The sequence below is a fragment of the Enhydra lutris genome, unplaced genomic scaffold (genome assembly GCF_002288905.1).
Source record: "Enhydra lutris kenyoni isolate GAN:26980312 unplaced genomic scaffold, ASM228890v2 scaffoldscaffold68, whole genome shotgun sequence".
Classification (NCBI taxonomy): Eukaryota; Metazoa; Chordata; class Mammalia; order Carnivora; family Mustelidae; genus Enhydra; species Enhydra lutris.
Genome location: NW_019154152.1, coordinates 10,024,524 through 10,089,603, shown reverse-complemented (window position 1 = coordinate 10,089,603; position 65,080 = coordinate 10,024,524). Strand labels below are relative to the sequence as shown.

Below are 65,080 nucleotides of genomic sequence, written 5' to 3'. Positions count from 1 at the left end.
AAACGATCAAAAGCCATAGCCAAGAGCACTGAAGATTCCATGAAAGTGAAGAGGTGAATGAAGAACATTTGTGATAAGCAGGCATTAAAGCTGATCTCCCGGGCATTGAGCCAGAATATTCCTAGTATTGTAACCAGTGTAGAGATGCATAAGCCAATGTCAGTGGTGGACAGCATGGAAAGAAAATAGTACATGGGCTCATGGAGGCTTGGCTCAGTGAAGACCACGAACAGGATCAGGGTATTCCCAGAAAGAGCAGTTAAATAGAGGCAACAGAAGGGGATTGAGATCCAGGCATGGGCCCATTCAAGTCCAGGGACCCCAGTCAAGAGGAAAGTAGGGAAAGTAGAATTATGGAAAATTTGCATTATGATCTGCAGGAGCTGAATTCTCTTGTCAAATCTTGATTTTTTAAGTTTAGAATTTTAAAATTACGTTTAAAGTTCAATACACATTTAGTAAATTGCTCAAAACTTTAGAATACAGCTTAATGAGTACAGCTTAATGCATCTGTATGCACTCATATAACTACTTTCAGGATAACTGATAGAACATTACCAGTAACCCAGAAGGCTTCCTAATGCCTCATCCTCAACAATATCCTCTCCTATTGTAACCATTATTCTGACTTCTGTTACCATAATGACTTTTTCTGTTCTTGATCTTGATATAAATAGAATCATGCAGTTTGTTCTCCTTGCATCTGGCTCCTTTCACTCAATATTATGTCTGTGGGATTCATCACTGAAATAAGATATTTAATTAAGTTCAATTTAATTTCATACTCAGGTAAATTTTCTTATTTATCATTTACTAATTTGGACTCATTAATATTTTTGTTACTTTCTTTATCCTTCAGCTAGACTATAAGTTTATACTTATTAATATGGTCTCATGAGAATAAGAGTTTATTTTCAGCTAAACTTTGCTTAGTATAATTCTTTCCTCATAGAAGATATTCAATATGTTTCTGCTAATTTCTATTTTATTTGCCCTCCCTGAAATACTCTAATGATGAGTAGGAATAAACCCCAGGAAATAATTTTGCCTTGCAATTTTAGAATTATTAAACTCATATTCTAAGTGAAAATTTACTTTAACTTAGCAGAGAAGTATCTTTTTTCAGGGTATCCTAAGAATACACCATAGATAATGCCAGTTCATCCTGCCTCATGACATATGTTTACTAATGGGAACTGAGGGAAGATGCTTCAGTTCCAGGGATCTGAAGCTTGATACTCTTCTTAATTTGTAAACTAAAATACTGCCTTGTTTACCATTATGGAACCTGCCCATGTCAATGAGAAAAATGATAATCTTCTTTTATAGCATGTATGCCCTGGTCTTTAATCTGACTTTTGATTTCTTATAGAGTTATTTGGATATATATTATGTGAATAATAAGAAGATGTTCCATACAATTATCTAAGTGTTTTACATAGCCTACTTCATTTGAGCCTTGGACAAATCTAAGGGAGAAGTATTTTTATTTGTTACAGATGCAGAAGGTGAAGTTCAGAAGTTTGGATTAATAGCTGAAGGTCATAAAATATGAAAGAATTGATGTTGGCAATCAGAGAAAATAAGACTTTAGAACCTGTGTTATTAACAACTACACTGCACTTTTCAGTGATAATAATAATGATATAATTCTAGTTCAATAATAATATAATACCCTATCAATAAATAAGGCAAATGTGTTAGAGATATCTATGTTTGCAAATCTCCCAATTATTTAATGTTTCTATGGTTCAGAGTCAAACAATTTTATGCCAGATTACATATGTATTGTATGATATGTAAATAAACTAATGAGACTTAATTTTAGCAAATTGTAAGTTCTTAAACATATTATCAGAGGCTATAATTTAAGTTAATCCGTTGGATGTTATAATTTAAATTAACCCATGGTGGAGTGCCTGGGTGGTTCAGTTGGTTAAATGTCCAACTCTTGGTTTCAGCTCAGGTCATGATCTCAGGGTCGTGCAATCAAGCCCGCATCCAGCTCTCGGCTCAGCATGGAGTTTCTCTCTCCCTCTAACCCCCCCACATTCATGCTCTCTCTTTCTCTCTAAAATAAATAAATAAATCTTAAAAAAAAAAAAGAACTAGGATATCCGTTGTTCCTTTAGAAGCCATCCCTGATAATTTCTATTAAATTCTATAAATTCTATTATGCCTATTTAAATACAATTTTATGATCTAATTGATTTCATAACTTACTTATGGATATAGATAAAACTAGTTTGATTATTTCAATGAACAAAATGTCTATTTCTGCATTCTTTTAATTCCATAGGCATTCTATAAACAATGTTTCTATTCATTTATTTTCTTAATTTAGCATATTTTCCTTTATCCTAGGCTAAATCCCCTATATATTAGATCCATGTATCTAATTCTGATTTTTTTCTGCTTAAATATCTCAGCGTCAACTCGAGCACAACATGATTGCTTCTGAATTAGTCCTCAGAGCCCCCACAACTTATATGTTCTGTTTTCCTCATTTTGATAGTAACTTTGTAGATCTGAAGATCTGTGGTGACTTGATGTATCAGGTTGCCTGATCCAGAAATCTGAATGTACTTCCACATTCCATTTGTTGATTATTAATTTCTGTTTGTACTACAACTGTTCATAATTCATACAGCGTATTTCTCTCGGAATTTTCTAAGATTTAAATAGGCTTCCATTTTTAAAGTAACTCTAGCTAGTATTACCCGAGACAGTTTCTTCTAACTTTCTATTACATTTTCCAAAAAGCTAAAGGATAGAAGGAACAGACCAAAGAAGTACTAATGCTAAAACTGATAGCCTACATCAAAGATATCTGGAGGGTGATTAACTCCTAACTAAGGAACATGGAGATCAATTGAGTCAAAATATATGATAGCACTTGAATAATCAAGAAGGTAAAACACCTCTATTCTTTCAGGAAGGAGAATTGAAAGTCTTATTTTCTAGATTACTAGTCATTTCATATAAAGAAAGGTCTGGAATTATATCCTGCTGCTGAGGAAAATCAGTTACCATCACATGATGGTCTGTCAAAATGATGAATAACAACACAATCTTTCTAGAAAGGCAAAATGCTATTCCCATGATTGAAAATGTCATGGGTTCAATTAATTAATTTACTTATCCATTCACAGAGAACAATTTGAGGGAGTCCTTTATTGTATCTTTCTGAACTTAGGAACATCTGTGGCATGTTACAAAGTTAACCACCTACATGGAGGGGAAACAGTTGCTGCACCCTCTGAACATGCTGACCTGGGAGGCACTTCCATTTCCATGTCCCGGGCCTGGGCTGAAATATGCACTAGGTGAAAGATCAGAAGACCACTGAGAGGATAGCCCTAGTATTCTTGGTGAGAAGAAGAATTAATATTGAGCCAGGGTCTTTGCCACATATCTCTACCTGTTATTGCTTTAATTGAATAGCACCATTAATAGGCTGTGACTAACATTCTCACTTTTTGATGAGAAGGCTTTGGTACAGAGTGAAGGTTCCCTTAGACAGACATAATAGGACCAGTGTGTGAAGCCAGGTCTGTCTGACTCTCTGGGTATGCTCATTTCACTGTACCACATTGCTCCTGGTGTTCAGAAAAAATTAAAAAGAAACAAGTCAGATTGCTGCAGTCTTAAGAAACTGAATGGAATAAGAGTGCTGCAGTAAGGGTAAACCCAATTAGAAATATAAGTAAAACAATAGAGAGGATATACCAGTGATTTTGGGTTTTGGTCATTATATGTGTCAGGAAATATAGACATAGAAGAAGCACAATTTTTCTATGATTAGCTAAACAAATGAGAACACAATGTCTTTATGGAATTTGGAATTTCTGATTATGGATCAGGTTCTTGGAAATGAACCATACAGTGGAGAGTAAGCATAATCAGTGGCTCTGAGGGTTTGGAGATCAGAGACTGGAGATGGGGAGAGTAGGTAGGGAGAGTCTTACCTTTCAAGATGTGGAGAATAGAGAGGATACAAATAAGATATTGAAGGAGTAATGCCAGAGACTAAGTGAATTATTGTCTTTAACTTCACTTCCAAGAAATTCTTCCTTGTGTTTATCTAAGCTAAATTACTCACGATGGATTAGAATTTTATCATCAGATGCATTTTGTTATAGACAGAATCAAGGACTGGTTCTGATCTGAGCAGCTGCTTGATTGGCCTTTATAGACAGGGAGGAGAACTTCTCTTACCCTTATTTAGAGTGGAGTATATGAAGGTCACTTACTTACTTCTATTTATAGAAAATTTTTATAAAGAACTGTGATGGTGTAGTTATTTACCCATTTGGGATAAATACACCCTTGGGGGATTTCAGTGCCATTCTATTATGCTTCACCTCTCTGGTGCCAGGAAATGTCAAGGTGGAGAATTAAAAAAAAAAAAATGTTGACATGGTAACTCTGTGTTTATGTGTTTTAATTAAAAATGAAATTGAGGGCGCCTGGGTGGCTCAGTGGGTTAAGCCACTGCCTTCGGCTCGGGTCATGATCCCAGGGTCCTGGGATCGAGTCCTGCATCGGGCTCTCTGCTCAGCAGGGAGCCTGCTTCCCTCTCTCTCTCTCTCTCTGCCTGCCTCTGTCTACTGTGATCTCTCTCTGTCAAATAAATAAATAAAATCTTTAAAAAAAATGAAATTGAATCATTACTTTGAACATGGATACAACATTTAAGATGAGGATCCAATATTCTTGATTTTTATTCTATGTGTTTCTTGTAAATAATCTATTATACAGATTTTTGTGCACAACTAAATGAAATAACAAATACTTTGAAAGTATCTCAGGTAGGAACATAGTGCCAAGTACTCAGAACATATGAATGAAATATTTGTTAAAACGAGCAAATATTTGTTAAACTGATTCCTACAATTCAGAAGCAAACAGTAAAATAAAAGGACAAAGCCAAGGGGTTCCATGAAGATTACCCTTTTAGTAGAAGGAAGATTTGTCAGCATAGCCCATCAAATGGAAGCAATTCCATTTGAGGAAAAGAAGGAGATTGGCTCTTCTTCAGGGATTATGTTAATTAATGTCTGTTTTCCAAGTAATTTCAGGTACACTATCTTATTTGGTCTTAGGTGTTCAGGCTAAAACAAATATTTTCAATTTACCTGACACATACTGATAAACAAAGTACTTGACACAAAATCAGTGGTCAACAGTGTTTGTCAAATTAATTTATCCCTCACTCTTTCAGATCTATTTCACAGTCTAGAAAAAGGAATCATAAATAAGCAAAATAGAAGCCATTTTATTAAACTCTAGTTTAGTTGATGATTAGGCTAATTAGCTAATAAAGTTGGTTAAATATAGGAGTCATAAAAGTAATTTTAACCTACATCGAACATTTTATTTTAACCTGACACTTGTATGTATAATTTATTCATCATTGTTTTATGTGGAGTTAGGACCTTTCAGTGTAGTTCTGCAAATTGCAATAATATATTATCTTTGTAAACAGTATCTTTAATATACTGTATAAAATTTCCATTATAATAACTATGATGGTGAAGGAAAAACAAGTAGCCCACAGGGCACTTGTTGAGGGGAAATGAAGACTTGCTAATTGGAGAAAGAGCTGAGTGTTCAACTGGCTGCTAGCATCAGTCAATATGTTTCACAGAGGGAATATATATTACTGTGAAATTTAGCAAGTTTATTCAGTAGAACTTTCGTGGAAATTTTTTTTGAACCATTTTATTGAGGTTTGATTGACATATAAAAAGCTATATATATTTCATGTTTATAATTTGATGGATTTGGGAGTAAGCATACAACCATGAAACCATTATCATCATAAAGGCCGTATAAATATGTGTCACCTCCAAAGTTTTCTCCCACCCTCTTTAGTATTATTATGTGTTTGTATGTGGTAAAGCACTTATCATAATACCTCCCCTCTTAGCAAATTTTAAGTATACAATACAGTATTATTATATATAGGTTAACAGGTATGTGAAAAGATGCTCAACATTAATAATCATCAAGGAAATGGAAATCAAAATCACAATGAGATATCACTTCACACTTATTAGGATGCCTACTTTAGGGAAAAAAAAACAGCGGCAAAAAAACAGAAGATAACAAATGTTGGTCAGTTTGTGTAGAAAAGGGAACACTGGTACACCATTGGGGAGAATTTAAATTGGCACATTGTAGAAAACAGTATGGCGATTTCTCAAAAAAATTTTAAAAAGAACTAGCATATGATCCAACAATTTCATTTCTGGGTATTTATCCAAACGAATTGAAATCAGGATCTCAAAGTGAGATTTGCTCTTAAAACTCTACTACTTGCTTCTCTCAAATGCTTCAGCCATTTACCTGCCATCTTTGATTAGTTTTTTTCCCTGCTTTTCCACTTTTCAAAAAATGTACAAAAAATTATGAGAATAAAGATTTCTGTGAATAATTATGATAGAGCAAATCTCACTTTGAGATCTACTGCCCTGCTACCCAGGATTAGAACATAATGTTTTCTTGGCTGGTGGAATTTAGGTACAACTTGAACAACAAGAGAAACTATTGCAGATTATTTTAAGCAATGTTGTGATTCTATTCTAAGATCAATCTGATTTTTGCATAGGAGGTAAATTAGAATGCAAGAGAAACTGAAGGTAGGGACACCTGGTAGAGTGTGCCTGTAGTACAGGCAGATTCTGAAGGTACAGAATAGTAGAGTTGGGAATGAGAAAGGTATAGTAAGTGCAGCATCAGAGAAGTTGCATTGTGTTATATGTTACCAGTTTCAGTGTGGAAAGACATGTTGTCAGGGGTTGGAGGAGGCTGGTGGTGTTTTTTCAAAGTAAAACTCTTAATCACTTTACGTCCTTCACTATCAAGGATAATTCCATTCATCCATAGAAGGATCAGATTGTTAAAGAAACACAATAAATTTGGCTTTGGAGTTGCTGAATTTGAGGTACTGGTGGGATTTATGGATTATTTTGATAGGAAGATATGGTTATAAATGTTTCATGATAGTATATGCTCATGTCTTATCTATTTTTAGACCTAGTAGGTCTTGATAAATATTCGCTGAATGAATAATGAACAAATTATAATTTTGGGGAAATTAGTTTTTTTTTTAAACATTTTATTTATTTATTTGAGAGAGAGAGAGAGAGACAGTGAGAGAGAGCATGAGCGAGGAGAAGGTCAGAGGGAGAAGCAGACTCCCCGTGGAGCTGGGAGCCTGATGTGGGACTCGATCCCGGGACTCCAGGATCATGACCTGAGCTGAAGGCAGTCGCTTAACCAACTGAGCCACCCAGGCGCCCGGGGAAATTAGTTTTGTATAATGTACTTTTTTTCTGTTTGCTTAATATAACATAGAGCAATGAGTACAAAAATATAGAGTTAAGTTGCTATGAACATTTTGTAGTTGTTTTTGCATATTTTCTTCAATTCTCATAAACTGTCCCAGACTAAGAATTATGTTTTCTTAAGGCTTAATGGTGTATAGCATTATTTGTTATTAGTAGCAAAGCAATTAGCATTATATTGAATTCATGAAATAGTAATTGTCAGAATAAGTAATTCTTTAATATGTAAACATGAAAATTTCATGGAGAATCTTAATGTGGACATGAGGAACATTTTACTGTTTCTGTGTCTAACAAAGTAGATTTTTAATCTTGATTATTTTTTAATCACTTCTTCAAAATACCTGAATCTGTCTCTGCTCGCCTGCAGGAAAGATATGACATGCTAATATATGTGTTTACATTTTATAAATTTACATAACTGTCTTGTTATTTATCTAATCAGTGATTTTGTATTCCTTGTACTTTTGCCTTGAGGAGTTTTGCTAAAGGGAAATTTTCAAATTGAAAATATTCTTCTATTTAGTCAATCATTTATTTATTAGGATATTGGCCATTGTCTTAAAGATATTTGTCATTAATCAAATGTTCTTAATACACTCTTTTGGATAAGGAGCAGATACATGAGTGGTGTTGGGTGGTTCTCTGGTAAAATATTTCCCCTTTCCTGATAGACCCAAACATAGAAGTGAGCTCAATATACTGGTCTTATACACATGAACCTGATTGAGCAACACCAGAGATTTAGATACTTGACCTAAGAAGGGTCAATCAGATGTTTTTCTCATGAGAATTTTTTATCTTTATATTTTTACTTTTTATTTTTAAAGATTTTATTTATTTGACATAGAGAGAGAGAGAGAGAGAGAGAGACAGTGAGAGATGAACACAAGCAGGGGGAGTGGGAGAGGGAGAAGTGGGCTTCCTGCTGAGCAGAGAGCCCAATGCGGGACTTGATCCCAGGACCCTGGGATCATGACCTGAGCTGAAGGCAGACATTTAATGACTGAGCCACCCAGGCACCCCTATATTTTTATTTTTTAGAGAGAGAGTACACACAAATAGGGTGAGCAAGAGGCAGAGGGATAGAGAGAGAATTTTAAGCACCTCTGTGCCCAGCACAGGGCCTGATGTGGGGCTTGATCTTAGGACCGTGAGATCATGACCTGAGTTGAAATCAAGAGTAAGATGCTTAACTGACTGAGCTCCCCAGTCCCCTCTCATGAGAATTCTTAACACTGTTTTTCAAAATAATTTATATTATAGAAAAGCTACAAAAACAATACCAAAATTTTCATATCCTTCACCTTGATACTCCATTTCTTGAGTATTTGAAACCTTAAGGGAAGCCCATGAACCTGAGAACATGGCAGGCTATTGAGCTTCTCCTGAGCATCCCAGAGATGCTCTGGCTTCTCTGTCACAAGGTTAGGTTGTTTGGCTCCTCCTTGTATTGCCTACATACTTTCCTCTTAATTTGATAGATATGCTTTTTATTAAATGTGCCCTTCACATCTCTCATTATCTCTTGGTTCCAGTTTGGAGCTCTTAATCCATCATCACATTCCACAGAGGTCACATTTCCATGAGCTGTTTTCAGCCAGTAACTGAATATGGCAGGGAAACTAAGGCAGGCCCATTCCTAGAAGATACAGAATTCCTCTAACAGATGACGTTGACTTGGGGATACCCAATGACCTTGACTAATTCTGTTTAGAACTGCTTGATAGTCTCAGATGATTCTTCTACCAAAAGTTATTTTTTTTATCTTTCTCCTCAACTCAAGGTGAATCTTACCTCAAAATATGACAGTTCTTCCTGTTTCCTTTTTATCCATTCTTGTCTCCTTTTTGTAATGTTACCTAGCCCCTCATTGGCTGTTTGTCTATTTTGCCCCAGAGATGTCATGCTCTATTAAACATCTCCACAACTGCTTGCACTTTTTTTTTTAAGATTTTATTTATTTATTTATTTATTTGACACAGAGAGATCACAAGTAGGCAGAGAGGCAGGCAGAGGGAGAGGGGGAAGCAGGCTCCCTGCTGAGCAGAGAGCCTGATGATGTGTAGCTTGATCCCAGAACCCTGAGATCATGACCTGAGCTAAAGGCAGAGGGTTAACCCACTGAGCCACCCACGCACCCCAGCTGCTTACACTTTAAGCTCTCTTGCCTGCTTTTGGACCTTGTCAGTTCTTATAATAACTGCTACCCTCTGGTTTTTGGTGATTACCTAGACTCTGTTTCTGTTTTGTTCAGACCTCATTATATACAGGGTTATTAATAAGCCTGGCGCAGTGACTGCATCTCATATTGTTCCTGGTCAGCAGACAAGAACCTCTTCTCAGTGATGCTGATAATCATTTTTGCAGCTGATTCCTAATGTATTTAGTGGATGCTGTGTCCTCTAGGCTTCTCCTGGAACACAATCTAGGGTAGGTCTTCTGAACTTGTATAATCTATTCATCCCAGTGTGCTCACTTCCCTCAGCCACTTTATTTTATTGGTTAAAGAATTGTTCATAAAAGAAGCAGAATCATGAATACAATGTGTACTAAAAGAAAATGTGGAAGGCATGTGGTATTTGAAGGTGGGAAGAAGCATGATTCAATTTGAAATTAATCTGTTGCATTCAACAAATGGTAAGAACACAGGTCTACTTGGAACACATGGATAATGAAGTAGATAAGCAAGCATTAAGGTTGACAGAACTTGATCCATCCTTCTGAAGAAAACATTTTGAATCCATTTTTTCCATAATTGATCAGATGACAGCTCACTGGATGGATCAATTGAAGAGAGAAAAAAATGGCAAGGAACACAACAGCTGTACATGAAAGAAAGAATCAGGACATATGCAGTGTATGGAAAAACATAATGGAAATAATCAAATGCCTTCACATGCACAGAACTGTATTTTTTCCTGTCTTTACAGTTTCTTTTATTTCTACATATAACCAATAGGCAGATCTTCAAGACTCTCTTATGAGTACCTTTTTAAAAAAAGATTTTTTTATTTATTTGAGTGGGGGAGGGGAGATACAGAGAGAGAGAGAGAAAAAAAAAGCCCAAGCAGACTAGGTGCTGAGCCTGAGTTGGGGCTCGATCTCATAACCCTGAGCTGAAACCAAGAGTTGGATGCTCAACCAGCTGTGCCACCAAGGCCCCTCATCCTATGAAAATCTTCTTAATGGTTCCCTCTTGAGCTACTGAACTTTATTAGAATGTTAATTTAGTAAATTTTCCCCAAGCCCATTCTATACACTAAGCCATGCAATTCCCTTTAATGAATTATACTAAGTATCATGTATAGGTAGTATCCTAGACATTTTGTAAATCAACAGTACAACTCAAACTAAATAAGGTTATCCAAGATTTTGCTTGCAGCATATAAAGTCTTCAAAATACATGAAAAAAATTTTCCCTTTTGGCATTACCATGTTCTCTTGCTTAATTTCAGCTAGGTCTCCAGAGATATTTAGAGTCTTTTCTTGGGTAGGCTATTAGGAGTAAGCTTTGTAATATTGTAGCCCTTTGAGCCTCTCAATATATAAGTCCCTCAACTTTAATATTCTCATGTGTTCTCTCTCTGAAGCTCTATGCGGCTAACAGGCATGTAGAATTACCAAAACAAAAGTCCCCTTTTGTTTCCTGAAAGAAACACACCCAAATTTCTAAACCAAATCTACAAATCAATTCCTTTATACAATAGTATTGTTCAAGCAAAAGATGTTCTTTAAGCAACTAATACAAACCTTACCATCTAAATTCACTTAAAAGAATCTGATGGATAGAGAAAAGTGAAGAAAAAAGGAAGTAAAGTTTTAGGTTTTTACATTCTTCAGTGCTATATCCAGATCAGACCTGTGAATTTAAAACTCAGGAGAGTATTCTTTCACAAAGAGTAAAATGGTGACAGAATACTTCTCACATTGTTCGACAGAGTTGCTCCCAAAATACACTTTTTTCTATTTACCTTTGGAAACATTTTCAACTTAGATGGCAACACAACAGGTATCATTTTGCATTATCAACTTTCACAAGACTTAGTACATTACTTTAATTACTTTATAATTTTTTTTGTCTATGTTACTGCTTCACACACTGGACTTTAAGCTTCTTGAGTGCAGGGAATATGTTTCTTCCAACTTTTAATTGCTATTGCTTCTTACAAAGCCAAGCATAAAGTTGGCTCCCAGTCACTGGTATGCTGGTAAACTGAATCTCTGAAAAATAAAAAGTCCTCATTTGTAGTATTTGTCAGTTCCCAGGTATAAATGATGATTTGAAACCGCCAATATGACATTGTTGAACACAAGAGTTGAGATGCGTTGCACAATATGGCCGCTTGCAAGCTGATGTGTGCGGGCTCCAGCACATTGCTGCCTCCAGTGTTTGTGGGATACATAAAACATCCCTCCTATTTGTTACTTTTCCAACTTCAATTAAATTGATGTGACACATGTCAGGTTTCCACCTCCACTTTCCTCTGCATTTTTCTACCATTTTATACAGCTGAGTTTTAAGTTTCTGCCTATCCCCTAAATTGGTATGTTTACCAAAAAATTCTTTTTGTAAGAACCATATCTTAGGTATGGCTGTGTATAACCACTAATAGGCTGAGCATCATGAATTATTTACCTTTCATTCTTTGTTTGGTTAATATATCTATAGTAGCTCCTTTGTGTCACTTGTGAAACCTCTGAAATTTTATGGAAAATATGAACGTGTTTATATGGGATTTTTCTGTGGAGAAGGGTTCATAGATTTCATTAGATTCCATAGGGATAATTATGCTTTAAAAAAGGTTAAGAAACCCTGCCTCAAACTTTATCCGGTTCTCTGAAGTGCTAATGAATTAGCAAATGCCCCTAATCCTTGAAGCTGGGATACTGACTGTCCAGTACTAGATACTGATCTATGGCTTACATGGCATGACATATCTATTCCTACCTTTTGGACTATTAACTATGAGTGAAGAAAACAAGCTAAAGTATACTCTAGGAAAAACAACACAACTTTTCTTTTTTTTTTTTTTTTAAAGATTTTATTTATTTGACAGATATCACAAGTAGGCAGAGAGGCAGGCAGAGAGAGAGGAAGGGAAGCAGGCTCCCTGCAGAGCAGACAGCCCGATGTGGGACTCGATCCCAGGACCCTGGGATCATGACCTGAGCCGAAGGCAGCGGCTTAACCCACTGAGCCACCCAGGCGCCCCACAACACAACTTTTCTAAAGGTATAATGCATGAACTAGAAGACTCAGTTCTTACTTTTGATCTTATAATATTTTTCCTAGATGCTTTTGGCAGAGTGTTAAGACACTAGTGAATACTGTGACATCTAACATGCAGAGAGCCTAGATTCAAATCTCAACCCTGAGCCATGTTGTCTGGTTGATGGCTTACATGTCTTTAGGCCTCAGTTTCTTCATCTCTAAAATGTAATTAACACTATTATATATTTCATTGAGCTGTTTGAAGAATAAATGGAATATGTCTTAAAAGCTGTTAGTAGAACACATAGTATAAAAGTAGACACTAAATGTTAATTTCTTTGAGTATTTTCATTATTTCATTATTAATGTTTCCATGTTTCCCTTATTTGACTATAAAATTCTTGGGGTATAGCATATTTTATGACTGAAGACACAAAAATGCTCTCCAAATATTTGTTGAATAAAGGAATAAAATGACAAAAAATATATCTGATAGACAGTAACCTACCAGCGTTGTTTTTTACAGTGAAAGTCACTTTTTTAGGTTTTTCTTAACCAGTTATCTCTGTTTATTTTGTAAGGAGAAGACTGCGTGTATAGCCTTGCGAATCTGTCTTGTTTTTACACTATAGATGATCGGGTTGAGCACTGGAGGCAAAAGAAGATAGATATTTGCCATCATCGAATGGACAACTTTGGGGGCTGATGGACCATAGCGATGCACCAAGGACAAGCTCATCATGGGGATATAGAAAACAGCCACTGCTCCAATGTGGGAGACACAGGTGCTAAAAACCTTATGTCGTTCTTTAGGGGAGGCACTACTGAGAACAGAGTAAATGATCAAGATATAAGACAGGACAATGCATGGTGTATCTACTCCTGTAGTCAGGATGAGATCAATTAATCCACAGATGCTGTTGGCCCGAGTATCTGAACATGCTAATTTAATCACATCTGGGTGGTAGCAGTAGGAGTGGGAAAGGATATTAGCTTTACAGAAATTGAGGGGCTTAAGGAGCAAGAGTAGTGGTACTATTAATACTACAGACCCATCTGAATGATTCTAGAATTAGTGAGAATGGTAGCGTACCTCAGAGGATCACAGATGGCCACATAGCGGTCAAAGGCCATAGCCACCAGCACCCCAGATTCTATGAAGGTAAATCCGTGTAGAAAAAACATCTGGATAATGCAGGTATTTAGATTGATTTCAACTGCATCAAACCAGAGGATACCTAATGTTGTTGACATTGTAGAAACAGTCAAGCCCAAGTCAGCAGTTGAAAGCATGGAGAGGAAATAGTACATGGGCTCATGGAGACTCTGCTGGGTAATGATGACAAATAGGATCATGCTGTTCCCAGAGAGGGCAATGGCATAGAGATAACAAAAAGGGATAGAGATCCACACATGGACAGACTCTAGGAGAGGAATGCCAGTCAGCAAGAAGTTTGGAAATTTAGATGTCAGGTTGCTTAAGATCTCCATGTTTTTCTGGATTTGTAGCATTTGTCCTCACAATTATCACATCCTATAGAAATAACAAATTACATTGTCACACAAAAATATCTAGATAAATTTTCTTTTGGTTAGGAGAGCTGTCTAGGTCATGGATTAGTACTTTATCATTGAGAAAACTTTAAATTAAACTATTTTAATTATAAATTATATATATATAATAATATATATATAAATATTTTTACTCTTAAATTCAAGCAAAATATGTCTAAATAATCTTATACATTTTGATGATAATTATTTCCTATATTGGTAGAATTTTAAGTGCCATTAGATCATAAGATTCTATGAATACATTATTAATATATAATAAATAATAAAAATCAGTGCATTCAATTTTGAATATGTTGTATATGAAATGACTGTGGGAAACCCACCTAAAGATTTCCATGGATCTTCAGTGTCCACAAAGGTGTGAATTTCCAGGCAAAAATCTCCACAACATTTCAGAGTTATCACTGTATACATGCCATTTTAATTCAACAGTTTGGGTGAACCACCCTCGGAGAGTACATTTACAAGAGAAAACCAATGAAGACAAACTCCACAGAAGTTATTGGAAAGGACTATAAATGCTAAGGCAAGATGAAGCTAGACAGCTTTACAGGAAACGTTAAAGCCAGGAGAGATGGTGTTATGACTGGGTATTACATGAACAACAGTGTGGAATTGCTTAAGTGGTTAGGTTCTTTAAGGATTAAAAATTTCAAATGCTTATACTCTATGGGGAAAACCCAAAAACTCCACCCAAAACTGCTAGAACTCATGCAGGAATTCAGTAAAGTGGCTGGATATAAAATCAATGCACAGAAATCAGTTGCGTTTCTATACACCAATGAGATAGAAGAAGGAGAAATTAAGGGGTAGATCCCATTTACAATTGTACCCCAAACCAAAAATACTTAGTAATAAATCTAACCAAGGAGGGAAAGGATCTGTACTCAGAAAACTGTAGAATAGTCATGAAAGAAATTGAGGGAGACACAAAGAATTGGGAAAACGTTCCATGCTCATGGATTGGAAGAACAAATCTTGTTCAAATGCCTACACTACCTAGAGAAATCTACACATTCAATGCAACCCCTAAAAAATACCATCAACTTCTCTGTAAGACTGGAATGTTGAAAAAACAAACAAACAAACAAACAATGCTGGTGGCATCACAATTCCAGACTTCAAGCTCTATTACAAAGCTGTAATCATCAAGACAGTAAGGTACTGACACAAAAAACAGACACATAGATCAACTTAACAGAATAGAGAACCTAGAAGTGGACTCTTAACTCTATGGCCAACTAATCTTCAACAAAGCAGGAAAGACTATCCAATGGGAAAAAGACAGTCCCTTCAACAAATGTTGTTGGGGAAATTGGACAGCCACATGCAGAAGAATGAAACTAGACCATTTCCTTACACCACACACAAAAGTAGACTCAAAATGGATGAAAGACCTCAGTTTGAGACAGGAATCCATCAAAATCCTTGAGGAGAACACAGGCAGCAACCTCTTTGACCTCAGCTGCAGCAACTTCTTGCTAGACATGTCTCCAAAGGCAGGGGGAACAAAAGTAAAAATGAACAATTGGGACTCCATCAAAATAAAAAGCTTTTGCACAGCAAAGAAAATAGTCAACAAAACCAAGAGACAACCTACAGAATGAGAGAAGATATTTGCAAATGACAAATCAATTAAAGGGCTAGTATCTAAAATCTATAAAGAACTTATCAAACTCAACACCCAAAGAATAAATAATTCAATCAAGAAATGGGCAGAAGACATGAACAGACATTTCTGCAAAGAAGACATCCAAATGGCCAACAGACACATGAAAATGTGCTCAACATCACTCAGAGAAATACAAATAAAAACCACAATGAGATACCACCTCATACCAGTCAGAATGGCTAAAATTAGCAAGTCAGGGGCGCCTGGGTGGCTCAGTGGGTTAAGCCGCTGCCTTCGGCTCAGGTCATGATCCCAGGGTCCTGGGATCGAGCCCCACATCGGGCTCTCTGCTCCGCAGGGAGCCTGCTTCCTCCTCTCTCTCTCTGCCTGCCTCTCTGCCTACTTGTGATCTCTGTCTGTCAAATAAATAAATAAAATCTTTAAAAAAAAATAAAAATAAAAATAAAATAAAATAAAATAAAATTAGCAAGTCAGAAACGACAGATGTTGATGAGTATGTGGAGAAAGGGGAACCTTCCTACATTGTTGGTAGGAAGGCAAGCTGGTGCAGTCACTCTGGAAAACAGAATGGACATTCCTCAAAAAGTTGAAAGTAGAGCTACCCTATGACCCAGCAATGGCAGTACTGGGTATTTATCCTGAAGATACAAATGTAGTGATCCGAAGGGGCACCTGTACCCCAATGTTTATAGCAGCAGTTTCCACAATAGCCAAACTATTGAAAGAGTCAAGATGTCCATTGACAGATGAATGGATAAAGAAGATGTGGTATATATTTACAATTGAATATTATGCAGTCATCAAAAAATGAAATCTTGCCATTTGCAATGATTTGGATGGAACTGGAGGGTATTATGCTAAGCAAAATAAGTCAAGCAGGGAAAGACCGTTATATGACACTGATATGTGGAATTTAAGGAACAAGGCAGAGGATCATCAGGGAAGAGAGGAAAAAATGAAATAAGACAAAACCAGAGAGGGAGACAAACCATAAGAAACTTTTAATCTTAGGAAAGAAACTGAGAGTTGCTGGAGGGGTGGAGGATGGGGTAACTGGCTGATGGACATTGGGGAGGTATGTGTTGTAATGAACACTGGGTATTATATAAGGCTGCTGAATCACAATCTGTACCCCTGAAACAAATAGTATATTATATGTTAATTAATTGAATTTAAATTTAAAAAAATTCTAGAGAATGTAAAATAATCTAAAGTTACAGAAAGAAAATCCTGGGCTACCCAAGGGAAAGTTTTGAGCAAGGTTCAGAGAGGGAGGGTTTATAAAAGGACACAAAGAAATCTTTATTTTCATTATCATGACTATGGTGGTAGTTTCACAGGGTATGTACATATGTTAAAGGTTGTTAAGTTATACACTTTAAACGTGTAATTTATTTTATGTCAACTACACCTCAAGAAAGGTGTTTCAAAAGAAAAAAAAAAAAAAGAAAGAGTAGTGGTTGCCAGGGTCTAGAGATAGAGGGGAAAGGGTAGTGATTGTTAAACTTCTTATCCAGAATGATAGAAGCATTTTGTAATTAGTCAGTGGTGCTGCACAACTTTGTAAATCTATTAAAACTATAAAAAGTGAGTTGTGTATTTTTAAGGGTTAGGGTTAATTTTATGGTGTATATATTATGTCTCAATAAAAAATATTGTCAATTTAAAAAAAAATTCAAATGCAGCCAAGAGCATGGTGGCCCTAGATAAAACAGTTGAAGTCCAGCAATGAAAGCTGAGAACCTTCTACAGTGTCTTCAGGATGAAGGGACAAATAAGTGGTAGAGGCACAATGCATATCATTTCTGAAAACTCATCAGTGAAGGCAAGGAGAGAAATAGGCCATCACTAAGAAAACCATAGGTGGATGGAGGATTTTTACAAGATTGGACAGACTTAGAGAAATGTAAAGTTAGAGAAGATAGTGAGAGATTGAAAATATAGAACACTAGTGATTAATTGATACAGAAACTAGTAGGTGATTGAATATAGATAGTATTTGATGAATATGATGGTAATTAGCTATCAAAAAATGAGGATCATCATTCCACTGACCCTTGAGGGTAACTGGCAAATGGGTAGATTGGTGGAAGCTTAAGTGAGAAAATTATAATACAGTACGTACTTAGTGTTCCTTTTTTCCTTTTTTAAAAATTGTGGTAAAATACACCTAATATAAAGTTTACCATCATAAGCACTTTTATGTGTATAGTTCAGTGGTATTAAACACATTCATAATGTTGAGCAACCATCACCCCCCTACATCTTCATAATTCTTTTCATCTTGAAAAACTGAAACTGTACACCATTAAACATTCACTCCTCATTCCCCAGTTATCTCTTTATAGAGTTCTGACTACTCCTAATATGTCACATAAGTGGAATCACGCAGTATTTGTCCTTTTGTGACTAGCTTACTTCACTTAGTGTAATATCCCCAAAAGTCATCCATGTCATATCATATGTCATAATTTCCTTCTTTTCTTTCTTCCTCCCTCTCGCCCTTTCTTCCTTCCCTTTTCTCTCCCTTTCTCCTGATTGTCCGCCCCCCCCTTTTCATTCCTTCCTTCCATCCTTCTTCCTTCCTTTCTTCCTCCCTCCCTCCCAACCTTCTTCCCTCCTTCCTTTCTTTCTTTCTTCCTTCCTCCCTCTCTCCCCCCTCCCTCCTTCTCTCTCTTTCTTTCTCTCTTTCTCTTTCCTTTCTTCTTCCCTTCCTTTCCTCCCTTCCCTTCCTCCCTTTCCTCCCTTCCCTTCTTCCCTTCCTTCCTTTCTCCCTTCCTTTCTTCCTTCCTTCCTTCCTTCCTCTTCCTTCCTTTCTTTCTTTCTTTCTTTCTCTCTCTCTCTCTCTCTCTCTCTCTCTCTTTCTTTCTTTCTTTCTTTCTTTCTTTTTCTTTCTCTTCCTTATGAATTAAGAGTGGGAAATTTACTGCTGTCCAAGGAGTATGAAGTGATGGATGCTGGTTTGAGAACATGTTAGAAGTTCTCAGTAAACATTATAAGGAATAAAAGAGGCAGCCAAATATACACAGAAATGTTATAAATGTTATAAAGTCATTCAATTAAAAAGTTAAAAATAATCTTGAAAGCAAAACATTTAAATTGTTAAATTGTTAAAATCAATTCTAGGAAGACTTAAATAATAGCAATATTAGTTATTGTAGTATTAATGTTTTTAATCAAGCTTTTAAAAAATACTAGGTATGTTTATTACCTGAGAGCAAATACCTGTAATTACCATATATATCATAATTCCCTTTAGGGTGGTTTTCTATAGTTCCTTTTTAAACTCCAGTTCTCAGGTTTTCGTTAAATCTGAGAAAAACGATTATAATATTTTCTATAATCTAGTCAGGGTCAGATATCTGTGTGTTATGTGGATCCCTGAAGACAAGGTGAATCCTAGTGTTACCATATTTTCTGGAAGTTCATATGAATATTTGTGAACAGGTAACAGTCAAAGCATAAAGTCAACACAATGAACACCTTTCTCTACCTTCTTACCAGCTCTATGTGGAAAGAGGAGCCTTCCTTGTCTTTACCACTGGAGAGAGAATAAGTTACAGTTCTGGAGCCATGGACTTTATAGCAAAGTGAAATTGAGCTGTGGGGCCATTGTTAAAATGTGCATCTCCCTGGGGCCATATTCAGAGGAAAACTGAAATCTCTCTTTTTCCATCTGTAAATACAGGACAATGCTATATAATCACAGAAGGATTTTAGCTTTAACCCAAATGACTAGTGATCCATAGGCATTAAATGCAAAGCAAAAAACCTTAATTATCCATATAAATGGAAAGTTTAGACATGTTCTGGGCATTGTAGAATAGAGAGATCCATGTTATGGGCTATGTTTTATCAGTACACTGGCAAGATAGTAACCAATATTCACTGATATAATAATTATAGTGACAATGAAGAGAGAAATTATGCACTCCAGCTTCCAAGCCCCTAGTCCTACATTATCACACTGACACATGGGGAGGATGATATATCCATTCCTCAGTCCATCTCTGTCCAGCCACTCACTAGCTTTTCCCCAAGAAATGGGTCAGCTCCTTATTTGTTAATTGGGCCCCATTTAGCTGATGGCCAGGTCACTGTGGGTGAATGATGAGTGCTTGTGTACATGTGTTCTTGCTCTCATAATTGCTATTTTCTTATAGTAATAAGTTCAGGGACCTAAGATTCTTGGGGAATTTTGGCCATTGTTGTCAATGTGGATGGTTGCATAATAGAGGAAGGTTGCTTTTCAGACCTAGCAATTCTAGATTTATGGCAAAAAAGAAGACCAGATTTGAAAATTATGTTTCTCCTTTATAGAGAAGTCTCACATTGGTGAAGAGAGTCTTGTGTTTACCTAGATATCAATAAAACAAATAATTTGTTACCCATTTGGCTATTTTTCTTAAATTACTATTTTTTCTATTTTTCCTATGGTTCCTGGTTGAGACTCTTTGGTTTTTTAAGATTTTATTTATTTATTTGACAGAGAGAGAGCACAAGCAGGGTGAGTGGCAGGCAGAGGGACAGGGAGAAGCAGATTCCCCACTGAGCAAGAAGCCCGAGGTAGGGCTCAATCCCAGGACCATGGATCATGACCTGAGCTGAAGGCAGATGCTTAATGAACTGAGCAGCCCAGGTGCTCCCTGGATGAGACTCCTAATGCCAGAAAATGTAAGAGGTTCAATTTAAGTGTTATAACTCTACCTGGAATCACTATCAAGTGTCTGGCTGATTCTTCAACAACAAAAAATGAGCTATGAGCAAATCATTACACCAAATTTTATAAGTCGGTATAAAATAATTTAAAGTTTACCACTGTTGCCTTCAAAGAGCCTATAATATAACTAGGTTTCCATCCAAATCTTTCTGTGATGGTTAGATTATAAAATAATAAATAGTCCCTGATTATCCCTGCCTCCTTGAACCCTTGTGTAATCCTTTGCTCTTGGATATGGGTAGGGCCTGTGACATGCTTTTAACCAATGGTATAATGGCAGAGGTGATAGGATATTACTTTGATTCCTATATTACCTAAGATTGGCTCTAATGAAATGTCAGCATGTTGCTTTGCCATATGGCAAAGAACTGAGGGCCATCTGTAGCCAATAGCCAACTAGGAACTAAGTGTGGTCTCCTCCAGCTGATAGCCAGCAGGAAACTGGGTCCCTTAATCTAACAAGCCCCAAGGAACTAATTGAATCCTACTGACAGCCTGGTGATCTTAAATGTATCCCTTTCCCAGTTGAGCCTCATGTGAGACCTTGGCCCTGACCGTACATTGATTACCGTCTTGCAAACTCAGCTAAGCTGTACCCAGACTCCTGCCTTACTGAAACTGCGAGATAAGATTTTGAGTTCTTTGAAGATGGGACATTTGTGGTAATTTGTTATGCAGCAATAGATGATTTCTGTATAAGGTCTAAAGAATCTGTTTCAATGCTTTTCACTGCTCTGCTGTCTTGGGTTTCCTTATGAGCACTAAAGCACTAGCATACAGGGTGACATTTACTTATGCCCTGAGTGGTATGTCATGACTCTTCATGGAGGTTTTAGGTTATTGAGGAAAAAGATTAAGCTTTTTACAGTTTATGCATTATATAAAGTACCCAGAACACATCTGGATACATCTTAGAAAGCAAATAATGTCTTGTGAATTGGAAATAAGTCTAACATAAAGAGAATAACATACATTCAGCAGACTGAGCATGTGAGTGTACTGCTCAATGATTTATCACATAGAATTACAGCCCAGGCAATGATATGAAATAGAGGCCAGCACGTTTTTTTCTTTTCTTTTTTCTTTCTTTCCTTTTCTTTCTTTTTTTTTTAAGTTAAATTTTATTTTACTTTTTCAGTGTTCCAAGAGTCATTGTTTATGCACCACACACAGTGGTCCATGACATACATGCCCTCCTTAATACCCACCGCCAGGCTCACCCAATCCCCCATTAATTTGCATCTTCTTTGGGAGTAATCAGGCAGAAGCTCTGATACATTTCATCTTGTTGAGATAGCTCCTTTTAGGAAACACCTTTCTAAACTTTGTTTCTGTAATAGCAAGCTTAATTTTCTGTAAGAAATACTTGCAAACAATACAAATGACACCATTAGAATGGTGGGCAAAGCAAAGAGATAGGTGCTACTTGTAACTTACTCCCACAACAGAAAGTTCCTTGTTTCTGTGGTTGTTGACCAAAGCCTGACCTTCCCAAGTCTTTTGTTTATTTTCTGTCCAGTGGTGTTCTTTTGTTCTCATGACTCATTTCCATATGGCTGTCCATAGATCAGCAGCAGTTACTGAAGTAAGCATTCTTTTGCCATCACCATAGAATCCCTTTGAGTACTTGTCAGATGACTATGCTTGCTTTGAGGTTTTCTGTTGTGTCCTATGCCTGGTAGCATGCGTCCTTCGGTTTTCTCTTCTGTAATAGTGTCTTGGCATTCCAGATCTGTCGCGTTTCCATCTAAATGTGAGCATAACTTCCACAGGAAAACCTCCTAGGAGTTGATTGAGATTGAATAGGATCTGTTGACCATTTTTGGAAGAAGCTATCTATTTAAAACATAGATCCTTGTAATTCCTGAAAGTGATAAATCCCTGTATTTGTATATCTGCTGTAATTTTTCCAACTGGGTTTAATGATTTTCCTAATGATACTTCTCACAAAGTTTTTTGATGTATTCCAAGTTGTATGACTTTTGATGTTATTTTATTATATGATATCATGTGAGAACTTCATTTTCTAATAAATGGTTAATACATAGAAATACAATTGATGTGGTGCCTGGGTGGCTCATTCAGCTCAGCACCTGCCTTTGGCTCGGGTCATGATCCCAGGGTCCTGGGAAGGAGCCCAAACTGGGCTCCCTGCTCAGGGGGGAGTCTGCTTCTCCTTCTGTATTTCCCCTCATGTTCACACCTGTGTGTTCTCTCTCTCTCTCTCTAATAAATAAACGTAATCATTTGAAAAAAGAAATACAGCTGGTATTTTAATATTGTTCTTATATTCAGTTATGTTGCTTACTATGACTAATCACTAATAATCACGTATGGACATCAATTATTTTATCTATTGCTATGCCTGTTTGTTCTGTCTGATTATGTAAATGCACAATCATGTCATCTGTAAATAATTCGTTTTGTTTTGATTCCTTCACAATGCTATAGTCCTTTACTTTTCTTGCCTTCTTGTACTAACTAAGGACTCTGATGCTAGGTTAAGTAAAATAGCAATGGTGGGCATCATCAACCTGTACCCAAACTCAGAGAGAATATTTTCATCATTTTAACATTAATCATGGTTTTTTGCTGAGGAAGTTTCTGTCCAGTTTACCCACTTAACATGAATATCTATTGGAATTCATCACTTTTATTCATATTTACTACAGATTCACATAGTTGTTTCTTTCTATTCTATTAATGGGTGAAATACATTAAATGATTGTTCTATATTCTTGGTGGATTATTTTAAATAACATTTTATTTGTTAATTTGGCCCCTATGTTAATGAGAGATTTGATTTCATTTTTTCTTGTTTTGCAGTCCTTTTTTAAGGTTTTGGGCCTCACAAAATAGTTAGGAAATGTTCTTTCTTCTCTCACTCTAGAGCCATCATTTAAATCTCTGCTTAGTGTTCATCTGTTCTCTGTGTGTGCATATCTCTGTGTTCAGATTTCCAGGTTTTATAATCCTTTACTAGTCATTTTGGATTAGGGCTCACCAGAATGACCTCATTTAAAGTGGACTACCTCTGTAAAAATGGTATCTGCAAATAAAATCACATTCTGAGGTATTCCAACATATTGTTTTCAGGGGCATGGGGTTCGCAATTCAACTGATAACATGGAATGGTTTTGAAATGGAAGGCACCAGTAGGGGCACCGAGCAATGAAAGTGAAGCCATTCTGGGTATATGGTGTGAAAGCAATGCGAGAAGAAGCAGAGCACTGAGATATCCAGGGACAGAATGACACAAATGTGAGAGGCATGTGTGCCAACTACTTTGGGCAGGGCTTCTCCCCAGGGCAGCTACAGCATGGCCTACAGTATCATAACACATGGTGTAGTAATGACTAATCTATCCAATCCAACCACAGAGGCCGTAAGAGCCCATAGGTATGGTCTGGTGTCAGCATTTGCCAGTTTTAGTAGAGCCACATGCTCACAGTAGGTCTTAGGGGATGATGTGGCTGAGGCAGAAGGGCAACCAAGAGATCATGAAGAAATGGGGGTTCACACAAGGCACACTTTGTGGTATCATAGTTTTTCCCAGCTTAGCTGTCAATGATTAGAACAAAATGAACATGGTGGGGTGGAAAGCAGATTGGCACGTCTAATAGGTAAATGCACATGGCTGCCTCTGACTGACAGAGGGAAAATATGGCTAGCAGGAAAATATGGCTATGTAGACCAGCATAGTAGAGGCAGTTATAGTAGTTCATTTTATGGGCTTGCAACCAATAAAATAGAAAACCTCTTAGGTGAGGTGGAAATAAGAGGACCTCTACCATGGAGGCTAGCAATACATGATATGCAGGCCACATCAAAGAAGGGAGTTGTTTTTCACAATAGCAACAGCATAGCTGATAGAGATCAGGAAAGAGATCCAGAACTGAGAATCCTCCTGCCTTGGAAAGTCGCAGGAAGTAGGTGGGAGCCAGACTAGTGGTGGCTCCTGAAGGTAACTGCTGTTGGGGAAGGGACCTACCCTCTGAAGGGACTAAGCAAGTCGCTTTTTGAGAAGTCTGGGAACTGTCAGAGCCAAGTGATCAGAAATTGTCTTAATAAGAACCCATATATCATATGTGATAAATATACCTATTCCTCTGAAACTAAGTTAAAAAACATTGAGTTATAGCCAGTTTCTCCTGATGGTAGAGTTTATAAATCACAGGCCCAGATTTATAGAATGAAGAATAAACATCGCAAACATTAAGATTCCAAATGGAAGGGAGTCACAATAAATGCTGTGTTGATCCTCATCCTTTTCTGCTCAGAAAAGTCAATTGCATCTAAAGAAAGAAATTATTTTTTCATAATCCTTATGGGCATATCTGAAACTCTGACCTTTATACAGATTTAATTAACATAACTTTGAAAAATAAAGAGAATGTGTAAAAGGAAGGAGTTTGTGAGGTTATGATTTATACTGAGTAATAAGTATGTATTTGGTTTTTGACCCCTTTTCTGACACAGAGCTCCTAAAACTGTTGGAATTTCCTAGATGATAAGAGCAATTAGATATCTTTTGTGATGTTAATGAGATGACCTTAGGCTCCCACCCAAGGACAGAGGCTAGTTGTCAGAAGAACCAACCTTGGATTAGAGAATTGGAACTTTTAGTTTCACCCAGACCTCCAGGAAGCAAGTGGGGTGAGTGGCAGGAGGTTGAACCTGTTGCCAGGGGCCAATGACTTAAGCAATCAATCATGGGTATGTAATGGAGCCTCCATAAAAATCCCAGGAGGACAAGGTTCCCAGAGATTCTGCGTTGGTGAACAACATATGGAGACAGGGGAGCATAGCATAATGGAGAGGGCATAGAAGTTCCATGCCCTTTCCCAATCCCTTGCCCTAGGTATTTCTTCCACCTGGCTGTTCCTGAATTATATCCTTATAATAAACTGATAATGTAATAAGTAAAAGGTTTCTCTGAGTTCTGTGTGTTGCCCTAGTAAATTAATCAAGCCCAAGGAGTGGGTCATGGGAACCTCTGATTTATAACCAGTTGCTTAGGAGCAGGGCACAAGAACCTGGTCTTGTGACAGGTGTCTGAAGTGGGGTGGGATGTCTACTCTTATAGGATTGAACCCTTAAATTGTAGAATCTAATGCTAGCTCATGAACTGAACTGTAGGATATACCAGCTTTCATCCTAAGAATTGCTCTTTGGTGTTGAGTGTCCCCATACACATGGGAATTTTGTCTCAGAATACCCATTTGGAGGGAGAGAGACAAAGAAGGAGGGAGACCTAGTTCATCAGAGTCTTGCCCATCCTTCTCCATGAGTTGCTTGGTAGACTGGGGAGGCCTCTGCCCAACCCATCACAAGGACATTGCAGGGCTGGTGGGAGTCAGGGTGTTGGAGGAGTGGGGGAGGCTTAGTTTTATTTCAAGAAAAGAATTCAAGGGCTGACCACACACAGTGGTTGTTTGGTGTTTAAGTGAAGAGTTTATGAAAGAGAGAGCACACTCTGGAGCTGTGAGAGTGGGAATTTCAAGGGACAGGTATGCAACTCAGGGTTTTGGTTTCTGTCTTATTGACAGTTGTTGACTACGGGATGGAATATTTATTTCTTGGGGAGGAGGTTAGTGCCTTTTCTCCCTTAGTTTGTCAGGGTCTCTGGCCTTCTTTTCTTGGGCCTGCCTGGTTTGATCTGACTTGTTGTGGAGTGCTGCCATGGCAGGCCTCTCACTTTTCCCATAGTGGCCATGATTTGTCCTTTGCTGGCCTCTGGGTATCCTTTTAAAGCTTAACTAACTACTCTAGAACTGACTCCAGACACCATAGATTGTCTCTGAGTAATGTTTAAAACCCCGGAGAAGCTGACCTGTTTTTGTTCAGTTCTGCCTGGCCTCTCCTAGTCAGCAGGTCACCTTTGGTGTATGCTCCCCAAGAGAAGAGAGGCCCTGTGATGACTGCCCGTCTCACAAGTGGGAAATCCAATTCCTCACTCAAAATACTCCCTTGATAATTTTGGGAAATGAGTACAGACATGCTGGAGTTACTTACAGATGTGATGTCCCAGACCCACAGCCCACTGGTGCCACTGCCCACAGGCTGTAATGAAGGCAATCATCTGTTTTCAGTGATTCAGAATACTAAGGATACTTCTAATCATGACTGAGCTGCTCAGCTTAAGGAACCAGTTTTCCTTTTGGAGCTGGGATTTTAGGTATCCAGTGCACTTCTTTTGCTCATTTGTTTCTAACTAGGTTCTCTGATTGCCAGTCTGTCTCATTCTCTGTGCTATTCCCATCCTCTTAGAGAATATTTGGAACAACATAGTTGCCCAATAGATATTTCTTGAATAGAAATTTAAAATGTCCGAATATTTTATATTTGTTAATAAAAAGAAGTGAATGAGGGATGAGTTTCTTTTTTGTTTGTTTGTTTGTTTTCTTATATATCAAATTTATCTTCTTTGACAAACAACATCCTCCAGAGTTCAAATGGGAATAATGAAATGAGGCTTTAGGATAGAAAAATCTGGTATCCCATTTGGGAGGAATGAGGCTGAAATGGACCTGCTTATGCCATCTTTTGGTCAGCAGTGGAATTTTTGTGATGGTACCAGGCTCACTGTAAACATTTAATCTTTCATTTCTGTAAGTAGTTTTTTGTAGGGATCCTGGTAGGGGTATATAATTGTGAGCACCTGTGCTATAATTTTATGGAAGTTATATTCCAAATAGAGAAACAGATGATAAAGTAAGTAAATTAAATAATTACACATTGTGTTTAAAGAGGGAGGAAATAAAATATTTGTGTATGAAAGAAAATTACAGGGAGCAAGAACTGGTTGAGCTACATAAGTTAAGAAAGACCTCGCTGATAAGAAGGGTATTAGTTGAGATGTAAAGGATGTTGAGAGGAACATAGAATGTTCTAGAAAATAACAACAATCTATCTAGACAGATAAGAAGTGGATATGTTTGGAAGAATGCTAGAAGCACTGAAGCAAAGAAAAAAGGTAACATTTAGTATGGTAATAATACCTCAATGGGTATGTTGAGAAAATAGAATATACTACTCAGCAATAATAGGAAATGACCTACTTATCTTTTTTCAAGATTTATTTATTTGTCAGAGAGAGAGAGAGAGCAGTGAGCACAAGCAGGGAGAGCAGTAGACAGAGGGAGAGGGAGAAGGGAGCCCGGTGTGGGGCTTGGTCCCAGGACCCTGGGATCATGACCCGATCCGAAGACAACTGCCTTACCAACTGAGACACCCAGAGGTCCTGAGGAAATGACCTGCTTATCTTACATGCAACAGTAGGGCTCAATCTGAAAAACTATACTGAGTGAAAGACACCAGACTCAATGTATTACTTATTCCTTCATTTATAAATGTGCTAGTGAGACAAAAATCAATCTATAGTGAAAGATGTCAGAGCAGGGTTTGCCTGGTTGGGATGGAGAGGGAGATGATTGACTCCAGGGAGACAAGAGAACCTTTTATGAAGTGAAGGCAATGTCCTATGTCTTAATCAGGCTGGTAGCTACAGAGGCACGCATGTGTCAGAATTCTTCAGAGTGTGTGTGAAAATACTTACATTTTTAAAAAAATATTTTATTTATTTATTTGACAGACAGAGATCACAAGTGGGCAGAGAGGAAGGCAGAGAGAGAGGGGAGGAAGCAGGCTCCCCGCTGAGCAGAAAGCCTGAAGCTGGGCTGGATTCCAGGGCCCTTGGATCATGACCTGAGCCAAAGGCAGAGGCTTTAACCCACTGAGCCACCCAGGCACCCCGAAAATATTTACATTTTATTGTCACAAATTAAACAGCAACAAAGCTGATTTTAAAAAAGAAAAAGAGGGACTCACAATCATTAACTGATTTGCTGATAACAGATCACTGCCCCTTTAAGTCTCTAATATTTGGGAATCCTGAAAATGCTCCTTCAGAATACCCATTCATTTCTGGGGAAACTTTTAGGCTCCTTTAGCTGTTTCTGCTGGGAGACGCAAACATGTTCCCAATTCCTCTTCAAGCACCATCTGCTGATGTTGGTTTTAGTAACATTAGAGCCCGATTTCTAGAACCTTCTTCACTATTAGCATTGAGAGGAGAGTGATGAAGGAGAATGTATACACAAATGCAATAATTGTGATGGATGATTTTACCATGTTTGTGGTGATGCTATCATGTGTATCGGCATATGCCCAAACTCATCAAAATGAATATGTTAAATATATGCACGTTTTTGTATAAGCTCACCAAAATAAAGTTGGAAAAGTCAGAAAAAAATGTGGTTTTCTAAAACAGCTTAATATTTTACTTTTTTTAATTAATTTTTAATATTTTTATTAACATATAATGTATTATTAGGCCGAGGAGCACAGGTCTGTGAATCGCCAGGAACATTTTACTTTGAAAAGGAAATTAAATATTAACAGATACTCAAACTTCTAATGACTTTCTCACTACCTTTAACCACACAATATAGCTATGTTCAGAAGAGAATCTCCTTTTCCATTTGTTTTCCAAAACTTCTTCACTCTGCAATCCATTGTCATCAGGGAATAGGCAATTTCTGGAAGGAGAGAACAACAGTCAGCATACCAAATGCTCCCTGTTACCAGTCTCAAACCGTGATTCTGGCAGCAATTTTCATGGAGATGTTCAAGCTTTTCTGGAACTTGCTGTATTCTGGAGTCTTTCATCTTCTCAGATTTCCTATTCCATTCCCCTAGGCTTTGGCACTGAATTAACCTTTTCTGTACACTTCTGTTCTTGTCTGAGTTATTTTTTTCTCATATTAAAATGACATGCTCAATCAAGGGTAATTTTTACAAATATGTGAAAGTGCAAATAGAAAACTAAAATACCATAAATCTCACTACTCTCTGTTGCTATTGTTAGCGTTTCGATGTATTCTGAATCTTTTTTTATGCATATGCATTTCTGTTTAGAATTGACTTCAGCCCCATGGGCAAATGCAATTTTTCCTTTTTCTTTAATATTATATCTTGATCATTTTCCACATCTTTACACAGTCTTTGCAAATACATTACTTAAATGATACGTGATATTTAATCATTCTTCATATAGATCAATATATGTATTTTCTTGTTTTTGTTTTTATAAATAGTGAATCTATTCCCATAAATTATATTTTTATAAGGACTTTCAAAGATGGGAAAAATACATGTACTGTATGACTGTTTTGGTGAAAAGTTCTATCTGCTTTTAACAAAGCATAGGAACTTAGACTTCTCCTGTGGTGGTCTGTGGAAGATAGCATTCTGTACAAATCTTCACTGATTTGAATGGTGGACATATTTTTTTCTGTTTTATTGTGATGATGAAGATTAATCAACTTGGTATTTGTGATCAATCACATCTCTCAGAGGGCTCATGTTCTGGGCATTTTGAAAATTGTTCCTTTTGTTCTAGAGGGTTGTTAACCTCTGGGCCTTTTGTTCACAGAGATGACTTTTTTTTATTATTACATTCAGTAAGCCAGCATATAGTTCATTGTAAGTTTTTGTTGTAATGTTCAACGTTTCATTAGTCACATATAAAGCCCAGTGTTCATCCCAGCAGGTACCAACCTTAATACTCATCACCTGGTTACTCCATTCTCCCACCTACCTCCCCTTTAATCCCTCAGTTAATTTCCTGGAGTCCAGAGTCTTTCATGGTTTGTCTGCCTCTGATTTCTTCCCATTCAGTTTTCCCTCTCTTGCCCTGTGGTCCTCCACTCTATTCCTTATGTTCCACATATGAATGAAACCATATGATAATTGTGTTTCTTTGCTTGATTTATTTCATGTAGCACAATCCCCTCCAGTTCCATCCATGTCAGTGCAAATGGTTGCTGTTAATCCTTTTTGATGACTGAGGAATATTATATTTTATATATGTACCAAATCTTTATCCATTTGTCTCACAGAGAAGACTTTTTGCTAATATGCGATGATCCCAGATCAGTGGGGCAGTGGAGTTGGTTGTGATGACGTGACTCTTGGCTCAGGGATCTTTCCCACAACATCCTTGAATAACCCTGTCCCTGATCTGCTTGGTTCTTACCCAATAGATGATGGGGTTGAGCATGGGAGGTACCAGGAGATAGAGATTAGCGAACATGACATGTACCACTCGGGGCACATGATGTCCAAAGCGGTGGGTGAGGAAGGTAAAGAGGGCTGGGATATAAAGAGCCAAGATGACACAGATATGGGAAGCACACGTGCCAAAAGCCTTGAGCCGGGCCTCCTCAGAGAGCAACCTCAGAACAGTTCTCAAAATCATCACATAGGATATACTGATGACAATTATGTCAAAGACAGCCACAGAGAAGGCCACAAAGAGCCCATATGCACGATTGACTCTAGTATCTGCACACACCAGCTTTAGCACAGCCATGTGCTCACAGTATGACTGGGGAATGACATGGTTGGTGCAGAAGGGCATCCTGGACACCATGAAGCAGAAGGGACTCACCCACAGCAACCCTCTCATCATCACAGCTGCCCCCAGTTTACCCACCACAGCTGGGGTCAGGACAGTAGAGTGGTGGAGGGGGAAGCAGATAGCCACATAACGGTCCAAGGCCATAGCCATGAGCAACCCAGACTCCACAGAAGAAAAGGCATGGATGAAGAACACCTGGATGAGGCAGGCATGGTATTCAATCTCATGAGCATGAAACCAGAGTATAGCCAGCATTTTAGGTTGGGTGGAAGAGGACAGGGCCAGGTCAGTGACAGCCAGCATGGCTAGGAAGAGGTACATGGGCTCGTGGAGAGTGTGGTCAGTTTGGACTATATGAAGGACAATGATATTGCCAACTACAGCCACAAGATACATGGCACAGAGAGGAAAGGCAATCCAAAATTGGTAATTCTCAAGTCCTGGGATCCCGAGTAGGATGAAGGACACGGGATGCAAAGAGCTGTTCCCTGAGGCCAGCATCACAGGATGGTTAATTTGTTCTCCATTGTGAAGGTAATCTACTCTCTGTAGGTGATAAGAATGAAGAATTAATTATTAACATTTTAAATATTTTGAAAGTTTCAACTGAATCATAGGGCAGTAGGGCTAACTGGTAAACTGGAAGAATTTCAACTGTTTTAATAAAAAATTTTTGCAACATAAAGTGATACTCCTCTTTATTCCTCATTCATGTTTATGTCATTCAAAACGGTATCAAAACATACTAACTGCAATTGTGATTTTTGTCAAAGAATCAAATTTTCCTTGAAAGTAGAGTCTGCTAAGAGAAACTGTCCTGACAAATAATGTCAGTAGTAGTCCTTCTTGCCCTTGTAGTCTTCAGAATTAACTGACTTGTTTAGCTTTTCCCATATGTTCTTTTCAAGCTTTTGTTTAAGCCACTTGGGCAAATTTTCAGGGTAGGAAGACAGATTGGAAAACATTTTGGCTTAAAGGCTGATAGTGATGTTGAGTTAGATTTGACCCTAGGAGTTACCTGGAGAATGTGGGCTGGAGGATAGTTGACTGCTGATTGTATACCTGTAATTAATTCTATTATCTATGGAGTATGTCCTCCTACATTAGGGGCCAGCAAACTCATTTCTGTAAAAGGTCAGATTATACATATTTTAGGTTTTATGTGCTGTACAGTCTGTGTTGCAGCTAGTCAGTTTAGCCCCTGTAGCCCGAGAGCAGCCAGTCAGTACAGGAATGGGTGAGTGTGATTCCATCCCAATACAATTTTATTGGTAAAAACAGTCTGCAAACTGGATTTTGTCTGCAGGCTATGGTTTTCTAAATCCTGTCCTGATGATAGATTTTCATGAGGTGAGCCCTGTATAGTGCACCATCCTAACACCTCTGTGCTTAACACAAAATAGGGGTTTAATAAATATTTGCTAGATCAAATAACAAATAAATTGTTCAGTGGCAATGGACTTTTCAACCAATTAGCTATATCTTAAAGTCCTTGGAGAAAACTTTCATTTTTTAAATTTATTTTAAAGATTTTATTTATTTATTTGAGTGAAATTGTGTGTGAGAGAGAGAGAGAACAAGAAGAGGGAGCTGCAGTGGGAGAGGAAGAAGCAGGCTCCATGCTGAGCATGGAGCCCAATGTAGGGCTCCATCACAGGACCCAGAAATCATGACCTGAGCCAAAGGCAGCAGCATAAGTGACCAAGCCACTCAGGTGTCCCTGGAGGAACCCTTTAAACACTACTTTGGCTCCATGGCCACAAGACAGTTTTACACAGTTCTCATACTAGGGTCTGCTGTGCTGGACAGTGAAAGACCTGAATGTCCTCCTCTGCCTCTACTTGCTTTTACATGGAGATCTTGTTTGATCCCTCTGGTGACTAACATCTACCCAGGATTGATGACACAAATGCTTACCTGGTTCTTGCTAGGCACCATTTCACTATTTCATCTCAGTTGATGGAGCCTTTGAGTCTCTGCCTGAACAGAAACACACAGACAAGAAGAGTATCTTTTCAAATCTCCCATAACAAATCAGCTGTTGGGACTAACAAATGTTTTATTGCACCAGACCTAATGGTTCCTATAAAGGGTTTCCTTGAGATCCCAAAGAAATCTAACCTCTTGCTAATTTTCCCTAGCTTTATAACATTATGAGAGAAATGGGGCTCGGACTTTATAAATTTTGCTCTGCATTGTAAAATTAACTATGCTACCTCTTCATAATAGGTGTAGGTTTGCTCAAAACAAATACTCCTATCCAGGAGAAAATTTTATCCAGGTGAAAACTCAGACAAACACATTATCTGGAGTCCCAGGCTCTAGTTTTATCTCTTCCTGTCTGGGTTGTTCTTCCACTTATATGTGGTCTTTGAACCAGAGTCTTCCTTTCCCTCTCTCTTCTGCCTCCTGAATGTCACTCTCCATTTGTGAGGATGTGGTCATTGAGGCTCATGGACACCTGGAAAACATCCTTAGATCATCCTCATTCTTGCACTGGGTACTGGTGAAGATGCCGGCTAAATGTACAATTTCTCAAAGTGCATAATAATCCCTTTGATTAATTCTGGAGGAATTACTATTTTTGTAAATATAACACCAGAAGCAATTACACTGTACTGTCTTTAACTCTCACGAAGTTTCTTCCCATGAGTCTTAATGGGGAACCCACCTGTTTGGCATTTTCCTTTTGGAGATGTGATTCATCTCAGGTGGCGACCCAGGGCCCAAGTCTGAAGTAGGAGATGGGAGTTTTTGACAGGTGCCTTTCTTTCTTCTCTACACCTACAACCCCATGGAATCTGGTGTCCTCACTCTCAGCAATTCCCTTGCCTCTTTTCTGCTTAGACTTACACACTCAGCCTGTGCAGAGTGAAGGTTACAAGACATGTGGAGGGGACAGGGAGTTAATCATCTTGGATCATTTTGTGAAGTGTGTGAGGTTTTCTGTAATATTTCTGAGGGAGGCACAGGTTATCAACTAGTTCCTGGGTGAAAGGAGTATATGTGCATTCCCTCAGGAGTAGGAAATAAAGAGTAATTTCCCTTCTTGCCTAACATTCCTTCCCCCTCTCCCTGATTTTAAATATGTCCTGTCCCTACTGTCTGTGGGTTAAACTTCTTGTGAGACTATTTGGTACTGAAAGAAGAAATTAAGTCATCTTTTTCAACCTTGTAGGTAGGGTGATCATACAGTGAACGTCAGAGTCAATTTTTCTGTTCTCCGAAGTATAATCTACTTGTGAGGACATGGCATAATTTTGTTGAAGAAAATATGTTTCCAAGAAAAATGTTCTCACACTGATGTGGCTCAGCTATCATCTGTGAGAGTGTAGTTTGAGTCCAGTGCTGGTGCCACTGGCTCTGTTGGTCTTCAGTCACTCCACCATTCTGTGGAGATAGTTACATCTATCATGTTAACTGTGTTGTTTAAGCCTGAAATTGGAAAGGATAAAATGGGCTGAGATCTTGCTAAAGAATTATTTCAGGTATATTTACCATTTTCTCACGTTGGGTTATCTAAAACCAAGGGATAAAGCAATCATGCTGGAGCAGGGGAGGGCTCAGATCCAGTGTCCTTCATGGAGGGATTGTGTGTTGAGACAGCCTTTGTATTTTTCTAGAATTTCCCTGGAGGACAGAAGGTGAGCTGTGTATCTTCTCTGTATCTCAGAAAGAAATCCAGCCATCAGGGATCTCTGGATGTGGAGCCCCCAGTAAGTCAAGTCATTCTATACGGTTTATTGCCTTGTCTTCCAGCTTCTTGGAGTTTCTGTGAGTCCTGCTGTTCTCGAAGAAGGGCAGAGGTGACTGGGAACTGGGAACCATTCACCTTGAGATCTGCTTCACTCTGACCATGAGCAATTCTAACTGCTTCCTGTGATTCTGCTTTTAGGAGAACCTGTAGATTAGGACCTATTTAAAGACCTGCTTAAGCCTGGCCTTTTCCTTCCCCAGGCATTAATTATCCCTCTCCTCTTAGGCTGCCTACCCTGCCTCAATCTCTTGTTTCCTCTGAGACTATTTTAGAGCTAAAGGTGAAAGCATTAACCCCTAACTACCCTCAGTCCTCTGTGTACACAAAGGGAAAGGCTGAGGAATTGAGTGCCTGGGCAAGAATGTGAATTGTTGAGAATAATCAGTTGTGAGCTTATCTGTATGTATGTATTTTTTGTTAGTCAAGGGTATTTATAAGTCAAGAGATATTTTATATAATGTGGAAGTGTGTTAATATATTTGTTGATGTGTGTATTTGAGAGCTATGTTAATATGTGTAAGGATTGGGTTTGCATGTGAATACGAGTATATGTGCATAACCTTGTGTGTTTGTAACCCTTCACATTCAGTATATATATTTAATATGGTAACTTGGCTTTTGGAATACAAGGGCACAGCATACATATGCTTTGTGAAGGCTATGCTGAGCTCCAAAGCGGATCGTGTGAAATGATAAATCAGTGTGTATACAGATGGGTATAATAAAACCTCCTGGTACTAGAGAGTACCAGAGCTCACTTGCATGTAGATAATTAATATTACAATTCTACTAATTTATCATTTTTCTATCTTCCATTGTTAGTTTCAGTTCATTGTTGCTATTGAGGAAATTTAACTAAGGAAAAGAAAATCAATAGTATTTACAGGAAGCTCAGAAATGCTGCAATCCTCTTAAACCCAATGAGCTACTCATCACTTAAAGATGTCAATTTTTCTAAAAGATACAATGTAGGACACAAAACTATCTTTCCTTAGTTAAATACTTCTTACTCTCCTTCCAATTTTGACCATCCCTTTATATATTTTATATCTTATATCAGAGGATTTTGTGAGGGGAGAAGATGGAGGGTATTTAGAAATTATATTGTTTGGAGGGAAGACTAGTCACTAAACTGCTTCAGTTCTGTTTTCTTGAACCTCTTGCAATCTTATGATTTTAGTAATCTGCCTTTGAGGACTTAAGGATCTGAGCTTGTATAAGAAATCAGAATCTGTTTCAAGTCTAGAAATAGTAGATAATAATACCAGATGTAACTCGTACATATAAACCATGACAAATGCCTGAAAACTTATGAGATGACATTAAGGGAGTGAAGGTTATTATGAGGTAGTCCAAATTTACTCTGGAAAGGTAAGAGAAGACTATAAGGTTTCATAATGATTATCTTAAATCAGGAGTCTAAAGGAAGAAGGTTTTTCTCCAGAACACAATAGATGTTCCTTAAGAGGGAATCTAAGACAGCTTCCCAATTCAGTTGATTATCCTTTTTTTTTTTCTGTTTCCACATTTTACTTTCTCTAACAAAAATATTATTTTATACTCTCATTTAATAACCTTCCTCCTTCTGTCCACATAAGACAGCCCCTTTACTCCAGCTGTACTGATCACATACAATTTCTTGGTGTCTCAGGCGCTGTCATATTTTGTTGTCCTCAGAGTGCCATGATCCGGGGGCCTGGACAGCTCATTCCATCCTTATTTGTTTCACATGCCTTTTAGTCCAAGTAGTCACTTCCTCTAAGGATTCTTTGAGTCTCCACTATGATTTGGATATTTTCTTCACTGTCCATATAGTTCTGTGATACTACTTATTTATTTTTCTTTAATTTTATTTATTTATTTATTTGTTTATTTGTTTTTAAGGTTTTTTATTTATTTATTTGGCAGAGATCACAAGTAGGCAGAGAGGCAGGCAGAGAGAGAGGGAGAGGGAAGCAGGCTCCCTGCTGAGCAGAGAGCCCGATGCAGGACTTGATCCCAGGACCCTGAGATCATGACCTGAGCCGAAGGCAGCAGCTTAACCCACTGAGCCACCCAGGCACCCCTTTATTTATTTATTTGAGAGAGAGAGAGGGAGAATGAGTGAGAAAGGGCAGAGGGAGAAGGAGAGAATCTCCAGCAGGATGCGGACAGAGCCCTATTAGGGTCCCAGTCTCACGACCCTGAGATCATCACCTAACCAGAAGGCAGGAGTTGGATGCCTAACTGACTGAGCCACCCAGGTGCCCCTGTGATACTACTTCTTTTTCATTATTGTTATTTTATTTAGTTTCATGTGCTGGCCCTTAGACTATATAAACTAATTGAGAGGTCAAGGATGTTTCTTAGGTGTCCTTGTGTTACCACAACTAAGGAAAGCCCAATATTATTTAATAAAATGTTGCAGAAAGGAAGAAAGGGGTTATCAATGGACAGCTTGCTGGACTGCATGAGGTGGAACTCGCCTTCAGTACGTTCCTGCAATGTCACGTTTCACTGAGTCAAAGCTATTGTCTGTCAGGCATCTTAATACTTGTTTTAATTATTCTACATCGTGTAGTCCTTACAGCTACTTTAGAGTCTGCTCTTATCTATCATCTTTATTTTACAGATAAGCAGACAGAGAGGTTCAGCCAGGCTAAGTTAATTCATTGAATACACGTAAAGGGCAAGTCTTTCTGACACAAAGCTGTCACTTTTCCTACTATTCCATGCTTAGCGCATGCTAGGAGCATCAGGGCTGAAACTAGGGTGAGGTAAGTAAGACATTTGTTTGGGCATGATTTATGAAGGGTGCTATAAAAAGTTAAACAATCAGATAAATGATATTTTGTGCAATCTTTAAAGAAATCAAAATTAATGCAAAAATCCATGATGAACAGAACACCAAATTCTGAATAAAGACTAGAGCCATGCTAAGCCACAGTGGAGTCTGTGGCAAAATGAAAAATATGCACCTCTAAGTACATGTGTTTATGTATTTTTTAGTACTTAATCTTTTCTGGAACATTAAAATGCTTGAAAAATTGAGGGGTGCCTGGGTGGCTCAGTTGGTTAAATGTCTGCCTTCAGCTCAGATCATGATCCTGGGGTCCTGGGATCGAGTCCTGCATAGGGCTCCTTGCTCAGCAGGGAGCCTGCTTTTCCCTCTCCTCCCTACTCTGCTCTCTCTCATTATCTCTGTCTCTCTCTCATTCAAAAATAAATAAAGAAAGAAATAAAATAAAATTCTCGAAAAATCGAAAAGTAATTGTGTTAAATATCACACCATTATTTTAAATATAAAATATTATTTCATCTAAAATCTGTTAAGATCATTAGAATCCTCACTCATGCAGGAGAATACTTCTAATATGACAGTTTTCTCAGCTGCAAATGAGATAAGCAAAGACGTACATATTCAAACTATTATTGATGAGCTTGCTTCCATAAAGACATCTAGAGCACATTTTCCCTTTTGCCTTAGTCTCTAATACGCCTTGGTGTGGCTCTGGTCTTTATTTAAACTTTTACTCTATTAATCATGGGTTAAAAAATAATTTGAATTTTAAGAATATTGCATGAAAACTTTAGAATCACCATTACTGAATTTTTGATGTCCCCCTCAATTTTGCACTCTCCTCAAGGTCAGTGTCGGCCCTTAGCAGTTGCTGTCCTTGCCATGCATCTCTGCATCTCAACATGAATGAGGCCAGGGAAATTTTCATGATTCTGTTTCAGGGGCAAGATTGGATACTCATGTTTATTTTGGACTTCTAGAGAGGGTCTGCAGGATGTTTTCCCCCTCACTCACTCCCCTTTCCCCCTCCCTCCCCACTATTCCACCAGGTCTGGAGAGGAAGGAAAGAGATAGTACTCCCTCTTTCTCTTTCACCTTTCTACTCCAGTTTTCCCCTCTTCTCTGTCTTCCTGCTTCTTTTCTTCTGGTTTTTGGATCCTTACTTGCTATTCAGGGGAGGATGTTACTTTGTCTTCTCAGGACCCTATCAGAGAGGAGAGAAGTGAGAGCACCTGAACTGTTTCTGAGACCCTGGGTGGGGGAGAATTTCAGCCTCTTCTGGTAGGAGCCCGGCTGTTCCCAGATGACTGAATTATCAAGAGCTGGATCCCTGGCCCCAGTGGGGCCTCCTACTCCATCACAGAGAAAAATGTGTGATTTGCTCAGGTAGCCCATGCATTGAGGAAAACCTCACTACAGGAACATTCTTTTTTTTTTAAATTTTTTAATTAACATATAATGTATTATTAGCCCCATGGGTACAGGTCTGTGAATCGCCAGGTTTACACACTTCACAGCACTCATCATAGCACATACCCTCCCCAATGTCCATAACCCCACCACCCTCTCCCTGCTCCCCTCCCCCCCAGAACCCTCAGGTTAGTTTGTGAGATTAAGAGTCTCTTATGGTTTGTCTCCCTCCCAATCCCATCTTGTTTCATTTATTCATTTCCGACCCCCAAACCCCTCATATTGCATCTCCACTTCCTCACATCAGGGAGATCATATGATAGTTGTCTTTCTCCGATTGACTTATTTTGCTAAGCATGATACCCTCTAGTTCCATCCATGTCATCACAAATGGCAAGATTTCATTTCTCTTGATGGCTGCATAGTATTCCATTGTATATATATACCACCTCTTCTTTATCCATTCATCTGTTGATGGACATCTAGGTTCTTTCCATAGTTTAGCTATTGTGGACATTGCTGCTATAGACATTCGGGTGCTCGTGCCCCTTTGGATCACTACATTTGTATCTTTAGGGTAAATACCCAGTAGTGCAATTGCTGGGTCATAGGGTATCTCTATTTTCAACTTTTTGAGGAACCTCCATGTTGTTTTCCAGAGCGGTTGCACCAGCTTGCATTCCCACCAACAGTGTAGGAGGGTTGCCCTTTCTCCACATCCTCACCAGCATCTGTCATTTCCTGACTTGTTAATTTTAGCAATTCTGACTGGTGTGACGAGGTATCTCATTGTGGTTTTGATTTGTATTTCCCTGATGCCGAGTGATATGGAGCACTTTTTCATGTGTCTGTTGGCCATCTGGATGTCTTTGCAGAAATGTCTGTTCATGTCCTCTGCCCATTTCTTTTTTTTTTTTTTTTAAGATTTTTATTTATTTATTTGACAGAAGTAGGCAGAGAGGCAGGCAGAGAGAGAGAGAGGAGGAAGCAGGCTCCCCACTGACCAGAGAGCCCGATTCGGGGCTCGATCCCAGGACCCTGGGATCATAACCTGAGCTGAAGGCAGAGGCCTTACCCCACTGAGCCACCCAGGTGCCCCCTCTGCCCATTTCTTGATTGGATTATTTGTTCTTTTGGTGTGAGTTTGACAAATTCTTTATAGATTTTGGATACTAGCCCTTTATCTGATATGTCGTTTGCAAATATCTTCTCCTATTCTGTCAGTCATCTTTTGGTTTTGTTAACTGTTTCCTTTGCTGTGCAAAAGCTTTTGATCTTGATGAAGTCCCAATAGTTCATTTTTGCCCTTGCTTCCCTTTCCTTTGGCAATGTTCCTAGGAAGAAGTTGCTACGGCTGAGGTCAAAGAGGTTGCTGCCTGTGTTCTCCTCAAGGATTTTGATGGATTTCATTTCTCACATCAAGGTCCTTCATCCATTTTGAGTCTATTTTCACGTGTGGTGTAAGGAATTGGTTCAGTGTCATTTTTCTGCATGTGGCTGTCCAATTTTCCCAACAACATTTGTTGAAGAGACTGTCTTTATTCCATTGGACATTCTTTCCTGCTTTGTCAAAGATTAGTTGACCATAGAGTTGAGGGTCTATTTCTGGGCTCTCTATTCTGTTCCATTGATCTATGTGTCTGTCTTGATGATGACAGCTTTGTAATAGAGCTTGAAGTCTGGAACTGTGATGCCACCAACTTTGGCTTTCTTTTGCAATATTCCTCTGGCTATTTGAGGTCTTTTCTGGTTCCATACAAATTTTAGGATTATTTGTTCCATTTCTTTGAAAAAATGGATGGGATTTTAATAGGGATTGCATTAAATGTGTAGATTGCTTTAGGACATGTTCACAATATTTGTTCTTCCAATCCATGAGCATGGAACATTTTTCCATTTCTTTGTGTTTTCCTCGATTTCTTTCATGAGTACTTTATAGTTTTCTGAGTACAGATTCTTTGCCTCTTTGGTTAGGTTTATTCCTAGGTATCTTAAGGTTTTTGGATGCAATAGTAAATGGGATTGACTCCTTAATTTCTCTTTCTTCTGTCTTGTTGTTGGTGTAAAGAAATGCAACTGATTTCTGTGCATTGATTTTATATCCTGACACTTTACTGAATTCCTGTACAAGTTCTAGCAGATTTAGAGTGGAGTCCTTTGGGTTTTCCTCATATAGTATCATATCATCTGCAAAGAGTGATAGTTTGATTTCTTCTTTGCCAATTTGGATGCCTTTATTTTCTTTCTGTTGTCTGATTGCTGAGGCTAGGACTTCTAATACTATGTTGAATAGCAGTGGTGATAATAGACATCCCTGCCGTGTCACAGGAACATTCTTGCTTGGACATTAGCCACATCTTTCCTGCCATGGACGAAGCCCACTGACGGGGAAAGGAAGCAGTGTAACTGAGTAAAGCAAAGGCCAGCACAGGGACAGATTTGTTACATACATCATCTAATATTCTTAATTTACCACCTCGTTCCTTTTGTTCTGTATTAAAAGGAGGACTCAGTAAACAGAAGGAAGTAGCACATAGTAATTATTTTTTCATAAATTAAGGAATGAAAAAAAATTGAAGACCAAAAGAAAGCATGAAAGCAAGTCATCAATAAATAGAATTTTTTGGCATTTGTCAAAGAACTATTATTGTTGTATTTTTTATTTTTTTGAGCACCTAATGTATGCTGTATTTTATAGCTTAATTCTTCCACTTGTGGCTGTTTTAATAACAAATTTATTTTAAAAAATTATGTTGGATGTTTACTCTGTGTTACCCTGTTCTGACACTGAGGCTTAATAATGAGGCCAACAGATACCCTAAATATATTTAAATGTACTTGGTCTTGGACGTGAAAGTAAACAGGAAATAAATGACAGAGTCAGAGGAAGAGATGAGGTGGAAGTGAAAGGTTTGCATGTTCAAGACTCTGAGGGCGAAAGAATCTGAAAGAAGGCCTGTACTGGAGCCTAGGAAAGCACGCATTTCATCTTTAATAAACAACAATAGAGAACAGTAGAGGGATTTAATCACAAAGATCATGAACACATCTGCAAGCTAAAATGCTCATTGTTGTTCTTTGGATAACAAATGAGAACGCAGAGGGTTAAGCATGAAGTATCTCTCTCAACACTTTCTTATAGTACAAATTGAAGCTCATGTTACTATTAATTTTTTCAGGGCTGTTGGAGAAATGCATGACACATGTCACTGCATAAGTTTAGGGTATATAGCATGATGGTTTGACTTACATACATTGTGAAATGACTATAATGGGTTTTGTTAACATCCACCATCTCATATAGATACAATAAAAAGAAGAACGTATGCTCCTTTTGGTGAGAACTCTTAGGATTGACTCTTTCAGAACTTTCTTACATAGCATACGGCAGTGTTAGCTGTAGTCATCATGTTGTGTATGACATCCTAGTAGTTCCTTATCTTATAATTGGAAGTTTGTGCTTTTGACCACCTTCCCCCAGTCCCTCCTCCCCATACCTCATATAATCTGGCAACCACAAATCTCACCTCTTTTTCTAGGAGGGGGATAAAGCAAAAGTTCATGATTCTTAGAGATATATTTAAAAATTTTTTAAATGTAAAAACATATAGTACCATTTTTCTATTTAATGTTTGTATTTATTTCAAATGCCATTGGTACTTGATTTTAATGCGATGACTTATAAGAAACACATTGATTTATTAATATGTTTTATGAAAAGAAAAATCATACAATGGTTATATATGTTGATTATGAAATACATTCTTAATTCATACACTTTAAATGTAAAAACAAATCAGGTGAACATTTTAGAAATAAAGATACTCTTCTTTGGTTGCAAATGAAGAAATGGTCCTTTATCTAAATTTGATAATAGGGGCACCTGGGTGGCTCAGTTGGTTAAGCAACTGCCTTCGGCTCAGGTCATGATCCTGGAGTCCTGGGATCAAGTCCCACATCGGGCTCCTTGCTTGGCGGGAAGTCTGCTTCTCCCTCTGATCTCTTCCTTCTCATGCTCTCATTCTCTCTCTCACAAATAAATAAATAAAATATTAAAATAAATAAATAAATTCAATAATAACTGTGCTGACACTGGTAAATGCAGTCATCTTCACTCCTCACTGCTCATTAGCATCCATTGGGAGGCTGGGACTTTTGTGCTTGAGTTCTACGTGATTTTGATGTAGAGGAAGAATAGACAATTCCTCTTGAAGGTAACACTCCTAGGATAGAATTCTAGGGACATCCCATCCTGATTTTTCAAAAAAAAAAAAAAAATCAGGATTTAGAATTTCTTATTTGGAATTCCTGGAAAACTTGATAAACCTCTCTTGTTCCCCCATTCTTAAGTGGAGGGAGGGTATAGTAATTGCATTTACTGAGCACCGATGTGCTGAATACTCTCAGCGATTCCCATAGCTCCCTGCAAGTAAGCAGCAGTATCTTCACTTCCAATGCTAAGAGATGAAGAATCAAAAAGTTAAGGTTCCTGTCAAATTTTATGTAGATAGTATCAGAGGTAAAATTGGAACATAGATTTGTCTAAAGATTCTAAAATGTTTGCCCAGGTTGAAAAGTGAATGGAAAGGTTTTATTATTAAGTAAACATTTTGTGGAAGTGTAACATACATTACAGTGCACCACTCATAATTGTCCAGCATCGATTTGCACATTTGAACACACTGGTGTGACCACAACCCAGTTAAAGAAACAGAACATTACTAGCACCCCAGAAGCCGACCTTTCCAGATCTTTTAATCTTTCTTCCTATCTCCTCAGAGGCAACCCCTTTCCTGATTTCTATCAAAACACATTAAGTTTGCCTGTTTCTGAAGTATAAGTAAATGGATTAGTGCTATATTTAAATGTAATCTTTATATCTGGCTTTTATTTTTTATTCCTATTTTATAGTTTACATTAGGTTTGTGGAATTCATCCACATAGTTATGTCTGATTATAGGTCTTTCATTTTCATTGCTTTTCATTTCATTCATTTCGTGTTCTACCCCGTGGCTGTATGTCACCTCAATTAATTTATCCATTTGGTTGTTACTGGGTATTTGGTGGTGTTCCTGGTTTTGTTTTCTATTGCCAATAATTCTGCTGTGAGGATCATTTTCCTTGGCATTCAGGAAACATGTACATGCACTGCCCATGGTTGCAAGCCTGAGAGAGAAATTGTTGGGTTAAATGCTAGTAGACACGACCAAGAAGTTTTCCAGTTATAGCCATTTGCACCTGCAGTAGTAGGGTAAAGTAGTTGATTAAATTCACATTTTTTGTCTATAGGTGGGATTGCTGTGTTTTTTTGTTTGTTTTAGTCTTTCTGGTGGATGTATTGGTACCTTGCTAACTTTTAAGAAAAAAATTTTATTGTATTTTATCAGTGTTCCAAAATTCATTGTTTATGCACCACACCCAGTGCTCTATGCCATACATGCCCTCCTTAATACCCACCACCAGGTTCACCCAATCCCCCATTAATTTGCATCTTCTTTGGGAGTAATCAGGTAGAAGCGCTGATACATTTCATCTTGTTGGGATACCTCCTTTTAGGAAATGCCTTTCCAAACTTTGTTTCTGTAATGGCAAGCTTAATTTTCTATAAGAAATACTTGCAAACAATACAAATGACACCATTAGAATGGTGGGCAAAGCAAAGAAATAGGTGCCACTTGTAACTTATTCCCACAATAGAAAGTTTATTGTTTCTGTGGTTGTTGACCAAAAGCCTGACCTTCCGAAGTCTTTTGTTTATTTTCTGTCCAGTGGTGTTCTTTTGTTCTCAAGACTCATTTCCATATGGCTGTCCATAGATCAGCAGCAGTTACTGAAGTAAGCATTCTTTTGCCATCACCATGGAATCCCTTTGAGTACTTGTCAAATGACTATGCTTGCTTTGAGGTTTTCTGTTGTGTCCTATGCCTGGTAGCATACATTCTTTGGTTTTCTTCTTCTGTAATAGTGTCTTGGCATTCCAGATCTGTCACGTTTCCATGTAAATGTGAGCATAACTTCCACAGAAAACCTCCTAGGAGTTGATTGAGATTGAATAAGATCCGTTGACCTTTTTTGGAAGAACCTTTCTATTTAAAACATAGATCCTTATAATTCCTGAAAGTGATAAAGCCCTGTATTTGTATATCTTTGTAATTTTTCCAACTGGGTTTAATGATTTTCCTAGTGATACCTCTCACAAAGTTTTTTGATGTATTCCAAGTTGTATGACTTTTGATGTTATTTTATTATATGATATCATGTGAGAACTTTATTTTCTAATGAATGGTTAATACATAGAAATACAATTGATGTAGCCCCTGGGTGGTTCATTCAGTACAGCATCTGCCTTTGGCTTGGGTCATGATCCCAGGGTCCTGGGAGGGAGCCCAAACTGAACTCCCTGTTTAGGGGGGAGTCTGCTTCTCCTTCTGCACTTCCCCTCATGTTCACTCACACCTGTGTGTTCTCTCTCCTCTCTCTCTCAAATAAATAAACATGTAACCTTTTGGAAAAAGAAATACAATTGGTATTTTAATATTGTTCTTATATTCAGTTATGTTCTTTAATATGACTAATCACTAATAATCACTTACGTCAATTAATTTATCTAATTCTATGCCTGTTTGGTCCGTCTGATTATGTAAAAGCACAATCATGTCATCTGTAAATAATTCGTTTTGTTTTGATTCCTTCACAATGCTACAGTCCTTTACTTTTCTTGCCTTCTTGTACTAAGGGCTCTGATGCTAAGTTAAGTGAAATAGTGATGGTGGGCATCATCATCCTGTACCCAAACTCAGAGAGAATATTTTCATCATTTCTACATTAATCATGGTTTTCACTGAGGAAGTTTCTGTCCAGTTTACCCAGTTAACATAAATATCTATTGGAATTCATCACTTTTATTCAAATTTACTACAGATTCACATAGTTGTTTCTTTCTATTCTATTAATGGGTGAAATACATTAAATGATTCTTCTATATTCTTGGTGGATTATTTTAAATAATAGTTTATTTGTTAATTTGGCCTCTATGTTAATGAGAGATTTGATTTCATTTTTTTCTTGTTTTGATGTACCGGTTAAGTTTTGGACCTCACAAAATAGGAAATATTCTTTCTTCTCTCACTCTAGAATCATCACTCTAGCCTTAGTGTTCATCACTTCTCTGTGTGTGCATATCTCTGTGTTCAGATTTCCAGGTTTTATATTACTTTACTAGTCATTTTGGATTAGGGCTCACCAGAATGACCTCATTTGAAGTGGACTACCTCTGTAAAAATGGTATCTGCAAATGAAATCACATTCTGAGGTATTCCAACATATCTTTTTCTGGGGCGTGGGGTTCACAATTCAGTTGATAACATGGAATGGTTTTGAAATGGAAGGCACCAGTAGGGACACTGAGCAACGAGAGTGAAGCCATTCTGGGTATACGGTGTAAAAGCAATGCGAGAAGAAGCAGAGCACTGAGATATCCAGGGACAGAATGACACAAATGTGAGAGGCATGTGTGCCAACTACTTTGGGCAGGGCTTCTCCCCAGGGCAGCTACAGCATGGCCTACAGTATCATAACACATGGTGTAGTAATGACTAATCTATCCAATCCAACCACAGAGGCCGTAAGAGCCCATAGGTATGGTCTGGTGTCAGCATTTGCCAGTTTTAGTAGAGCCACATGCTCACAGTAGGTCTTAGGGGATGATGTGGCTGAGGCAGAAGGGCAACCAGGACATCATGAAGAAATGGGGGCTCTCACACAATATGCTTTGTGTTATCATAGTTTTTCCCCGTTTAGCTGCCAATGACTGGAACAAAACTAACATGGTGGGTTGGAAAGCAGATTGGCACATCTAATAGGCAAATGCATGTGGCTGCCTCTGACCGACAGAGTTTGGAAAAATGGCTGAAGCAGACCAGCATAGTAGAGGCAGTTATAGTAGTTCATTTTATGGGCTTGCAACCAATAAAATGGACAGCCTCTTAGGTGAGGTGGAAATAAGAGGACCTCTTACCATGGAAGCTAGCAATACATGATGTGCAGGCCACATCAAAGAAGGGAGTTGTTTTTCACAACAGCCACAGCATAGCTGATAGAGATCAGGAAAAAGATACAGAACTGAGAATTCTACTGCCTTGGAAAGTCGCAGGAAGTGGGTGGGAGCAAGCCCCTAGTGGTGGCTCCTGAAGGTAACTGCTGTTGGGGAAGGGACCTACCCTCTGAAGGGACTAACCAAGTTATAATCACATGCTGTTTTTGAGAAGTCTGGGAACTGTGAGAGCCAAGTGATCAGAAATTGTTTAATAAGAACCCATATATCATATGTGATAAATATACCTATTCCTCTGAAACTAAGTTAAAAAACATTGAGTTATAATGAGTTTGGCCTGATGGCAGTGTTTATAAATCACAGGCCCAGATTTATTGAATGAAGAATAAACATCACGAACATTAAGGTTCCAAATGGAAGGGAGTCAGAATAAATGCTGTGTTGGTCCTCATCCTTTTCTTCTCAGAAAAGTCAATTGCATCTAAAGAAAGAAATTATTTTTTCATAATCCTTATGGGCATATCTGAAACTCTGACCTTTATACAGATTTAATTAAGATAACTTTGAAAAATAAAGAGAATGGGTAAAAGGAAGGAGGTTGTGAGGTTATGATTTATTTATACTGAGAAATAAATATGTATTTGTTCTTTGACCCCTTTTCTGACACAGAGCTCCTAAAACTGTTGGAATTTCCTAGATGATAAGAGCAATTAGATATCTTTTGTGATGTTAATGAGATGACCTTAGGTCCCCACCCAAAGACAGAGGCTGGTTGTCAGAAGAACCAACCTTGGATTAGAGAATTGGAACTTTTAGTTCCACCCAGACCTCCAGGAAGCAAGAAGGGTGAGTGGCAGGAGGTTGAACCTGTTGCCAGGGATCAATGACTTAAGCAATCAATCATGGGTATGTAATGGAGCCTCCATAAAAATCCCAGGAGGACAAGGTTCCCAGAGATTCTGCGTTGGTGAACAACATATGGAGACAGGGGAGCATAGCATAATGGAGAGGGCATAGAAGTTCCATGCCTTTCCCAATCCCTTGCCCTAGGTATTTCTTCCACCTGGCTGTTCCTGAATTATATCCTTATAATAAACTGATAATGTAATAAGTAAAAGGTTTCTCTGAGTTCTGTGTGTTGCCCTAGTAAGTTAATCAAGCCCAAGGAGTGGGTCATGGGAACCTCTGATTTATAGCCAGTTGCTTAGGAGCATGGGTAACAAGGACCTGTTCTTGTGACTGGTGTCTGAAGTGGGGTGGGAGGTCTACTCTTATAGGATTGAACCCTTAAATTGTGGAATCTAATGCTAGCTCATAAACAGAACTGTAGGTTATACCAGGTTGGGTCCCAAGAATTGCTCCTTGGTGTGGAGTATCTCCATACACATGGGAATTTTGTCTCAGAATACCCATTTGGAGGGAGAGAGACAGACAAAAAAAGAGAGAGACCTAGTTCATCAGAGTCTTGCCCATCCTTCTCCGTGTGTTGCTTGGTAGACTGGGGAGGCCTCTGCCCAACCCATCACAAGGACATTGCAGAGCTGGGGGAGTCAGGGTGTTGGAGGAGTGAAGGAGGCTTAGTCTTATTACAGGAAAAGAATTCAAGGACTGAGCAGACACAGTGGTTGTTTGGTGTTTAAGTGAAGAGTTTATGAAAGAGAGAGCACACTCTGGAGCTGTGAGAGTGGGAATTTCAAGGGGCAGGTATGCAACACAGGGTTTTGGTTTCTGTCTTTTATTGACAGTTGTTGACTAGGGGTGGAATATTTATTTCTTGGGGAGGAGGTTAGTGCCTTTTCTCCCTTAGTTTGTCAGGGTCTCTGGCCTTCTTTTCTTGGGCCTGCCTGGTTTGATCTGACTTGTTGTGGAGTGCTGCCATGGCAGGCCTCTCACTTTTCCCATAGTGGCCATGATTTGTCCTTTGCTGGCCTCTGGGTATCCTTTTAAAGCTTAACTAACTACTCTAGAACTGACCCCAGATACCATAGATTGTCTCTGAGTAATGTTTAAAACCCGGAGAAGCTGACCTGTTTTTGTTCAGTTCTGCCTGGTCTCTCCTAGTCAGCAGGTCACCTTTGGTGTATGCTCCCCAAGAGAAGAGAGGCCCTGTGATGACTGCCCATCTCACAAGTGGGAAATCCAATCCCTCACTCAAAGTACTCCCTTGATAGTTTTGGGAAATGAGTACACACATGCTGGAGTTACTTACAGATGTGATGTCCTAGACCCACTGCCCACTGGTTCTTTGGGTTGTAATGAACACAATCATCTATTTTCAGTGATTCAGAATATTGAAGGATACTTCTAATCATGACAGAGCTGCTTGGCTTAAGGAACCAGTTTTCCTATTGGAGGTGGGATTGTAGGTATCCAGTGTGCTTCTTTTGTTGATTTCTTACTAACTAGGTTCTCTGATTGCCAGTCTGTCTTGTTCTCTATGCTATTCCCATCCTCTTAGAGAATATTTGGAGCAACATAGTTGCCTAATAGATATTTCTTGAATAGCAATGTAAAATGTTCCAAATATTTTATATTTGTTAATTAAAAGTAGTGAATGAGGGATGAATTATTGCTTATATATCAAATTTATCTTCTTTGACAATCATCCTCCAGAGTTCCTATGGGTAAAATGCAATGCTTTAGGACTGAAAAGTGTGGTACTTTATTTGCATGGAATGAGGCCGAAATGGACCTGCACTTGCCATCTTGTGGTCAGCAGTGGAATTGTTGTGACAATGGTACCAAGCACATCCAATCATTTAATCCTTCATTCCTGAAGTTTTTTGGGTTTTTTTGTTTGTGTTTGTTTTGTGTGTGTGTGTGTCTGTGTGTGTGTGTGTGTGTGTGTGTGTTTGTTTTTCTTTGTAGTGAGCCTGGTTTGGGGATAGAATAGTCAGTACCAAAAACTAATGATGTATTTTATGGTGACTAACATAACACAATACAAAAAGAAAAAAAAGAAAGAAAGAAAAAAAGAAAAGAATAAGGAGCACCTGTGCTGTACTTTTATGGAAGTTATATTCCAGACAGAGAAACAGATGGTGAATAAGTAATTTAAATAATTACACATTGTGTTTAGAAGGGGAGGAAATAAAATATTTGTGTTGAGTGAAAATTATAGGGGGGAGAACTGGTTGAGATACGTAGGTTAAGAAACACCTTACCCATAAGGAGGCTATTAGTTGAGATGTAAAGGATGTCAAGAGGAACATAGAATGTTCTAGAAAATAACAACTGGGGGAATTGGGAAGATTTAGAGTAAAGCTCTAGACAGATGAGAAGTGGATATGTTTGGAAGAAGGCTAAAAGGGTTGAAGCAAAAGAAAAAGGTAATAATTGGTATGGTACCAATAACTCAATAGGTACAATGAAAAAATAGAATATACTACTCAACAATAATAGGAAATGACCTGCTTATCTTACATGCAACAGTAGGGCTCAATCTGAAAAACTATACTGAGTGAAAGACACCAGACTCAATGTATTATTTATTCCTTCAATTATAAACGTGCTAGTGAGAGAAAAGTCAGTCTGTAGTGAAAGATGTCAGAGCAGGGTTTGCCTGGTTGGGATGGAGAGGGGGATGATTGACTCCAGGGAGGCAAGAGAACCTTTCATGAAGTGAGGGCAATGTTCTATGTTTTAATCAGGCTGGTAGCTACAGAGGCATGCATCTGTCAGAACTCTTCAAGTGTGTGTGAAAACACTTATATTTTATTGTCACAAGTTAAACAGCAATAGAGCTGATTTTTAAAAAGAAAAAGAGGGACTCACAATAATTAACTGATTCGCTGATAACAGATCACAGCTCCTTTACGTATATCTAATATCTGGGAATATTGAAATTCAGAATACCCATTCATCTCTTGGGACACTTTTAGTCTCCTTTAGCTGTTTCTGCTGGGAGAAGCAAACATGTTCCCAATTCTCTTCAAGCATCTTCTTCTGATGTTGGTTTTAGTAACATTAGAGCCCGAGTTCTAGAACCTTCTTCACTATGGCATTGACAGGAGCGTGGTGGAGAAAGATAAATACGCAAATGCAGGAATTGTGATGGACGATTTTACCGTGTTTGTGGTGATGCTATCATGTATGTATGCATGTGTCCAAACTCATCAAAATGAATACATTAAATATATGCTCGTTTTTGTATAAGTACACCACAATAAAGTTGAAAAAATCAGAAAAAAATGTGGTTTTCTAAAACACCTTAACAATTTTGCAAAGGAAATTAAATATTAACAAATACTCAATCTTCTAATGACTTTCTCACTACCTTTAACCACACAATATAGCTATGTTCAGAAGAGAATCTCCTTTTCCATTTGTTTTCTAAAACTTCTTCACTCTGCAATGCATTGTCATCAGGGAATAGGCAATTTCTGGAAGGAGAGACCAACAAATGCTCCATGTTACCAGTCTCAAAACGTGACTCTGGCAGCAATTTTCATGGAGATGTTCAAGCTTTTCTAGAACTTGCTGTATTCTGGAGTCCTTCATCTTCTCAGATTGCCTACTCCATCCCCCTAGGCTTTGGCACTGAATTAATCTTTTCTGTACACTTCTGTTCTTATCTGAATTATTTTTTTCTCATATTAAAATGACATGCTCAATCAAGGGTAATTTTTACAAATATGTGAAAGTGCAAAAAGAAAACTAAAATACCATAAATCTCACTACTCTCTGTTGCTATTGTTAGCGTTTCAATGTATTCCGAATCTTTTTCTAGGTATATGTATTTCTTTTTAGAATTGGTTTCAGCCTTATGGACAGATGTCATCTTTCTTTTTTATTTAATATTTTATCTTGATCATTCTTCACATTTTTACATGCTCTTTGCAAATATATTAGTTACATGATACATGATATGCAATTGCTCATTCTTCATCTGGATCTTATACATCAATATCTGTAAGTTTCCCTGTTTTTGTTTTTATAAATAATGAATCTCTGTGTGCCTTTATACTGTTTTTTTTTTTTTCCCCTCAAATTCTACTTATAAAAAGAGATGCCAAGATGGGAAAAATACATGTATTTTATAACTGTTTTGGGGGAAGTTGTAATCTGCTTTTTAAAAAAGCATAGGAACTTAGACTTCCTGGCAGGGTAAAAATCATTTTCACTGTAGTGGTCTGTGGAAGATAGCATTCTGCTAAAATCTTCACTAATTTAAATGGTGGACATATTTTTTACAGTTTTCCTGTGATGAAGAAGATTAGTCAAGTCAGTATTTATGAGCAGTCACATCTCTCAGAGAGCTCATGTTCTGGGCATCTTGAAAATTGTTCTTTTTGTTCTGGAGGGTTGCTAACTTCTTATCCACAGAGATGACTTATTATTATTATTATGTTCAGTTAGCCAGCATATAGTACATCATAAGTTTTGGTTGTGTTGCTCAGTGATTCATTAGTTGCCTAGAAAGCCCAGTGTTCATCCCAGCATGTGCCCTCCTTAATACCCATCACTTGGTTACCCCATTCTCCCACCTACCTCCCTTCTGTATCCCTCAGTTAGGTTCCTGGAGTCCAGAGACTTTCATGGTTTGTCTCCCTTGATTTCTTCCCATTCAGATTTCCCTCCTTTGCCCTGTGGTCCTCCATTCTATTCCTTGTTTTCCACATATGAGTGAAACCATATGATAATTGTCTTTCCCTGCTTGATTTATTTCACTTAGCATAATTCCTTCCATTTCTATCTATGTCAATGGTAGGTATTCATCCTTTCTGAAAGATGAAGAATATTCTATTGTATATATGTACCACATCTTGTTTATCCATTTGTCTCCCAGAGATTACTTTGTGCTAATATGCACTGATCCCAGATCAGTGGGGCAATGGGGTTGGTTGTGATGCCATGACCCTTGGCTCAGGGATCTTTTCCACAACATCCTTGAATAACCCTGTTCCTGATCTGCTTGGTTCTTACCCAATAGATGATGGGGTTGAGCATGGGAGGTACCAGGAGATAGAGATTAGCGAACATGACATGTACCACTCGGGGCACATGATGTCCAAAGCAGTGGGTGAGGAAGGTAAAGAGGGCTGGGATATAAAGAGCCAAGATGACACAGATATGGGAAGCACACGTGCCAAAAGCCTTGAGCCGGGCCTCATCAGAGGGCAACTTCAGAATAGTTCTCAAAATCATCACATAAGATATACTAATGACAATTATATCAAAGCAAATCACAGAGAAGGCCACAAAGAGCCCATATGCACGATTGACTCTAGTATCTGCACACACCAGCTTTAGCACAGCCATGTGCTCACAGTATGACTGGGGAATGACATGGTTGGTGCAGAAGGGCATCCTGGACACCATGAAGCAGAAGGGACTCACCCACAGCAACCCTCTCATCATCACAGCTGCCTCCAGTTTACCCACCACAGCTGGGGTCAGGACAGTAGAGTGGTGGAGGGGGAAGCAGATAGCCACATAACGGTCCAAGGCCATAGCCATGAGCAACCCAGACTCCACCGAAGAAAAGGCATGGATGAAGAACACCTGGATGAGGCAGGCATGGTATTCAATCTCATGAGCATGAAACCAGAGTATAGCCAGCATTTTAGGTTGGGTGGAAGAGGACAGGGCCAGGTCAGTGACAGCCAGCATGGCTAGGAAGAGGTACATGGGCTCGTGGAGAGTGTGGTCAGTTTGGACTATATGAAGGACAATGATATTGCCAACTACAGCCACAAGATACATGGCACAGAGAGGAAAGGCAATCCAAAATTGGTAATTCTCAAGTCCTGGGATCCCGAGTAGGATGAAGGACACGGGATGCAAAGAGCTGTTCCCTGAGGCCAGCATCATAGGATGGTTAACTTAATCTCCATTGTGAAGGTAATCTACTCTCTAGTTGATAGGAATCAAGAAGTAATTATTAATATTTTAAATATTTTGAAAGTTTCAACTGAATCATAGGGCAGTATGGCTTAATAGTAAACTGGACAAATTTCAACTGTTTTAACAAAAAAATTTTGCAACATAAAGTGATACTCCTCTTTATTCCTCATTCATATATATGTCATTCAAAATGGGATCAAAACATACTAGCTGCAAATGTGATTTTTGTTGAAGAATCAGTATTTTCCTTGAAAGTAGAATCTGCTAAGGTAAAACTATCCTGACAATAATGTCAGTAATAATCAATTTTGCCCTTCTATTCTTCAGAACTAACTGATTTGTTTAACCTTTCCCATAGGTTCTGTTCAGCCCTCTGTTTAAGTCACTTAGGTGACTTTTCAGGAAGAAAGCTGGTTTGGAAAACACTTTGGGATAAAGGCTCATAGGAAGGTATGCGTGATGTTGAGTTAGCTTTGACTCTGGGAGTTACCCAGAGAGTCTGGGCTATTGGTTAGGTGACTGACGATTTTATACCTGTAATTAATTCTACTATCTATGGTGGTGCATTTCCTCTTAGATTAGGGGTCAGCAAACTCATTTCTTACAGTAAAGGGGAAGATCATACATATTTTAGGTTTTATGTGCTGTATGGTCTGTTGAAACTAGTCTGTTTAGCCCCTGTAGCCTGAGAGCAGCCACAGTCACTACAGGAATATATGAGTATGACAACATCCCAATACAATTTTATTTGTAAAAAGAGGATGAGCTGGATTTTGTCTGCAGGCTATGGTTTTCTAAATCCTGTCCTGATGATAGATTTTCTTTTTTTTTTTTTTAAGATTTTATTTATTTATTTGACAGAGACAGAGAGATCACAAGTAGTCAGAGAGGCAGGCAGAGGGGGAGGGGGAATCAGACTCCCTGCTGAGCAGAGAGCCCGATGCAGGGCTCGATCCCAGGACCCTGAGATCATGACCCAAGCTGAAGGCAGAGGCTTAACCCACTGAGCCACCTAGGTGCCCCCTGATGAAAGATTTTCATGAGGTGAGCCCTGAATAGTGTACCATCCTAGCAACTCTGTGCTTAGCACAGAATAGGGGTTTAATAAATATTTGCTGGATTGAATAACAGTGGCAATGGACTTTTTAACTAATGAGCCATATCTTAAAATCCTCCAATGAACTTTTTAAACACTTTTTTGGCACCATGGCACAAGAAAGTTAAACATCTTTCTCATACCATGGCCTGCTGTGCTGGCTAGTGAAAGACCTGAATGTCCTCCTCTGCCTCTACTTGCTTTACATGGAGATCTTGTTGATCCCTCTGGTGACTAACACCTACCCAGGACTGATGACACAAATGCTTACCTGGTTCTTACTAGGCACCTTTTCACTATTTCATCTCAGCTGACTGAGACTTTGAATCTCTGCCATAACAGAAACACACAGACAAGAAGAGTATCTTTTCAAATCTCCCATAACAAATCAGCTGTTTGGACTAACAGATGTTTCATTCCACCAGACCTAATGGTTCCTAAAAAGGGTTTCTTTGAGATCCCAAAGAGACCTAACCTCTTTCTGATTTTCCCTAGCTTTACAACATTATGAGAGAAATGGGGCTCAGACTTTATAAATCTTGCTCTGCATTGGAAAATTAACTATCCTTTCTCTTGATAATAGGTGTAGGTTTTTGCAAAACAAATACTCCTATCCAGAGTATGGTGAAAACGGAAACAAATACATTTTCTGGGGTCCCAGGCTCTTTTGTTATCCCCTCCTGCCTGGGTTGTTCTTCCACTTATATGTGGTCTTTGAACCAGAGTCTTCCTTTCCCTCTCCCTTCTGTCTCCTGTATGTCACTCTCCAGTTGTGAGGAAATGGTCACTGAGGCCCATGGGCACCTGGAAAACATCCTTAGATCATCCTCATTCTTGCATTGGGCACTGGTGAAGATGCCGGCTAAACGTACAATTTCTCAAAGTGCATAATTATCTCTTTGATTAATTGTGGAAGACATTGCTATTTTTGTAAATATAACACCAGAAGCATTTACACTGTATTGTTTTTAACTCTCATAAAGTTTCTTCCCATGAGCCTTAATGGGGAACTCACCTGTTAGCCATATTCCTTTTGCAGTGGTGACTCTTCTCAGGTGGTGACCGGGGTCCGAGTCTGAAGTAGGGGATAGGAGCTCTTTCTTTCTTTCCTTCTTTCTTCTCTATACCTACAACCCCATGGAATCTGGTGTCCTCACTCTCAGCAATTCCCTTGCCTCTTTTCCTCTTAGACTTATGCACTCACCCTGTGCAGAGTAAAGTTTATAAGACATGTGGAGGGGACAGGGAGTTAACCAATCCTGGATCATTATGTAAAGTGTGTAACATTTTCAATCATATTTTGGAGGGAGGTATGAGTTATCAACTTCCTTCTGGGTGGAATGAGTGATAAGAGCATTCCCTCAAGAGTACAAATAAAAGAGAAATAGAATTTCCCTTCTTGCCCAACATTCCTTACCCTTTCCCTGCTTTTATTTATGTCCCTGCCCTCTGTGGACTAGAAATCTTGTGAGGCTATTAGGTACTCAAAAATAAATTAAGTCATCTTTCTCAGCTTTATAGGTAGGGTAATCACACACTGGATGTCAGAGTCAATTTTTCTGTTCTCCCAAGTATAATATACTTGTGAGTACTTGGCATAGATTTAGGTTCAGGAAATATGATTACAAGATTGATGTTCTCAGGACACCTGGGCGGCTCAGTGGGTTAAGCATCTGCATCTCCCAGGGTTCTGTGATCAAGTCTAGCATCAGAATCCTTGCTCAGTGGCAAGTCTGCTTTTCCCTCTGACTGCCACTCCCTCTACTTGTGCTCTGTCTCTCTCTCTCTCTGACAAATGAATAAATAAAATCTTTTTTAAAAAAGTATGTGCATACACATGCTTTGTGAAGGCATATGCTGAGCTCCATAGCTGATAGTTTGAAATGATACATCAGTATGTATATAGATAGGTATGTATAGGCAAAATGTGTGGGTTTGTGGAGGTACTGACAATCTATTAGTGCTTTTATATGTACGTAGGTAGCTCTCACAATGATGAAGCTCAACTTTCATCTATAATTGTGGGTTTGAATTCAGTGCTGGTACCACTGGCTCTGATAGCTTTCAGTTACTCCAGTCATTATATGGAGATAGTTAAGTCTTTCAGTTTAATCATGTTGCTGAGGCGTGAAGCGGTAAAGATTAAAATGGGCTGAGGTCTTGCTAAGGAATTGTTTCAGGGATGTTTTGACAGTTTTCTCACTTTGGGGTATCTAAAACCAAGGTATAGAGCAATAATGTTGGAGCAGGGGAGGGTTCAGATCCAGTGTCCTTCATGGAGGGATTGTGTGTGGAGGCAGCCTTCCTACTTTTCTAAAATTTCTTGGAGGACACAGTGAGTAGTAAATCTTCTTTCCACCTGAGAAGGAAATCCAGCCATCAGGGATCTCTGAATCTGGAGACCTCAGTAAGTCAGGTCATTCTGTACAGTGTATTGCCTTGTCTCCCAGGTTCTTGGAGCTTCTGTGAGTCCTACTGTTCTCTGGGAGAGGCAGAGATGATTAGGGCACAGGGAAACCACTCACCTTGAGCTCTGCTTCATCTCTGACCATGAGCAGCTCTAACTGCCTCCTGTGATTCCGCTTTTAGCAGAGCCTGTGGGTTAGGACCTATTTAAAGACCTGTTTAAGCTTGGCCTTTCCCTTCCCAAAGCATTGATACACCCTCTCCTTTAAGACCCCCTGCCTCAGTCTCTGGTTTCCTCTGAGACTAGAGACTAAAGCTGGAAACCTTAAACCCTAATTTGCCTCTCTCCTCTGTATACACAAATGCAAAGTCTGGGGAATTGAGTGCATGGGTAAGAGTGTGTGTTGTTAAGAATACCCAATTGTGAGCTTATCTGTATGCACGTTTTCTTTGTTAGTCAAGAGTATTTACAATTGAAGAGATATTTTATACAACGTAAAGAGTGTGTGGATATGTTTGCTGATGGTGTATTTGAGAGATGTGTTAATAGACATATGTGTGCAAGGACTGGATTTGAATGTGAATGGTATGTGTGTATAGCCTTGCATGTTTGTGAGGTGTGAGTAACCATTTTCATTAAGTATCTATATTTATTGGAATAACTTGGCTCTGTAAGTACAAGGGCACTGCATACACGTGCTTTGTGAAGGCATATGCTGTGCTCCAAAGCTGATAGCTTGAAATGATACATCAGTGTATATATAGATGGGTATGTATAGGCAAAATGTGTTGGTTTGAGGAGGTATTGACAATCTGTTGGTGCTTTTGTATGTACCTAGGTAGCTCTGGTTCTGAGGCCCTCCCAGTCCTTATCAGGAGAGGCAGGAGGACTTCTGGATTGAGGTCTTGCCACAGTTCTTTTTGAAATTTGGTTGAAGCTGTGAATCATGGAACACACTCATCAAAAGCTAATGATGTACTGTATGGTGAGTAACATAACATAAAAAACATTACAACGCATTAAAAAATAAATAAAATACTGCAATATAATCATTAAATATTTTTACACTCAGAAAAAGAAAAAGAAAATGATAAAAGAAATTTGTTGAAGCTGGAAGGCCCTCCTCACTCAGTCTGAACAGTTAAGCTTATGCAGAACTTCCTCTCACTCCCCATGTAGGTCCTTGCTGGTATTCTCTCCCCGCTGCCCCTCAGGCTTCCTTGATGCATGACATGTCAAATAAAGATTTGAGAAAATGAAGTATTTAAAAACAGAAAGTAAGGATTCATTTGTAGAGTTCAGACCCTAGAAGGTATGCCTCACAGAATCCACAACAAACATATATTTATAGGGGAACAAATCACACAAAAGTTTACCATGACTATTAAGTTTACAGTAATTTGTTTATAGTGAATTGCCATTATCATTTTCACAAAGGTCAGAATTTATTTTAAGATACCACCATAACAAAAATCTGGGCTAGAACTGTTTTTGTTAGGGAGTCCAGGTTTATAGACACAAAGTTTTATTTTGGGGATCAGGTTAATACTGTAATTTTGGATTTGTCTCTTCAATTCTTTTTTGTCTCTTCAATTCAAAAGTTAAACATTTGGTATTAATAAAGTAGAAAAAACGTGCCAGGCTCACCTCCTCTCCCTCTTCTTCCTCTTTTTCCTCCTTCTCCCCCTTCCATCTTCTACAGTCCCCAGTGCCATAGTGGCATGACATCGAATCTCTTGTGGACATTACTTGTTAGGCCAACCCCAGTTTTTCAGGTTTAAGTGGGCATAGATTACTGAAATGAGTGTGCAGGAGGCAGATCAGTCCTTTCCTAATTTACCCTCCTAAATTTCCTAAAGTTCTTCTTATGGTTTGTGTCTTTGAAAAGCTGGTCTCTCTGTAGGATGAATTGAAGACTTGGACATCTGGTTCACAGCCCTTCTCTAAACTCCAGGCTCCAGTAGAACGTTCAAAGATTTGTGAGCTGTATTGAGAGGCTAGGTGAGGTTGGTTGCTATAGTCTTCTAGCTACACCATTTGATTTGTGTTTTGTAATGTTGTGAGGGGAGAGACAGAGAAAATGTTTGAAAAATTAGTTTTGATGGAAGAAGACATTATTGAGAATCATGGGACACTTCGGTGTAACTATGTCAAAAGCTCATCCATATTCATACCTCATAGCTCCTATCTACTCAGTTGTATTAACCTTTAACTCCATTGTAGACATTCAGTCAATCACACATGGACATGGCCTGAACCTTGCCAAAACTCAGAGCTACTCAGTCCCTGAATTCCTGAGAATCTCACTCTAACTATACCACCATATCTGTCTAGTGTTTTTTTTTAACTGATTCCATGTTTTCTACATTATCAATTCCTTCAAACCATATATATTTTTTCCCAGTCCTTTCAGTCCTCTTTTCTTTAACAGTAATTTTCTGTGAAACCTAGTCCTCATAATTCATCATTTCAACCATACCCATATGAATGACCTCAACAACAATCTATCCATCACAAATACTACTCCCAGTGTAATTGTCTCCTGCTACCCCCTTACCACTGACCAACTTTTAGAGGAGTAACACAAATGATCAGATTGGAGCCATTGCAAGTTCATGGTGACTGACTTTACCTGAGCTTTCAAAACAGCTCCAACTATTTTCACATTTCTCTCACTTTCATTGTGCTGAGACATGGTGTTAGGAAACTATAATAATGGACCTCCCTGACTAAGTATACTGTTCAGACTCTGTCCCCTAATTATAGTGAAAATCTTTTATTACATTCTGCATCTCTTCAGAAAGCACAACCTCCCACCGTGACGCTGAAGAGGAAACCTCCTTCTATTTTGACTTTAGAAGGTGTAACACCAGATGGCTTTTTCTTGCCTCATTTCTTACTCACCTGAACAAGGTACTCTCACTGCCAGTCCCTCCACCATGCAGGGTTCATTACCACATTCAAATAAGAAAATCAAATCTGTGTAAAGGGGAAATAATTAGGCCTATGCTGTCCTTCCTCAAACTTCAGGGAGAACCTTGCTGATGTCAATGTTGTAGTGAAGGTCCTAGATACTGCAAAAAGCAAGACAATATATGTGCACTGACTGGACAATTGTTAAGAGTTGAATTGCTCCCTTCCCCTCCAAATTCATATGTTGAAGTTGTAATCCCCAGTACCTCAGAATACGACCTTATTTTGAAATAGGGTCATTAAAGACGTAGTTAGTTAAGATGTAGTCATGGTGGAGTAGAGTGGGTCTTACTCCAATATGACTGGTGTCCATATAAAAAGGGCAAATTTGGACATGGGGACATAAGCAGAGATGGAATGCCATGAGGACATGAAGGCAGAGCTCTAGATGATGTGCCTACAAGTCACAGTTTCCAGTAAACCAGCAGAAGGCAGGAGAGAGGCACTGAGTAGATTCACCTTCATAGCCAAGAGAAGAAACCAACCTGGCTGATACTTTAATCCCAGCCTTCTAAGCTCCAGAACTATGATACAGTATATTTCTGTTGTTTAAGCTTTTCAGTTTGTGGTACTTTGTTATGGCAGCCTTAGCAACCTAATACAACAATAAATATATTTCTTATCCATTATCTTAAGTCTTCATCTGTAAATAATTGTATTCCATATGAGCCATGGATTTTTAAATATAATTTTATTTTTTATTTTTTAAGATTTTGTTTATATGCCAGAGACATGGGGGGTGTGCACAAGCAGGGGGCATGGGAGAGGGAGAAGCAGGCTTCCCACCAAACAGGGAGCTCAATGTGGGCCTTGATCCCAGGACCCTGGGATCATGACCTGAGTCAAAGGCAGGTGCTTAATGACTAAATCACCCAGGTGCCCTAAGTATAATTTAAAAAATTTTTTTATCTAGACAGGGATTCTACAGTGTCTTTCATATCTTAGAGGTGGTCTTGTATTTATGTAAGGATAGATCAATACATTATTGAAAAAATGTTAGAGCAGAAATAGCTCTGAGCACAGTTAATTTTCAATGGAGTTCAATGCAGTTCAGGGACATGAAGAATGTCATGGCGCTAAACTAATTAACTGTATAAAACAGAATGAATCTGAACTCTTAGTTCAATGTGAAAAATCATTATTTGAATTGTAATATCAGCCTAAATTTGAGAGTTGAAAGTATAAAGATTCTAAGAGAAGAAATAGAATAATATTGTCATGAACTTGAGGAAAGTAAAGATTTCTTAGTCTACAAAAATCATAGGTATAAAAGAAGAAAATCAATGATGAACTTCATCAGAGTAAAAAAAAAATCATTTTGAAAAGATAGCATTATAAATTATTTTTTAAAAAGATTTTATTTATTTATTTGACACACACACAGAGAAATCACAAGTAGGCAGAGAGGCAGGCAGAGAGACAAGGGGAAGCAGGCTCCCTGATGAGCAGAGAGCCCGATGCAGAGCTCGATCCCAGGACCCTGAGATCATGACCAGAGTCCAAGGCAGAGGCTTAACCCACTGAGCCACCTGGGCGCCCAAAAAAGGATAGCATTATAAATTTGAAAAGGCAAGTCACAGGTGGAGAAAGTATTCATGATGCATATAACTGAAAAATTAAGTTCCACAATTAATTAATGGAAAGACAAGTAACTTATTAAAATTTTATGCAAATGATTTAAACAAGCACTTCACAAGCACTTCACAAAGGGCAGTAGATGAATGGTAATACAAACATGAAAATGTGCTCTACATTTATTTCATGAGGAAATAAAAAATCAAATCAGAATGAGATACCAATACCAACTTATTTAATATAACTAAAATCAATTACTTTAATAACAGTAAGTGGTGTTGAAATTAGGGCACCTGGGTGGCTCAGATGGTTAAACGTCTGCCTTTACCTCAGGTCATGATCTCAGGGTCCTGGGATAGAGCCCCGTGTTGGCTTCCCTCCTTAGCAGAAATCTGTTTCTCTGTTCCCACTCTTGTTCTCTTTGCTTCTTTTTCTCTCTCACTCTCTCTCTCTCTCTCAAGTAAACAAATAAAATCTTTTTTTTTAATTGTGTTATGTTAGTCACCATAAAATACATCATTAGCTTTTGATGCAGTATTCCAAGATTCATTGTTTATGCACCACATCCAGTGCTCCATCCACTATGTGCCCTCCTTAATACCCACCACCAGGCTTACCTATCCCACCTCTCTCCCTTCTAAAACTCTCAGTGTGTTTCTCAGAATACACAGTCTCTCATGTTTTGTCTCCCCCTCCAATTTCCCCAAATTCACTTTTCCTTTCCTTCTCCTACTGTCCTCCACATTATTTCTTATGCTCAACAAGTAAGTGAAACCATAAGATAATTCACTTTCACTACTTATTTCACTCAACATAGTCTCTCCTTCAGTCCCATCCATGCTGATGCAAAATTTGGGTATTCATCCTTTCTGATGGCTGAGAATATCCATTGTATATATGAACCACAGTTTCTTTATCCTTTTGTCTGTTGAAGGGCATCTCAGCTCTTTCCACAGTTTGGCTATTGTGGATAGTGCTGCTATGAACACTGGGATGCATATGGGCCTTCTTTTCGTTACATCTGTATTTTTGGGGTAAATAACCAATAGTGCAATTGCCAGGGCATACGGTAGCTCTGTTTTTAATTATTTGAGGAATCTCCATACTCTTTTACAAAGTGGCTACACCAACTTGCATTCCGACCAGCAGTGAGAGAGGGTTCCCCTTTCTCCACATCCTCTCCAACATTTGTTATTTCTTGCCTTGTTAATCTTCGCCATTCTAATGTGGTTTAAGATGGCATCTCGATGTGGTTTTCATTTGAATTTCCCTGATGGCTAATGATGATGAACATTTTTTCATGTGTCTGCTAGCCATTTGAATGTCTTCATTGGAGAAGTGTTTGTTCACCAGAAAAGACCCCAAATTGCTAAGGAAATGTTGAAAAAGAAAAACAAACCTTGGGAGTATCATGTTGCCTGATTTCAAGCTTTATTACAAAGCTGTGATCACCAAGACAGTATGGTACTGGCATAAAAAAGGACAGTTAGACCAGTGGAACAGAGTAGAGAGCCCAGATATGGACCCTCCACTCTATGGTCAAATAATCTTTGACAAAGCAGGAAAAAAATATCCAGTGGAGAAAAGACAGTCTCTTCAATAAATGGTGCTGGGAAAATTGGACAGCTATGAATAGAAGAATGAAACTCAGCCATTCTCTTAAACCATACACAAAGATAAACTCAAAATTGATGAAAAACCTCAATGTGAGACAGGAAACCATCAAAATCCTAGAGGAGAACATAAGCAGTAACCTCTTCGACAATGGCCACAGCAACTTCTTTCAAGACATGTCTCCAACGGCAAAGGAAACAAAAGGAAAAGTGAACTTTTGGGACTTCATCAAGATAAAATGGTTCTGCACAGCAAATTAACAAAATAAAGAGGCAGCCCACAGAATGGGAGAAGATATTTGCAAATGAACTGCAGGAAAAAGGCTGATATCCAAGATCTATAAAGAACTTCTCAAATTCAACATCCAAAAAAAAAAAAGGTAATCACTTCATAAAATCCTAAAAAAAAAAAAGTATTGTCAAAATTATGTCAAATTAGACACTGAATATAGCCCTTTCAGGACCCTTTGGCAATTTCTAATAAAGGTGAACATCTTTTTGACCAAGCAACCACATTTCTATTTCATACCACAATCGTTTTTTATTTATGCACCAAAAATGTCAAGGAATGTTTGTAGTAGCTGTCTATATAATAGCTAATATGTGAAAACAACTTAATTCTGTCAATTGGATGTTAAACAAATTTGCTACATCTACCCAACTGAATACTACTGAGAAAAGAAGGAAGAAGAAAGAAGAACAAGAAACTAGGTATATATAGAAACAATATTGTGGAATTTGAAGGTACCAAGAAAAAAATGTAGAGCCTAATGCCTTAGAGCAGGGAAAAGACCTACAAAAAAGGCAAGAAAGTTCAGTTTTGGTTTACAGAGGCCTATCTGTGAATAGGTGAGATTGGTTTCATGGTTTCTATATGCTAAGTTGTATTCTAATGGTTTTAAAACTACTGAATTACTGATTCTATGCAACAACCCAATGAAATAGGTATCAACATTTTACAGGTAGAGAAACCAAGGCGCTGTGGAGTTAAGTTTTTAGAGTGTAGGCATATTGAACCAAAATCTTATCTCTGGTTTTATTCACTGTATTAAAATAAACCTTAAAAATGTTCAGAGAAAATTATTACAGCCTAACAATTCTATATATAGCCAATCCATTAATAAAATGTGGAAACAAAAAGTAATTTTTTTAGACAGGAGCAAAGAAAATTTATCATTTTCCTCTTCCTTTTTTTTTCTTTAGAGATTTAATTTATTTGAGACAGAAAGAGCCAGAGCATCAGCTGCAGAGGGTGAGAGAAAAGCAGACTCCCCACTGAGCAGGGAGCCTAATGCAGAACTGGATCCCAGGGTCCTGGGATCATGACCTGAGCAAAGGCAGAGGCTTAACTGACTGAGTCACCCAAGTGCCCCTGCATTCTTTTCTTTTCTTTTTTTCCTTCCTTTTTCTTAGTAAAACCAGAGTGTGTACTTTAGCAAAATAAAGTAAATATCCAATTGCCAACCAAGTACAAGTGAAAATCATTCAGGGGTGCCGTGTAACTTAATCCCAGGAAAGAAGCAACCTGATATGCCTTTAAAAAGTGCAGAATGTAAAGCCTTGCAAAATGGAAGATGATTTGAATTTCAGAGAAACAGAAAGTTGTCCTAGAAAACCATGGTACGGTGTGAAGTCAATGGAACTTTGACATAA

General features: G+C 38.3%; 4 protein-coding genes across 4 annotated transcripts in view; all 4 read right to left on the bottom strand.

Annotated features, from left to right (window-relative positions):
• LOC111159328 (olfactory receptor 51F2-like) overlaps positions 1–368 on the bottom strand; it is a 945-nt gene extending 577 nt beyond the window's left edge. The window contains exon 1 of the mRNA XM_022521731.1: positions 1–368. This exon is cut by the window's left edge and continues 577 nt beyond it. Coding sequence (XP_022377439.1) covers positions 1–368 — 368 coding nt within the window.
• A 12,758-nt stretch (positions 369–13,126) lies between these two features.
• Positions 13,127–14,058, bottom strand: LOC111159327 (olfactory receptor 51F1-like). The gene is given in 2 exon segments (XM_022521730.1): positions 13,127–13,617; positions 13,620–14,058. Coding segments are annotated over 2 exon segments (930 nt in total).
• Positions 14,059–30,474: 16,416 nt separating this feature from the next.
• On the bottom strand, positions 30,475–31,428 carry LOC111159586 (olfactory receptor 52R1-like). Its single transcript, XM_022522122.1, has one exon. It carries the CDS (start codon positions 31,417–31,419, stop codon positions 30,475–30,477), a length of 945 nt encoding a protein of 314 aa, XP_022377830.1. The 5' UTR covers positions 31,420–31,428.
• A 21,354-nt stretch (positions 31,429–52,782) lies between these two features.
• On the bottom strand, positions 52,783–53,736 carry LOC111159610 (olfactory receptor 52R1-like). The gene has a single exon (XM_022522147.1). The coding sequence runs from the start codon at positions 53,728–53,730 to the stop codon at positions 52,783–52,785; it is 948 nt and encodes a 315-aa protein (XP_022377855.1). The 5' UTR covers positions 53,731–53,736.
• Positions 53,737–65,080: the final 11,344 nt, after the last annotated feature.

Coding starts and splice junctions, on each gene's coding strand:
- LOC111159586 (XM_022522122.1), bottom strand. CDS start 31,419: ATGCTGGCCTCAGGGAACAGCTCTTTGCATCCCGTGTCCTTCATCCTA.
- LOC111159610 (XM_022522147.1), bottom strand. CDS start 53,730: ATGATGCTGGCCTCAGGGAACAGCTCTTTGCATCCCGTGTCCTTCATC.